The sequence below is a fragment of the Oncorhynchus kisutch genome, linkage group LG22 (assembly GCF_002021735.2).
Source record: "Oncorhynchus kisutch isolate 150728-3 linkage group LG22, Okis_V2, whole genome shotgun sequence".
NCBI lineage: Eukaryota > Metazoa > Chordata > Actinopteri > Salmoniformes > Salmonidae > Oncorhynchus > Oncorhynchus kisutch.
Genome location: NC_034195.2, coordinates 5610637 through 5680981, shown reverse-complemented (window position 1 = coordinate 5680981; position 70345 = coordinate 5610637). Strand labels below are relative to the sequence as shown.

Here is a 70345-nt window from a genome sequence, read left to right as displayed (position 1 = left end):
ATGAACATGCACCTGTGGAACGGTCTTTAAGACACTAACAGTTTACAGACGGTAGGCAATTAAGGTCACAGTTATGACAACCTAGGACACTAAAGAGGCCTTTCTACTGACTCTGGAAAAACATCCAAAGAAAGATGCCCAGGGTCCCTGCTCATCTGGACCGGAAGGTTGCAAGTTCAAATCCCCGAGCTGACGAGGTACAAATCTGTCGTTCTGCCCCTGAACAGGCAGTTAACCCACTGTTCCTAGGCCGTAATTGAAAATAAGAATTTGTTCTTAACTGACTTGCCTGGTTAAATAAAGGTAAAATAAAAGTATCTGCATGAATGTGCCATAGGCATGCTGCAAGGAGGCATGAGGACTGCAGATTTGGCCAGGGCAATAAATTGCAATGTCCGTACTGTGAGACACCTAAGACAGCTACAGGGAGACATGATGGCAGACCACGTATAACAACCCTGCACAGGATCCGTACATCTGAACATCACACCTGTGGGACAGGTACAGGATGGCAACAACAACTGCCCGAGTTACACCAGGAACGCACAATCCCTCCATCAGTGCTCAGACTGTCCGCAATAGGCTGAGAGAGGATGGACTGATGGCTTGTAGGCCTGTTGTAAGGCAGGTCCTCACCAGACATCACCAGCAACAACGTTGCCTATGGGCACAAACCCACCGTCGCAGGACTGGCAAAAAGTGCTCTTCACTGACAAGTCGCGGTTTTGTCTCACCAGGGGTGATGGTCGGAGCCGCATTTATCTTCGAAGGAATGAGCGTTACACTGAGGCCTGTACTCTGGAGCGGGATCGATTTGGAGGTGGAGGGTCCGTCATGGTCTGAGGCGGTGTGTCACAGCATCATCGGACTGAGCTTGTTGTCATTGCAGGCAATCTCTGCGTTACAGGAAAGACATCCTCCTCCCTCATGTGATACCCTTCCTGACATGACCCTCCAGCATGACAATGCCACCAGCCATACTGCTCGTTCTGTGCATGATTTCCTGCAAGACAGGAATGTCAGTGTTCTGCCATGGCCAGCAACGAGCCTGGGGGTAACATCTCACAGCAAGAACTGGCAAATCTGGTGCAGTCAATGAAGAGGAGATGCACTGCGGTATTCTATGCATCTGGTGGCCACACCAGATACTGTTACACCCTCCCTTTTTCAGGGACACATTATTCCATTTCTGTTAGTCACATGTCTGTGGAACTTGTCTCAGTTGTTGAAATTTGTTATGTTCATACAAATATTTACACATGTTAAGTTTGCTGGAAATAAATGCAGTTGACAGTGAGAGGACGTTTCTTTTTTTGCTGAGTTTATGTGAAATCTTTCAAATACTTGTAGTGTTTGCTTGAATGTTAATAACTTTATTTATAGAGCTCTTTTCAATAACAGGTTAACAAAGTGCTTCGCATCAAGTGGGTTTTCAGGGGGGATTTAAAGAGGCACTGAATCTGCAAGCCTGATCTCCTCTGGTAATGTAAGTTGTAAGTTGGAGCTAAACCAATCCTAGCCTTACGTGATCCTATCTATTCTAAAGGTGACTTGTAGATGGGTGGGTTTTGCACTTTTGCAATTATTGTGTTGGTTCAATTATGCCAGATGAGCTCAATCAAGCCCAGCTAAAGTATTTTAAATGATTTCAAATAGTATTTGAACCCAGGTCTGGTCATGTACCACATGCCATATACTGTATCTGTGATATGGGCATGACTCAGCCTATTGGTTAGGCTTACAAAAACAGCTGTGCTCAATACTGTCCGCATCCCTTCAAGTCCTCAGTGTAGTGGCACTTCAAAATGAGGTTTAATGCAACAGGTCTGTGACTAGTGTGCATTATTTAGACATTTTGAGGTAATTCATCGAATGGAATTGGCTTTGGTTGGTGTCTACTGTTTCCTTATCTTGAGTAATGAGTTAAATTTCCTGTTGCAAAATGTTTTAAAGCGTGTTCCTCTGTGTTCACTAATGAACATTTGTGTGCACTAATGACCCCTGTTGCACGCGTGCTTTTCAGCCTTCATTCAATTTGCCCTAACACCACCTACCCACGGACTCCCCTTTATCACCTGTGTGTTTACTGTGTTTTTACTCCACAGATGACATCACCATGGTGATCTGCCCAGGGATTGGTAACCACAGTGAGAAGCACTACATCCGTACCTTTGTGAATCACTCCCAGAGGCAGGGGTACAGGTGTGCTGTTCTCAACCATCTGGGGTCCCTGCCCAACATCGAGCTCACCTCGCCGCGCATGTTCACCTACGGTAAGACCGACAGGGCGGGCCAGGGCTCTGTTAAGTATGCATATTGTCCATACTGTCCATATGTAGCTTGTTTAGGTTCACAGGTCCAGAAATGGCTGAAGAATTGCAACAATTACCTGGAGCCAACTCTGCAGGTGATTTTGAAAAGTCATAGTCAATCGATCAAAAATCTAATAATGATTTATCTTTAATTTACAATCTGTAGAAACAATGAGAATAGAAAGGTTCAAAACAGCACAGTTGAAAAAATATGTCAAATAGAAATATGGATGTTGTTAAGGGATAGATGGGTGGAGTTGAATAGAGCTGAAGGGTGGGACTGATAACGAATGTAAAATATGCTGTGTCCGTAAAAAAAAATGTGTGTGTGTGTTCAGAACTTTTGTGAAACAGCACAGTTCCAAATATATGGCAAATAGAAATCAAACTGGATGGACATCAGAAATAGATGGGAGGGGTAGAGGAAGAACAACACGAAAAACAAACAAAATAGAATGTGTCCATAACCTTTCTTTCTTTCGCTAGCGGAACCCCTCCAACAACATTCCGCTGAAAAGGCAGTGCGCAAAATTCAGAAATATTTTTTTAGAAATATGTAACTTTCACACATTAACAAGTCCAATACAGCAAATGAAAGATAAACATCTTGTTAATCTACCCATCATGTCCGATTTCAAAAATGCTTTACAGCGAAATCACAACATATGATTATGTTATGTCATAGCCAAGTAAAAAAACTGACAGTCACAAAAAGCATAGATCAAAATAATCACTAAACTTTGATGATCTTCATCAGATGACACTCATAGGACATCATGTTACACTACATGTATGTTTTGTTCGATAATGTGCATATTTATATTCAAAAATCTCAGTTTACATTGCCACGTTACGTGCAGTAATGTTTTGATTCCAAAACATCTGGTGATTTTGCAGAAATACTCATAATAAACATTGATAAAAGATAAGTGTTATTCACAGAATTAAAGAGACTTCTCCTTAATGCAACCGCTGTGTCAGATTTTTTTTTTTTTTACGGAAAAAGAATAATCTGAAAACGGCACTCAGAGCCCAAAACAGCCAGAGAAATATCTGCAATTTTGGAGTCAACAGAAGTTAGAAATAACACCATAAATATTCACTTACCTTTTGATCTTCATCAGAAGGCACTCCCAGGAATCCCAGTTCGACAGTAAATGACTGATTTGTTCCATAAAGTCCATCATTTATGTCCAAATAGCCACTTGTTAGTGTGTTCAGCCCACTAATTCATCTTCACAAGCACTTCGTCCAGACAAACTCAAAGTCCCGTTACAGTCCTTTAGAAACATGTCAAACGATGTATGGAATCAATCTTTAGGATGTTTTTAACATAAAACATCAATAATGTTCCAACCGGAGAATTCCTATGTCTGAAGAAAAGCTCTGGAATGAGAGGTAACTGTCGGGAGCGCGCGTCCTGAGACCAAGGCACTATGCCAGACCACTGACTCAGAGGTCTCATGAGTCCCTCCTTTATAGTAGAATCCTCATTCAAGTTTCTAAAGATGGTTGACATCTAGTGGAAGCCGTAGGAAGTGCAACTTGACTCAATAGACACTGTGTATTCGGTAGGCCAAACGTTTGAAAAACTACAAACCTCAGATGTCCCACTTCCTGGTTGGATTTTTCTCAGGTTTTTGCCTGCCATATGAGTTCTGTTATACTCACAGATATCATTCAAACAGTTTTAGAAACTTCAGAGTGTTTTATATCCAATACTAATAATAATATGCAAATATTAGCATCTGGAACAGAGTAGGAGGCAGTTCACTCTGGGCACGCTATTCATCCAAAAGTGAAAATGCTGCCCCCTATCCCAATTAAGGTATATAGTGTGTGTATAAGCTGGAAGTAAAAGCCTAAGTGTTGTTCATTAGTTTACTCCAATTAGGGGAGGGGTGGTAGGGTTAGCGGAAAATAATTATTATATTTAGTCTAAAAAGTTTGTATTTAGATATATAATATGTGTATACACTACTGTTCAAAAGTTTGGGGTCACTTAGAAATTTCCTCAACTGGCAGCTTCATTAAATAGTATGTGCAAAACCCCAGTCTCAGCGTTAACAACGAAGAGGCGACTCCGGGATGCTGGCCTTCTAGGCAGAGTTGCAAAGAAAAAGCCATATCAGACTGGCCAATAAAAATAACATTATTATGGGCAAAAACAAACACTGGACAGAAGAACTGCCTAGAAGGCCAGAATCCCGGAGTCGCCTCTTCACCTTTGACGTTGAGACTGGTGTTTTGCGGGTACTATTTAATGAAGCTGCCAGTTGAGGACTTGTGAGACGTCTGTTTCTCAAACTAGACACAAATGTACTTGTCCTCTTGCTCAGTTGTGCACCGGGGCCTCCCACTCTTTCTATTCTGGTTAGAGACAGTTTGCGCTGTTCTGTGAAGGGAGTAGTACACAGCATTGTACGAGATCTTCATTTTCTTGGCAATTTCTTACATGGAATAGCCTTAATTTCTCAGAGCAAGAATAGACTGACGAGATTCAGAAGAAAGGTCTTTGTTTCTGGCCATTTTGAGCCTGTAATCGAACCCACAAATGCTGATGCTCCAGATACTCAACTAGTCTAAATAAGGCCAGTTTTATTGCTTCTTTAATCAGAACAACGATTTTGAGCTGTGCCAACATAATTGCAAAATGGTTTTCTAATGATCAATTAGCCTTTTAAAATGATCAACTTGGATTAGCTAACACAAGGTGTCAGTGGAACACAGGAGTGATGGTTGCTGATAATGGGCCTCTGTATGCCTATGTAGATATTCCATTAAAAATCATCTGTTTCCAGCTACAATAGTAATTTACAACACTAACAATGTCTACACTGTAGTTCTGATCAATTTGATGTTATTTTAATGGACAAAAATGTGCTTCTTTCAAAAACAAGGACATTTCTAAGTGGTGTGCGTGTGTGTGTGTGTGCGCGCGCTCGCTCGCTCACTACCGGTCAAAAGTTTTAGAACACCTACTCATTGAAGGGGTTTTCTGTAAAATAATAGTGACGACATCAAAACTATGAAATAACACATATGGAATCATGTAGTAACCAGACAATTGTTAAAAGAAAATCTAAGTATTTTTTTGAGATTCTTCAAATAGCCACCCTTATCCTTGATGACAGCTTTGCATACTTTTTTTTGATGACTACATGATTCCATGTGTTATTTCATAGTTTAGATGTCTTCACTGTTATTCTACAATGTAAAATTAAGAAACCCTGGAATGAGGTCTGTCCAAACTTTTGACTGTGTGTTTACAAAAAAATATATGAGGGATTGGAAATGATGCGGACAATTACATTGATGGAAGCTACAATCCAATTTGGCATTTAGTTGAAGTTGACTTTGGTCTACTTCTAATTAGTCTGCTACAGCCGGACATGATTGAAAACATCGGTGACTGAATTAAGGTTACGTGTGACCTACAGTGGGGCAAAAAAGTATTTAGTCAGCCACCAATTGTGCAAGTTCTCCCACTTAAAAAGATGAGAGGCCTGTAATTTTCATCATAGTTGAAGTGTACCTATGACAGACAAAATGAGGAAAAAAATCCAGAAAATCACATTGTAGGATTTTTTTTGTGAATTTATTTGCAAATTATGGTGGAAAAACTTTTGTTATTGACCAAATACTTAATCTCAATACTTTGTTCTATACCCTTTGTTGGCAATGACGTTTTCTGTAAGTCTTCACAAGGTTTTCACACACTGTTGCTGGTATTTTGGCCCATTCCTCCATGCAGATCTCCTCTAGAGCAGTGATGTTTTGGGGCTGTTGCTGGGCAACACGGACTTTCAACTCCCTCCAAAGATTTTCTATGGGGTTGAGATCTGGAGACTGGCTAGGCCACTCCAGGACCTTGAAATGCTTCTTACGAAGCCACTCCTTCATTGGGCGGTGTGTTTGGGATCATTATCATGCTGAAAGACCCAGCCACGTTTCATCTTCAATGCCCTTGCTGATGGAAGGATGTTTTCACTCAAAATCTCACAATACATGGCCCCATTCATTCTTTCCTTTACACGGATCAGTCATCCTGGTCCCTTTGCAGAAAAACAGCCCCAAAGCATGATGTTTCCACCCCCATGCTTCACAGTAGGTATGGTGTTCTTTGGATGCAACTCAGCATTCTTTGTCCTCCAAACACGACGAGTTGAGTTATTACCAAAAAGTAATATTTTGGTTTCATCTGACCATATGACATTCTCCCAATCTTCTTCTGGATCATCCAAATGCTCTCTAGCAAACTTCAGGCGGGCCTGGACATGTACTGGCTTAAGCAGGGGGACACGTCTGGCACTGCAGGATTTGAGTCCCTGGCGGCGTAGTGTGTTACTGATGGTAGGTTTTGTTACTTTGGTCCCAGCTCTCTGCAGGTCATTCACTAGGTCCCCCCATGTGGTTCTGGGATTTTTGCTCACCGTTCATGTCATCATTTTGACCCCACGGGGTGAGATCTTGCGTGGAGCCCCAGATCGAGGGAGATTATCAATGGTCTTGTATGTCTTCCATTTCCTAATAATTGCTCCCACAGTTGATTTCTTCAAACCAAGCTGCTTACCTATTGCAGATTCAGTCTTCCCAGCCTGGTGCAGGTCTACAATTTTGTTTCTGGTGTCCTTTGACAGCTCTTTGGTCTTGGCCATAGTGGAGTTTGGAGTGTGACTGTTTGAGGTTGTGGACAGGTGTTTTTTATACTGATAACAAGTTCAAACCGGTGCCATTAATACAGGTAACGAGTGGAGGACAGATGAGCCTCTTAAAGAAGAAGTTACAGGTCTGTGAGAGCCAGAAATCTTGCTTGTTTGTAGGTGACCAAATACTTATTTTCCACCATAATTTGCAAATAAATTCATAAAAAATCTTAGTGTGATTTTCTGAATTTTTTTTTCTCATTTTGTCTGTCATAGTTTAAGTGTACCTATGATGAAAATTACAGGCCTCTCATCTTTTTAAGTGGGAGAACTTGCACAATTGGTGGCTGACTAAACACTTTTTTGCCCCACTGTATGGAGTTTTCCAAGTAAAAGCTTGATGTGGAAAAGTTGGTTAATTAATAAATGTATTGCATTTACCTGTATTTCTAACTGCTACTAGGTGTGGCAGGTAGCCTGGAGGTTTGAGAGGCAGGTCAGCAATTGGAGGGTTGCCGGTTTGAATCCCTAGTACAGCTGGAAAATCTGGTGGGGAGTGCGCCAGTAACCGGAGGGTTGCTGGCATCTGTATCCTAGATGCCATCTTCTGCCGTTGTGCCCTTGCGCAGGGCCCCTAACCCCTAAATCTATCCAGGGGCACTACACCGTGTCCAACCCTGGGTTTCAATCCCTTGGGATTTGTTTGTGCATCTCAGTGTATTTGGTTGAAAAGCAAAATACACATTTCTGTGATTCCTTTTCCAGGTTGTACATGGGAGTTTGCAGCCATGGTGGGTTCCATCAAGCGGGCCTTCCCCCAGACACTGCTCATCGTGGTGGGCTTCAGCCTAGGGGGAAACATTGTGTGTAAGTTCCTGGGGGAGAACAGGATCAACCAGGAGAGAGTGCTGTGCTGCGTCAGTGTCTGCCAGGGATACAGCGCACTCCGGTACGTGGAATCAAAATAGAGCGGTATACAAACGGCACCCACTACACTGTCAAGTAGAACGTCGTTGATACTGTGATTCGGCTACATGCGGACATGCGTGTGTCTAGATCCACGCCCGTGAGGATTTGTGGAAGGGGCAGGCAGCCAGTCTGGCCTCTCTTTGTTCATACCCATAGGTAGGCCATGGCCACCACTTTACCCTGTGTAGCTTTTGTGTTTGTCCTCTCTTTTTCCTTTCTCTTTTTAATTTCACGCAAAGCACCACATACACACACAACTGCTATTGTCTCTCATAGACCTCAATTCGCCTTGTTTCCCCGTTCACTTTTAGACACCGACACTGTTCACGTAACACTCTGCAAATAGTCTAAAGTAAGTAACTCGGGCTATATGTTATATAAACGTTCCCCGTTTATACAAACCACACCCACGCATTAAGTGCTACCAAAGTGCTTACACCACTAATACATGTTTCACATAGGATTGACTGTATGTTGCCTGTTAACAACATTTAAAAAAATAGGCCAATGTTTATATGACCTCTTTCAAACAGGCCCGGCATAAGCCATTTATACCTCCCGTGCCCATGCCAGCACCGAGTACATGGTAGTAGGGCTGTGTAGATGTGGGTGGGGCATCTATTTTAATGAATCCATTGAATCACAAATACGTCTATTATTAGTTCATTGAATTTTCAAAAGAATGGAATAACAAGTATTTTGTAAATTATGCTACTGATCTATGAAGCCTAATTGGCTGTGCCATGCAAATCTAATCAATAGTTTATTTTGTTCATTAAACAGACAGGATGCACTTTGCTCTGCCCTGATCAGTCAACCAACATATACCCTACATGTCCAAAAGTATGTGGACACATACACATCAAATAACAGCCTCAAGTCTTCTGGGAAATCTTTCCACTAGATGTTGGAACATTGCTGCGGGGACTTGCTTCCATTCAGCCACAAAAATTAGTGAGGTCGGCCACTGATGTTGGGCGATTAGGCCTGGCTCGCAGTTGGCGTTCCAATTCATCCCAAAGGTGTTCGATGGGGTTGAGGGCAGGGCTCTGTGCAGGCCAGTCAAGTTATTCCACACTGATCTCGACAAAACATTTCTATGCGGACCTCGTTTTTTTGCACAGTATTGTCATGCTGAAACAGGAAAGGGCCTTCCCCAAACTGATGCTACAAAGTTGGAAGCACAGAATCGTCTAGAATGTCATTGTATGCTGTAGCATTCAGATTTCACTGGAACTAAGGGGCCAAGTCCAAACCATGACAGACAGCCCCAGACCATTATTCCTCCTCCACCAAACTTTACAGTTTTATACACCTGTCAGCAACGGGTGTGTCTGAAGTAGCCAAATCCACTATTTTGAAAGGGTGTCCACATGCTTTTGTGTGTGTATGTATAGGGGTAAGGTGACTAGGCATCAGGATATAAGATAAACAGAGTAGCAGCAGCTTGTGTGTGTAGTCAGTATAAATGTGTGTGTGTAGGGCCCTGTGAGTGTGCATAGAGGCAGTGCAAAAATAAAAAGTTCAACGAGGATACTCAGGTTAACTCAGTCCATGTAGTTATTTATCAGTGTTATTGCTTGGGGATAGAAGCTGTTCAAGAGCCAGACTTGATGCAGGCTGTAATACAACACATGTGGAATAAGTCGATGGGTATGAATACTTTTTGAAGGCTCTGTAGAAATACATGCACAATAAAATAACCACTCATTGTGTGGTATTGACTTGGTGCCGTTATTGACTGTCTCTCTCTCTCTCGTGTGTGTGTTAATCCAGGGCCCAGAAGACGTTCCTACAGTGGGACCAGTGTCGGAGGCTCTATAACTTTCTCATGGCAGACAACATGAAGAAGATAATCCTCTCCCACCGGTACATACAACTGCTAAAACACACGTCTCAGTAGTTCGTACACATATCACTACTGTCATAGTCCCTATGCAATGTTCAGTCTTTGAAATAAGACCTAGACAGAAATCCTAAATAAATTGCCCTAATGGTTCCATTACGAGCTACATGCTTCAAGCCAGACTAATTTACGTCATTTGTGATGACAAAATATCAAACTGTCTGGACGACAAAACAAACCCAGATAAGACGTCGTCATCATCATCATCATCATCATCATAATAATAGTTCTCAAGCGGCCGCTGGGCCAGCCACCCTTCCATCAGTATCAGACAGCTGGTGTTCTTGTTTGCTTGTAGCCTATAACAAGCATGCAGGCTTCCCTACTGTATAAAAATGACAATTTACAAGTGGAGTCTGCAATGAACATTACAGCAGTAAAATGTCTTTCCAATTCACACTACCGGTCAAAGGATTTAGATACTCATTCAAGGGCTTTTCTTTATTATCTCTACTGTTTTCTACATTGTAGGATACTAGTGAAGACAATAAAACTATGAAGTAATACATATGGAATCATGCAGTAACCAAAAAAGTGTTCAACAAATCAAAATATATGTTATATTTGAGATTCTTCAAATAGCCACTCTTTGCCTTGATGACAGCTTTGCACACTCTTGGCATTCTGTTAACCAGCTTCATGAGGTAGTCACCTGGAATGCATTTCAATTAACAGGTGTACCTTGTTAAAAGTTAATTGGTGGAATTTCTTTCCTCAATTACTTTGAGCCAATCAGTTGTGTTGTGACAAGGTAGGGGTGGTATAGACCAAGTCCATATTATGGCAAGAACGGCTCAAATAAACAAAGAGAAACAACAGTCCATCATTACTTTTAATGACATGAAGGTCATTCAATATGGAACATTTTCAAGAACTTTGGAAGTGCAGTCACAAAAACCATCAAGCGCTATGATGAAATTGGCTCTCGTGAGGACCGCCACAGGAAAGGAAGACCTTGAGTTACCTCTGCTGCAGTTCATTAGTTACCAGCCTCAGAAATTGCAGCCCCAAAACATGCGTCACAGAGTTCAAGTAACAGACACATCTCAACATCAATTGTTCAGTGGAGACTTTCAACCGCCAAGTCTTTGTGAGACGCGGTGTGGGTGAGCGGATGATCTCCATATAAGTATTTCCCATCATAAAGCATGGAGGAAGTGGTGTGGCGGTGTGGCGGTGCTTTGTTGGTGACTTGCTCGTTTTTATTTAGAATTCAAGGCACACTTAACCAGCATGGCTACCACAGCATTCTGCAGCGATAAGCCATCCCATCTGGTTTGCGCTTAGTGGGACTATCATTGGTGTTTCAACAGGACAATGACCCAACACACCTCCAGGCTGTGTAAGGGCTATTTTACCAAGAAGGAGAGTGATGGAGAGCTGCATCAGATGACGTGGCCTCCACAATCACCCGACCTCAACAACTGAGATGGTTTGGGATGAGTCAGACAGCAGAGTGAAGGATAAGCGGCCAACAAGTGCTCAGCATATGTGGGAACTCCTTCAAGACTGGAAAAGCATTCAAAGTGAAGCTGGTTGAGAGAATGCCAAGAGTGTGCAAAGCTTTCATCAGGGCAAAGGATAGCTACCCTTGAAGAATCTCAAAAATAAAATAGATTTAGATTTGTTTAGCACTTTTTTGGGGTGGGGGGGGCTTACTACATGATTCCATATGTTATTTCATAGTTTTGATATCTTCACTATCTTTCTACAATGTAAATAATTTAGACGAAAGATGCCTTTATTAGGCTATACAGTCATTCAACAGTGCCTTTTTGAATTGATTTGATCTGTTTCGTGTAGTGAATCTGTTATTCAATGTGTTTGTTTCGGCTAATAGCGATATTTCCCCAACATTTTTTTCCCCCAACAAATAATGTTTTTATATATATTTTTTTAAATGCATACCTCAAGGGGTCTTTTTAAAATGTTATTAATTCATTAATTAAATAGCTAAATGATCCTTGGTATGACTTTTTTTTCTTTCTATATGGAATGTAACAATTCCATATAGCTTAGTAGAACCCTCCTTCCCCGTGCTTAGACTGTTTCTTTCGCAGACCGCAAATAAGAGATTCATACAGTGCTCATATTATAATGGCTGTCTTTTCACCTTTGCCCACTTCAGAAGTTAGATTTTCTCCAGGTGTCCCTCATTATAAATAACGTACTGTCCCTAAATGACACGTTTATTCTGTCCCTCAACTCTTCATTTATAATGAGTGTCATTTTGTATTGAGCGGGATATAGCTAGATGCTGTATGCGTTGATTTGCTGCTGTTGTGGATGGATCAGAGGAACCGTTAGACTGTGCACAAGGTAAATTATCAATAATTACCTGGAGAAATCTGACCTTCCATTTGTACTAAGCTGCTGTACTTATAACTCGTATCACTTTGAAGTGACCCAAATGGCAAATTAATCTTTCATCTATACATTTTGAGATATATTAAACCATAAAAAGTTTATTTGGCACTTAGTGCCATATTACATTATATTATATTACATTATACACATACTGCAATATTTTTTTCATACGGGATATTTCTGATACTGAATTGTTTTTTGCAGGAATTTATTTTACGTCATACATTGTGTACCACCTGTACTCTGTTTCTGATTGACAGGGGCAGTTTGTTTGGAATGAACTCGAGCAAGATGGAGGACGCAGACCTGAGCCGACTGTACACAGCTACCTCCCTCATGCAGATCGATGACAATATCATGAGGTGACGGCCGGCTTTCTGACTCTGGTGGCCATCTTGAAATAATCTTGTCTTTAGTAATTGTGGCCTTGTTGCTATAACCTGAAGCCTGTTTTTTGTTCATATGTTTTCACAGAAAGTTCCATGGTCACGACACGCTGAAAGAGTACTACGAGAAGGAAAGCTGCGTACACTACATTCACAATGTGAGTGAACACGGACCAGACCGGAGTCTCCCAGAGCCTTCGTAGCTGAAGTAGTACATTATTGCCCTTGACAACCCAGACTCAAGTCTCCTACAGACACAAATTTTGCTCGAAGATTGAAGTCAGATATTTATTTTATAATTGTTCCACTAATGTGGTTGTCGGTCTGGGTTGTGGAGATTTTTCTTTTGACTATTTTAGCTACTAAGGATTTGAGAAACCTAGCCCAGAGTGATTACAAAGTGGTTTTCAAACTTAATGATGATGATGTATGAGGGTGATGATGACAATCGTATTTCAGATCAATGTGCCTCTACTGCTGGTCAACTCCTCAGATGACCCTCTGGTCCATCGGTCACTTCTGACCATCCCACGCACACTCGCAGGTATTCACTCTATTCAGTAAGAGTTGTAACTAATTGAGTACTCACCACATTTTGTTGATTCATTAATACCAATTATTTATTCATAGTGAGTGATAGCAGTTTTAGTAGCCAGGACAGGATATCTTCCAAAACAAATCGATGGGAGTAAATGGGCCACCAAGTTCGCAATTTATGGCCAAATCACCTCAAAGAAATGTGTACTGGGCATTCTTGTTTGATTACATTTAGCTTCATGCAAAATCCTTTTAAACTGGTCATTGTGACGATGTGCAATGTCATTAGTAGTAGCGCAATTAATTATTCAATCAACACCAGGGTCACGTCAACTTGGCCGCTTCTTCCTTTCTCTGCTGGACACGCTCTTTACGTTTGGACCACTAAGTGTTGATAAATCCTCCTCGCCATCTTTCTGCAGCGTCTCCCTGCCCAGACAGTCTTTTTGAATTTTTCATGGCCATGCGATCCCCTGTGCTGTGGTATTATTTACAGGGTGTGTTTGTTTTCCGCAAGTGCGCCATGTCTCGCCCGCATTTAAGCATTTCTCTGCCCCAGTGGCCGGGAGTCACTGGCCGACCCCCATTTAGTGTGTAAATCAACAGCCACAAGGCTTGTAGGAGAAAGGTGCTGGCATCTACTTCCCCCTGAGTCCAGGGTGCTCCAACCATGTTGCTGAAGGGCTACGATCCTGCAGGTTTTCACTCCAACCCTAATCTAGCACACCTGATTCTAATAATTAAATAACCTGAATCAGGCTGTTTACAACTGGGGTTGAATTGAAAACCTACAGGAGGGCAGCACTCCAAGAACGGGGTTGGCGAGCCCTGTAACTCTACGCCTGGCCTGCGTGTTCCATAGGGGACTGTGTTGTGGCCGTGTCCCATAAAGGGTATACAGGCTATCCTCACCACCAAAGGCTACTAGAGTGCAAACAAACCTATTGTATTGGACAACTGCATACACGCGGATATGGAAGTAGCCTCGTACCATATGTAGTCGCACACAACCTGATTTTTAAGGGTGAGAGTCATGCTCTCTAATAAAGGTAGAGGGGTTCAGTCAGTGTTACTCCAGTTCGTCGTCTCTCTGGCCTTAAAGGCCAGCACTTAATCCCATTAGCGCTGTCTGTCTGTATCTGGAGGTCAGTCAGGAAGCCAGCCAGCCACCCTCAGTCTGCCTGGGCCCTTTCAGCAGCCAGCGCTGGGCTGCACGGCCGGCAGCAGCTGTCTCTGCTGTGTGCCTCTCTGCTCCCTCTCAGGCGCTGATAAGCTGCCTTTTTTTTTAAACTGGCCCGTGTGTTTTCGGTGCGTGTGCTTCCTCCATATGGAGAACTAATCGCAGGTCAGCTGCTACCACCTCACCACTAACCTTATGTACTTTACATGGAGACAGACGCTGATCTTGGATCATTTCATAATGAAGTCATAATGAATAAGATGATATGGACGGGCTATAGATCAGCACTCCTACTCTGAGATGCTTTGTGAATACAGGCCCATGCCTGGTCAGGGCTGGCCTGTGGCTGTGTTATTTACTGACGGTTGTTGTATTATTTACTCTGGTCACTAGTGTTTCTGTAACGGTGTCACCTGGGCCAGAGTGAAAGACGGGGTTGCGGCTTGACTAGAAAAGCAGTGTGCTGCCCGTTTTTATAATCTATACCTCTGTCCCGTACACGTTTTTTGATTTGTATCTGAGCGCCTCTCGCGTTCAGTTTGCAGTGACTAAAAGTTACGAGAGGGAAATAAAGACAGAGCGAGTCAGGGCTGAGAGTGTTGGGTGGCAGAAATGGAAAGGAAATTAGGCCTAGGAGTCACATATCTGTGAGGAAACTCGAGGCTCTACCAGAAAGGGCTACCTGCGAGCTTGCACAAAACTAAACCAATGAATCGTCAGTACATTGGCAATATCTAATTCATTACCTCATCGAGTTGCACTGTTACACCATTCGAGATGTTTTGCATCGTGTTTACTGTGTTTCGAGTAAGAGTGCAATGACCTAATCTATACTGAACACAACATGCAACAATTTCATTTTTCTTTTTACTCAGTTAGTTCATTTAAGGAAATCAGTCAATTGAAATTCATTAGGCCCTAATCTATGGATTTGACATGACAGGGCAGGGGCGCAGCCACGGGTGGGCCTAGGTTCACCCACTGGGGAGCCTGGCCCAGCCAATCAGAATGAGTTTTTCCCCACAAAGGGGCTTTATTACAGACAGAAATACTCCTCTGCGCCCCAATACCACTTTGGTGGCATCTTACCTAGTAATAGGCCAGTAGTATCAGCATCCACCATTGTTTACGCAACGACACCACCACATGCTAACTGTTAGCATCACCGTATCTTTCTCCACACCCGTCAGAAAAGAAGCCGAATGTGATCTTCGCCCTGACGCTCCACGGGGGTCACCTGGGCTTCTTCGAGGGGGCTGTGCTGTTTCCCCAGCCCCTCACCTGGATGGACAAGGTTATCGTGGGCTATGCCAACGCAATATGCCGGTGGGAAAGACACAGACCGCCCTGTCTGAGGACACGTCGTGGACTCTGTTCACAGGCCGACGGTAAAGCTTACCACACACATGCTCATGTATTTTGTATGGACAGACACTGCCAGGGATAAAACGGGGATGCCATGAGACGAAAGGAAAGGTTTCACACTCTACCTACATTTACAGGCGTATACACACACGTTATTGTTATTAATATAAGCACATCCAGTATTCCTCTGTCCTAGTCCCCTAACATCCTGTCAATCAAGAGTCACTATCTGCAACTCACACTTTTTTTGTATTTTTTAAAGGGACTCCTAGTTTATAAGGACACAAATACGCCCACCGGAGAAGGCCGAAACCTGTATTCTTCTCTTCAAAAGGGGGATGGGGATGATCTATGGGCACAGTAGCTCGCCTGACTTTGTTCTGACTATAGCTTTGCTTAGAGAAACACAGCATTCAGCTGCGAATGACATTCATTGAAAGCCTTTACCCATGGACTCCAGTCAGTCGAATGGATGGCACTTGCTCCTCTAAACGTGGATACACAGTGTATCCTGCACCTGCTGGTGAACAGCTACAAGACTCCACCATGGCTTATCTATTGCTCCGTTCTGTCCATGGAAAAGACTGGAGAGGAGACTTAGCTTCTGTGTGCAAAGTCCCAGCCAGCACGCCTTGGTTCTCACTTGGGTTGCTACTTGGTCCCGACTCTCCTAACTGTTTGTTCCGAGTGTGTGTACTGTTGTCGTGATGTTGTCAAATGGGAGCTCTGGGAGGTTGAAACTCTGAAGGCTTTTGTTAAGCAGAGAAATAGAATTCCTAGAACAGACATTTTATTTCTATGTTAAGCTTCTTCAGCTCTTTTTAATAATTGGGGCCAGGGTCAAAATCTGGTCTGGCCTCTAGTTCTAGGCTAATAGGCAATACTTTCCTGGTCAGGTCATCGTCTGAGGAAAAACTCCAATCTGGCCCTAGTGATAATATATTTTGTCTTCACATTGTGCCTCAAACATAAACATAAAAAATAAAAATATTTCAAACCAAGAAAGGATGGCAATGGTTTAAAGTACTTCATTACTATTTTCAATACGCAGACATAGTGTTCAAGGATATCTGACATTCTGAGGAAGCACCCAATCCTACCCAGAACACATTAATGACAAGTTCCCTTGTCCTGTACTGTATTCTTGGTGGAACAGCCTCTGCTATTCTCACTGGTTGGCTTGCACTACACAGCACTCCACTTCTGAGACTCAAATACATAGATTTTTATATATTGTAACTTGAGTTGTGAGTATAGGAATATTTCTGACCTTTTCTAAGTAGTTGATCCTTACAAGCCGAGTGCACTGACTAAAGTCCTTAATCACAGCCACTGTGAGGCAAGGGTCCACTGTGCTATTTCAGTCATTCAGTTGGTTTGCCTGAGTAGCCAATGTTCAATGGTACAATGTCAATGACATTTTATTCTGGCATGCACGTTTTGGAGATTTCACTGTAGGACCAATGGAATGGTCTAAAATGAGCAAACTCCACCCACCTGGGGCAACGGGCGACACAAAACAAGCGCACCCACCATTGAGCATTGGTTATTTGAGTTGATTGATTGAACCAAATAGGGAACTGATTGTCAAGGTTTGCCATGAACATTGTGTGTCTACCTGAATCATTGAACTCACCCAACGGCGAAGATGAAAATTGAAGCCACGTTTAGGTTTGTTGCTGTTGTGAAATAATATATAGGTATGCGCTACAGATGTAGACCCCAGTTGTCCTCAATTGAAATACCAAAACACCATGTGACTTGGTCTTCTTCCTTATATGGGCAAAGCCCCATGCTTAAATTTTTTTTATTTTTATAAACACAGAAGGTTGAGGTTACCTTGTGTAAGTTTAGTCTGACAGCGTCTTTGTTCTCGTTTTCCCTCTTTCCATTTAATATTTTCGCTGTTCTTTCTAAGAGATATTTGTTGGAAACTGTTTAAAAAATCATTTTAAAATGCTGTGGTTCCTGAGATGTAGAGCACAGACTAAGTTGGCTTAAATACTCTGGTCGAGATTCAGTCCAAGGCACATTGTAGACAAACGCACTCCCCTTTTTGAAGGTAACCTTGACCTGACTTCTGAATGTGATCTCTACACGTGTCAGGGAATGTGGGGTTATGTTGATCAGTGCAGTGCGTTTGTCGACAATGCGCCTTTGATTGAATCCCGGGTTCTGTCTTTTTATTTGCGCTTGTCTGTATTCTATTCCATGTATTAAAAATGGACCAAGTTACTGTGATATCATTGGGTAGATGAGAGAAGAGTTGCTGGACTATGAACTAAGGTCATAACTTCCACTATTTATCCCTATGGAATTCATCCTTTGTTTCCCTTTTATTTTGTTTACAACCCCTATAGATGTACAATGCTGTTCAGTCATTATAATGTAGAATCACAACTTGGCGTGATGTATAAAGTAATCGTGTGTGTTTTGGTTCCGATAAGGGTGTGCAAAACGCAATACATTTATGGGGGGGGGGGGGGACTTTGAACTTTGTATCCTTGAAATACACTATTTTGTTGTGGATTTCTCTGCATTTGTGTAATTCCTTTCTGTCCTATGTTTTGTGTTTTCCAAAGATTCTACAAGCCAAGGTGAACAGATTGTCATCTTTCTTTATATACAGTTTATTGTACACACAGTGGTGACGTGCTCATGCCTCTGCAGCAATTCAGAAGATTAAACCGCTCGTTCTTCTCCAAGCACAAACAAATGGAGACTGGGGACTTGTTGGATTCCTGGCCTTCTATCACCGTGAGGTGGATAGCGCAAACTGGATCCTGCCAGGTTTAACTAGTACTAGCTGTCTGGGTCAGAGATGGGGTTAACACAAAGCACGTCCCCCACAGCACAGCGAAAAGCTTGATGGTTAGGGCTGTTAAGTAACCCAACATAAGGCCTGAGCCAAGGATGTATAGTCTCTGTGCTGTTGGGAGTGCTTTTGTAAGGTGTATTACTACTTAATAACCGCTGGGAAACAAAATCAGTGCAATACCACACCCCTTTTTTCACACAGTTTTCTGAAGCCACACTTGTGTTTTTATTTCATTTTTTTTTCTCCAAAATCTGTTTGGCGGTGTGTGTGTGTGTGTCTAGATGGAGATGTTGCGGATTGGGGGGGGGGGGGGGGTTCAGTCGAACAGCTTGGCTGCTATGGCTTTGCCGTCATACTTGGAGTTCTTGCCCTCGAACTCGGAGGGCAGGATGTCCGCGTCAAACTCCTTGTAGTAGTTGTCCAGCTCGTCTCCGTGGACAAACACCTGATTTGGTAGACAGACAAACCTATTAACTAAAATATTCTCACCATATACACTCAGTGGCTAGCTTATTAGGTACTCCCATCTAGTACTGGGTCAGACCACCCCCCCCCCCCTTGCCTCCAGAACAACTTGAATTCTTAGTGGCACGGAAACGTTGGTCAACACACACAATTGGTATCATGGGACCGAACTTGTGCCAGGAAAACATTCCCCACACCATTACACCACTGCCACCAACCTGTACCATTTGACACCAGGCAGGATGGGTCCATGGACTCATGCTGCCTACGCCAAATCCGGACTCTGCCTGACTCAACAGGAAGCAGGATTAGTCTGACCAGGAAATGTTTTTCCCACTTTCCAATTGTCCAGTGTTGGTGATTGGATGCCCCCTGGAACCACTTCTTGTTTCTAGCTGAAAGGGGTGGAGCCCGGTGTGGTCTTCTGCTGCAATATCCCATCTGTGACGAGGACCAACGAGTTGTGCGTTCCGAGAGGCCGTTCTGCACCACTGTTGTACTGCGCTGTTATTTTACCTGTTTGTGGTCCACCTGTTAGCTTGTACGATTCTTACCATTCTCCTTCGACCTTTCATCAGCGAGCTGTTTCCTCCCACAGGACTAGTCAGCTGACTGGATGTTTAGTTTGTTGCACCATTCTCTGTCCACCCTAGACACTGTCCCCGGGACTACCGCTGACTGGATGTTTTTTGTTTGTCGCTCCATTCTCTGTCCACCCTAGACACTGTCCCCGGGACTGCCGCTGACTGGATGTTTTTTGTTTGTCGCTCCATTCTCTGCCAACCCTAGACACTGTCGTGCGTTAAACGCCCATGAGGCCGCCCGTTTCTGAGATACTGGAACCGGCGCACCTGCCACTGATTATTGTATGCTCAAAGTCGCGTAGGTCACTCGTTTTGCCCAACATTCAATCAAACGGTAACTGAATGACTGCTTTATATAGCGAACCACGTCCACGTGACTCAGTCTGGAGGAGCTAACAATTTTTGTGAACTGGGTGGTGTACCTAATAAACTGGCCACTGAGTTTTTCATTATTGTATTTACTGTTACCAGTATATTACATGTTGATTTAAGAACCCATTCACCTTCCTTACTTGTTGATTTTTATCATGTTACTTCAGATGTTTTCCACCACTACTTTCCCACCAACCTCTCACTATAAAAAGGCTCCATTAAAAAAAATATATATATATTTTATGTTCTAACACAGGGCCTGTTTCACTCACTCTCTCCAGCAGCTTGCCCTTCATGAGGGGCTTGACCACGTTGTAGGTGGTGGTGAAGTACCAGGGTTGGTGGATGAAGTGGACAGCCTTGAAACGGGCAGGGAAGGAGTCCTGATACACACACACACACACACACACACACGAGGAACAGAGGTTCAATTCGTTACAGATCTCACCACCATTATGACCATAAATAATCATCCTCGTTGAGTAACGGAAAGGGAAACTATCGTTGTTGCGCAACAACAAAGTTCAGCGCATTAGATTAGAGCCGGGACGATAACCCGAAAATACATTTTTTTTAAATACATTATTTTGTATCATAAGGTAATGTGCTGTTTACTATTCCTTTGGAATGTGTGTGAAAGTGACCTGCAACATGTCCACCATCTTCTTGAGCTCAGTGGGTTTGATGCCAGAGGCCTGCTGCATGGTGAAGCCCTTGAAGTTTTCAATGATGCAGAAACCGTTGATCTGAGTCTCCTCGTTCTCCAGCAGGCTCTCCAGGATTACACAGTAGGCACGCAGGATCTGATGAGCGCACATATACACGCATAGTGACATGTGCGCAGACACACACACACACCCGTTGACACTTCTGTTAACATGACAAGAGGAATGGAAAAAAGGGCCAGCACTCCCTTGATTATGATTTGCAATAGTAGGAGCTTTGTTTTTAATTATCTTTCATAGCAACATGACTCAATAGACCATACGTTTACGGCCAGTGTGTGAACTATTAGGTAATATTGCTATGAAAGAGAATTAAAACTAAGCCTCTATTATTTCAAATCGTAATCAAGTGAGTGTTGGCTCTTTTTTTGGGGGCTATTTTTACGTGATTTATTTTTGGTTCCAAGCAACCTTTTTACCTGTCTACACAGATTTGTAGTGTATTTATTTTTTCAGATTTTGAGCACGTTCTCTTCCACAGATCTCATGAGCCAATTCAAATTATTATCATGGGATGATCATTTCAATGATCAATAACTCCCATTTGACAACCATTACTGTATATCTATGAAAATGTTGGTCCTGTTTTTAGTGCCGTGCGGGGACCACCAATGTTTATATATTTTTTATTTAACTAACCAAGTCAGTTAAGAACATTCTTATTTACAATGACGGCCTACTGGCGAACAGTGGGCTGAACGACAGATTTTTACCTTGTCAGCTCGAGGATTCGATCCAGCAACCTTTCGGATACTGGCCCAACGCTCTAACCACTAAGCTCCCTGCCGCCCCCAATGTATCTCAAATGTGTGCATCGTTGGGGATCCAGGTCCCCGGTAGTCACCTCATCGAAGGTGATCTCTTCGTAATCCCAGTTCTCGATGTTGAAGAGCAGAACGATGCGGCCGTACTTGTCTCTGCTGGACAGGATGCCTGGGTAGCCGGCCTCGATGGTGCTGCGGACAGCCTCCGGGGTCAGGTTCTCGAACAACTCAGGGTAATCCCTCCTGAAGCGCACGTAACCTGAACGCAGACACAGGATCATCAAGATCAGATATAGTCTGGCCAAGTTAGGAGTTAAGCATAAAGGAACTTCGTTGTTTGGTTAGGTTCTGCCCACTGTTCGCCGGTTAGGTTTAACCAAACTACATTTCATTCTAATGCCACTGTTCAGAATGATCATATGCACAATAGCATGGCTTCCTTAGCCTGGTCCCAAATCTATTTGTGCTCTCTTGCCAACTCCAACAGTACTTGGCTATACAGCAACAGATTTGGGACCAGGCTATAGCTGCCTGTCATTTTAAGATATAGCATTTACAACACATGACATTAGCTTCAAAGAAATAGACAGAAAACGTGCTCACTAAGCTTCACCGACATACAGTACGGTAGTTTGTGGGGACCCACCCTTCATGAGGTCGAAGGCTCTTGGCACGTCGTATTTCCTGGCGCGGATGAAGCGGACCAGCATGCCGTCGGGCTTCTCGCCAAAGGTTTCCAGCACCCCTTTGGCGAGGTCGTCCTCAGCTTCTGCCTTCTCCTTGATGATTCCCCTCAGCTCCTTGACTGCCAACACCCGCTTTTCGTCAGTCTCGTTCAGCTCGTCCTTGGCCTGTAGGGATCCATCAAAGCATCAGTCAGTCAACCTCAGATGAGGTCTACAACCTCAGAACTGAAGCAGCTATAAATGTATATTTTTTCAGATTGTGCTATATGTGGCATCGACACAGTATGACGTCATGCTTGTTCTTGAAATTAGCCTTTGCAAAGAAATAGCTCTTTTGGGGGAAATTTAAGATACAATTAAGTGTTCTTGTTTTTGAGACCAGAGGGAGTTTGTACAGGTAGTCTGGACTCCATTTGAACTCGACACATGATTTGTGGTTGCACTTGAGTTTGTGGCAGGGCTTATGATGGGAAATGACTTGACAGTGTAAGGTTTGTGAGTGAGTGACCGCAGACCTTCTGCACGGTGTGGTCGGGCAGCTGGGCGCAGGGACCGAACACGGGACCGTGGTCCTTGACCGTGAGGCGCTCCAGCTTGGCCCTGAGAGCCTGCTCTTCTTCCGACACCATACGGAACGTTCCACTCTGAGGGGGGGGGGGGGGGGGGGGGGGGGTGGATAATCTCACAAGCATGACTTGCCAACAAGCACCATTCGCTCGCAAGACTACCAAATAGCTACCTTACGAATGAGGTTTAAAACCAGGGTGTACGCCAATATACAATCCAAAAGGCTACCAAATAGCTACCTTACGAGTGAGGTTTAAAACCAGGGCGTACGCCAATATACAATCCAAAAGGCTACCAAATAGCTACCTTACGAATGAGGTTTAAAACCAGGGCGTACGCCAATATACAATCCAAAAGGCTACCAAATAGCTACCTTACGAATGAGGTTTAAAACCAGGGCGTACGCCAATATACAATCCAAAAGGAGGCCTCTATCAATGGGCTTAAGTATTAGCATTGGTTAATCACCCTCGCATGAGCACAGTAACGCCTGGTTAACCTGGGCTGAGATCTGCTTAGGGGTTAATGCTAGCACAGTAACGCCTGGTTAACCTGGGCTGAGATCTGCTTAGGGGTTAATGCTAGCACAGTAACGCCTGGTTAACCTGGGCTGAGATCTGCTTAGGGGTTAATGCTAGCACAGTAACGCCTGGTTAACCTGGGCTGAGATCTGCTTAGGGGTTAATGCTAGCACAGTAACGCCTGGTTAACCTGGGCTGAGATCTGCTTAGGGGTTAATGCTAGCACAGTAACGCCTGGTTAACCTGGGCTGAGATCTGCTTAGGGGTTAATGCTAGCACAGTAACGCCTGGTTAACCTGGGCTGAGATCTGCTTAGGGGTTAATGCTAGCACAGTAACGCCTGGTTAACCTGGGCTGAGATCTGCTTAGGGGTTAATGCTAGCACAGTAACGCCTGGTTAACCTGGGCTGAGATCTGCTTAGGGGTTAATGCTAGCACAGTAACGCCTGGTTAACCTGGGCTGAGATCTGCTTAGGGGTTAATGCTAGCACAGTAACGCCTGGTTAACCTGGGCTGAGATCTGCTTAGGGGTTAATGCTAGCACAGTAACGCCTGGTTAACCTGGGCTGAGATCTGCTTAGAGGTTAATGCTAGCACAGTAACGCCTGGTTAACCTGGGCTGAGATCTGCTTAGGGGTTAATGCTAGCACAGTAACGCCTGGTTAACCTGGGCTGAGATCTGCTTAGGGGTTAATGCTAGCACAGTAACGCCTGGTTAACCTGGGCTGAGATCTGCTTAGGGGTTAATGCTAGCACAGTAACGCCTGGTTAACCTGGGCTGAGATCTGCTTAGGGGTTAATGCTAGCACAGTAACGCCTGGTTAACCTGGGCTGAGATCTGCTTAGGGGTTAATGCTAGCACAGTAACGCCTGGTTAACCTGGGCTGAGATCTGCTTAGGGGTTAATGCTAGCACAGTAACGCCTGGTTAACCTGGGCTGAGATCTGCTTAGGGGTTAATGCTAGCACAGTAACGCCTGGTTAACCTGGGCTGAGATCTGCTTAGGGGTTAATGCTAGCACAGTAACGCCTGGTTAACCTGCGCTGAGATCTGCTTAGGGGTTAATGCTAGCACAGTAACGCCTGGTTAACCTGGGCTGAGATCTGCTTAGGGGTTAATGCTAGCACAGTAACGCCTGGTTAACCTGGGCTGAGATCTGCTTAGGGGTTAATGCTAGCACAGTAACGCCTGGTTAACCTGGGCTGAGATCTGCTTAGGGGTTAATGCTAGCACAGTAACGCCTGGTTAACCTGGGCTGAGATCTGCTTTGGGGTTAATGCTAGCACAGTAATGCCTGGTTAACCTGGGCTGAGATCTGCTTTGGGGTTAATGCTAGCAATTGACAGCATCCAGCGCTAATGTGCCTTAGAAATGTTGAGCTGCCATTTTCCATGGCAACGTTCCCTGATGGGTGGACTGTCTGGCGGCCAAATTGAGTGCCATTCTATTTCTGCTGTTTGAGTAACCCTACTGTGGGAAGTGACGGAAGAACACGATGACACAATAAGCGTATCTATTGTGGATTGCATCCTCCGAAGGAACATGATGATGCACTCTTGTTATCTGCTCGTCACTGTATGAAAAACAACATTCCTCAGAACGTGACTCTCAGGATCAATGTCTCTACCTTCGTCATTCCACAGACTTGTTAAGTTTGAACAATAATCTGCGATACAAACACCACTGAATGGTGTGAATAATTACAGTGCGGCATCTAAGCCTGTTGCATACAAACAGAGGAGCTTAGAGGTACTTACGACGACAGCCATTTCTTTAGTTGTTTAGAGCAGCTTTGTACCCACTGGAAAATAAGAGGGATTTCATTATTCACAATTGGAGAATAGATTGGATTCCAGGAAAACATCAAAATAAACTATTCACGTATTGTGCTCCAGGTTTTGTAACACTTCAGATTTGTGAGCCTTATTTGTCCGTTATCTGAATTACACAGAATCAGACATTTTGTTATTTTATATAGCAGGATGATTCAAGTAAAAACACCAGACTCAATCATGATATCAGACACAATAGCACAGTTGTATGGACAGGGTCAGGCGTGGGTCAGCCACTCAATTCGGAGAAACTGTGCAACTGATCCCATAGTGCATTCAGATCATCGGCGCGACCATCAAAGCTTTCCCTCAAATTTCTGCCGGAGTCAGCTAGAGAGCGGAAGCACTGGACTCCATTGATAGCTACAGGCAGTGGGTTCCCAAGTCCTCTGCTAGGCACAAGAAGGAAGCTGAAACATTCCACGCCTGTTCACATCTGAGATATGGTCTATAAACCACAAAGTATTCAAATCTCTCGTGTTTAGCACATTTAACACCCCAGCGTTCAACAACCAAACCAGCATACAAGGCAATGCTCTGCCTTGTAAAACATGGGGAGTAATATGTCATGAAATACAAATCATTTTTCACTCCTTCCTCCTGAGCAAAGAAACTTCCTAATTTGGGCTCCAATCCAGCAACACTCCACTGGGTCCATCAGAACTGCCAAACCCCCAGCAGGATTTGGAATGCACCACCCCCTGGGTGTGAGGGAGATGGGTCACAGTGGGTTCCCCATATCGGAGGCTTCCGGATCGAGGAGATTGAGCCTTACCTGGGGAGGGAGGAAGCTGGGCGCTGTCGAGAGTCTGTGTGGAGCAGGACGGCCAGAGGCCCCACCATTTGTAGCATCAGGATTGGTGTCGTCACACTGGATTACTTCCATCAGATTTCTCTGATAATCAGCATAAAGTCGAAGGGGGGAGGAGAAGGAAGGAGGGAAGGACAGAAGAGGGCAATGATGCTGAGCCAATAGAAGGTGGGGTTAGGGTGGGCTAGAGTCACGTGGGTGACGGTAGGGGTTGCTGTGAGGTGAGATGTAATGGAAGGGATACACTTTTAGGTTAGAGGTGGTTTAAGGGGGTGGGAAAGGGTAGTAGGGAAGAGAGTTGATTGCATTCCAACGTTTCTTGGAGCAAGAGAAAAGTAGTGGTTCGTGCTCTCTGTGGCCTGGAACATGAACAGAGCTCTGGAGAGGGGTCTTTGCTGTTTAGGACCAGGTCTCTCTCTCCCCCCCCCCCCTGCCACCAACTCTCTGTGGCCTGGAACATGAACAGAGCTCTGGAGAGGGGTCTTTGCTGTATAGGACCAGGTCTCTCTCTTCACCCCCCCCCCCTGCCACCAACTCTCTGTGGCCTGGAACATGAACAGAGCTCTGGAGAGGGGTCTTTGCTGTATAGGACCAGGCCCCCCCCCCCCCGCTGCCACCAATTGTGCAGCCAGGTAAAGTGTATAGAGCAAGAGTTTTTATAATATTGTATCACTGGCAATGAAGTGCAATGAGAGGACATGTCAATGGGGCTAGCCCAGATGGTCGAAACTTTTTAAATTTTTTATATATATATCATGACACCTTCTCCACCACCCAATGACTACTGGACCCCACCCCCATGCATTAGAATGTGCAGTAAGGTATATTCTTATCCGTAAACGCAGAGCCCAAATGAGCCACGAGTTCTATTATCCAGGTGTTCTCTCGGGTTCGCTTTCGAAATACATATGTTCTTGTGTACTATAGAGGTACTGTGTACTATAGAGGATTGAAAGGCTGTGCCCTTGCTATATGACATAGTACAGTAGCGTTGTGGTGTGTCTGGCTACAAACAATGTTAACCCTATAGAATGGGGACAAGTTTAATGTAAGGTTTGTTACGTAGGTACATACAGGTACAAAAGTCCCCCATTTGAATCAGAATAGAATGAGGGTTAGAAAAAGTGAAAGAGTGATTGAACTAAGGAGTAAGGTGAATTGAGTGACTCAGCTATGCAGGGAGAGAAATATGCAAGTACTAGGTGTTAGGTGTGGTCTTTAGTTCGTGGCACGGGGAGAACATTTGAGGAACAATGAAATGAGTAAGTGTGGGAAGTAGGTGAGGAATATAACCAGCGATGGTGAAATAATGAGTGACGTGGGAAGAAACCATGGGAGTTACATGTTGAGGTAGCCATGGGTGTTACATGTTGAGGTAGCCATGGGTGTTACATGTTGAGGTAGCCATGGGTGTTACATGTTGAGGTAGCCATGGGTGTTACATGTTGAGGTAGCCATGGGTGTTACATGTTGAGGTAGCCATGGGTGTTACATGTTGAGGTAGCCATGGGTGTTACATGTTGAGGTAGCCATGGGTGTTACATGTTGAGGTAGCCATGGGAGTTACATGTTGAGGTAGCCATGGGAGTTACATGTTGAGGTAGCCATGGGTGTTACATGTTGAGGTAGCCATGGGTGTTACATGTTGAGGTAGCCATGGGTGTTACATGTTGAGGTAGCCATGGGTGTTACATGTTGAGGTAGCCATGGGTGTTACATGTTGAGGTAGCCATGGGTGTTACATGTTGAGGTAGCCATGGGTGTTACATGTTAAGGTAGCCATGGGAGTTACATGTTGAGGTAGCCATGGGTGTTACATGTTGAGGTAGCCATGGGTGTTACATGTTGAGGTAGCCATGGGAGTTACATGTTGAGGTAGCCATGGGTGTTACATGTTGAGGTAGCCATGGGTGTTACATGTTGAGGTAGCCATGGGTGTTACATGTTGAGGTAGCCATGGGAGTTACATGTTGGGGTAGCCATGGGTGTTACATGTTGAGGTAGCCATGGGTGTTACATGTTGAGGTAGCCATGGGTGTTACATGTTGAGGTAGCCATGGGTGTTACATGTTGAGGTAACCATGGGTGTTACATGTTGAGGTAACCATGGTTGTTACATGTTGAGGTAGCCATGGGTGTTACATGTTGAGGTAGCCATGGGTGTTACATGTTGAGGTAGCCATGGGTGTTACATGTTGAGGTAGCCATGGGTGTTACATGTTGAGGTAGCCATGGGTGTTACATGTTGAGGTAGCCATGGGTGTTACATGTTGAGGTAGCCATGGGTGTTACATGTTGAAGTAGCCATGGGTGTTACATGTTGAGGTAGCCATGGGTGTTACAGTATAAAGCAGATGAAGGATATTTTGCAGTGAGCCCCTTTTCCCCCAAAAAAATGTCACTGATGCACGTTTCACACTGATGCAATGGTGGAGCAGGAGTAATCTCTTAAACCAGGTCTGATCCGCTCAATGGGGGGGTCCGTGTGACTAAAGCGTCCCGAATGGCAGCACAATGCCAGGCTCTGTGTTCCCACAGTCAGCCCTGAGCCCAAGGGCTAAGTTAAAGCTTTAGAGAGTGTGTGTGTTAGAGAGAGAGAGAGAGAGTGTGTGAGAGTGAGTGAACCAGCAGCAGCACAGATAGTGGGACCATATAGGCTGCGTTTGGACAGGCAGCCCAATTCTGATATGTATATATTTTTTTACCAATCATAGATCTTTTCACAGCAGCTCTTTTTCAGATCTGCCTTTCCGAACAAGACTAGTTTTTTGTTTCTGCTAATGCAAATGTTGATCTAAGTGGCTAAAGCTGCAGGATTTCTCTTTGACGTCTTCTGTGACGCCATACTGGCAGTTCTCTCTCAATCATCAGCATGACCAAACAAAAAAAGGTGGAAGGAAGGAACTTGGATGAACTGTTAAGCTTTGCAAAAGGAAGCTCTGATGTAATGGCAACCATTTTAAAGGTACATTCCCTAAGGCCAGGATTCATTCAAAGACTTGTTTCAGCACCGCACTACTGCCAATGTGCCTTCTAAATAAAATAGCAATCTGAAATTGCAGATTTCCCCAACGTAGGCGGGGATCGCATTTGTGGTAAACACTGTGGACGTTGGCTGAAGCGTAAATGTACTTTTCAAAGTTAAGTGCAATGCGCTTGTCAACAATGCGCCTTTCATTGACTCCCAGCCTTGGTTTGCCAGGGAACCGTGTCACCCCAAGGCTTTTTTAAGGACGTAGCCAGAGGGTCTTCGCAAGTCTATAATTTTTTGCTTGTAAGTTTTAAACGTTACACGATTTATGTCTGTTCTTCCAACCCTAATCGTTAAAGTGGCAATATGTAACGTCTTGGGTGACCTGGCCACATAGAAATGTGAGTTACAGATCTGCAAGTCTAAGAAGCGGTAGACCTGTTCTGTGTGCCATATTTCTATGCTTTCTGTTTCATTTTAGCATTTTTTTACTTTCGGTTTTGTACACCAGCTTCTAACAGCTGAATATGTTTGGTTATGTTTGGTTAACCAATATGTTTGGTTATGGAAAGTATATTTCACAGTGGTTTGGATGGTACAATGATTCTCTACACTATACTAGCTTAGTTTGTCACTTAGTTTGCCAAATTTCAGTTTATTAGAATTTTAGCAACCAGGAAATGGCAGAGAAATTTCTGCATAGTGCAACCACAGATAGAACAATTAGACAGATATTTCACCGGATGTATGTATGTTAAAATAAATATGATATGATATAAACAAATATGGTAGTGAGAGGAATCCCAGTTGCTGGCAGTGAGAGGAGATGGAGTTTGGCTGACATTCTGCAACTGTTCTCATCAATGTGAACCATTTGATCTCAAGACGACAGGTTTCCAAAACTAGAATCTGTTATGAACAGAGTGGACTAAGTTTAGTAGACGTTACCATTGCCAAAGTTAAAAAAATATCTTTGTTTATTAGGAGTGCAAAGGCAAATTGAGTTATTGCACGGAAATATGTAGAAGAAGGCTAGAACTGCCCAATAGGATCTCGCTAGCTCGTGCTTGGCTCTTCACAGCTGTTCTGCCCACTACAACTCATTTGTTATTATTGGAAATGACAATAAGACTAACTTGGTTTAGTTATAAAATTATCTTTGGTGCAACTTTTTTTTAAATCTGTAAAATATGGAAGTAGATCACTGTTAGTTTTAACAGGCTCTTCATAAATGCACAGACAAGCTGCTCTTTAGAATAGGCAGTTCATTTTCTTAAGTGTGTGTGTGTTACCACGTTTTTCACCCCAATTTCGATCTTGTCTCATCGCTGCAACTCCCAACGGTCTCTGGAGAGGCGAAGGTCGAGTCATGCATCCTCCAAAACATGACCAGCCAAACTGCACTTCTTAACACCAGCCCGCTTAACCCGAAAGCCAGCCGCACCAATGTGTCGGAGGAAACACTGTCTCAAGGAGTCGCTAGAGCCAAGTAAAACCCCGCCGGACAAACCCTCCCCTAACCCGGATGATGTTGGGCCAATCGCGTGCCACCCTATGGGACTCCCGGTCACAGCCGGTTGTGACACAGATTGGGATTGAACCCGGGTCTGTAGTGACGCATTGCAGTGCCTTAGACCGCTGTGCATCTTGGGAAGCCCTATTTGTATGTTTTTACCACATTTAAGAACCACAGTAGACAGAAGTGGACTTGCATAGAACCTCTGTATAGCTTTAGTAAATCCTTCGAAAGACTCCGTATTGACCAACCACTTCAAGGTAAGTAGTGGCATTGCATAACATGCATGGATACCTGTAGGCTACTTCAGAAATGTATGAGGGCATTTGTGGGGGGCAAACTAAAGGAGGAAAATAAACACAAAAGACCATATTTGTGTGCAGCATCATGAGCATAAAAAAGCTATATACATGCTCACACCTGTAACTGCCAGAGCAGGCATCTCTGAGCCTCCTTTGATATAGTATACAGTCATGACCAAAACGTATTGGCACCGTTGATAAAGGTTAGCAACGAAAAATAGTGTAAAATAAATACTCTGCTAATGTTGTATGCTCCAAAAACGGGAAAAACTATATTGTTATACTAATGCAATTGCTCAGAGAAAGATATGTTGTTTAAACAAGTAACAGGTTTTCAGTGGTCTTCAAGTCCATAACATCGAAGTTCCACCACCATATTACATACCGACTGTAAAATATGGCCTATTTTGCTTCCACTGGTCCTGGGCCCTTCTTAAGGTCAACAGCATCATGAACTTTACCCAGTACTAAGACACTTTAGCCAACATGGTTGCCTCTGCCAGGAGGCTGAAACTTGGCCTCAAGTGGATGTTCCAGCAGGACAATAACCCCAAGCACACCAAACGTCACAAAGAAATGGTTAATTCGCCACAAAATCTAAATTTTGCAATGGCAATCTGTCTCTGGACATGAACCCCATTGAAAATCTGTGGTTTGAATTGAAGAGGGCAGTCTATAAGCGCAGACCAAGGATGTCAAGGATCTGGAAAGATTTATGTATGGAGGAATGATCTAAGATCCCTCCCAGCGTGTTCTCCAATCTAATAAAACGTTTTAGAAAAAGGCTCAGTGCTATTATCCTTGCAAGGGGAAGGTGCTGGAGTATTGAAAACAGGGGTCAAAATGATTGTATTAAATCGTTTTCCAATTTTCTTTATCACACAATATAGCTCAGTATTTTTTTAACAGTATTTTTGCTCATCTTCAAGGGTGCCAATAATTTCAGTCATGACTGTAGTTCTGAAGAAGCACACTGCAGCATACAGCCAGAATGGTTACACTGTAGAACCTGCCTGAGACCAGTCTGCTCGTCAGTTTAAAATTGGCAGACGTTTGATTTCCCAGTGGCTACAGCCGCAACATTTTACACACACAAGTTTAAGGAGCTCTCTGGAGTGATTTAAAGGAGCTCTCTGGGGTGATGAATCATGCTTCCCCTACTTTCAGTCCGACAGACAAAATCTGAGTTTGGCAGATACCAGGAAAACGCTCCCTGCCTATATATATATATATAACACAAAAGGAAGATGTATATTAGTGCCAACTGTAAAGTTTGGTGGAGGAGGAATAATTGTCTGGCATAAAATTACATTCAGGGGATTCTGTGCTTCCAACTTTGTGGCAACAGTTTGGGGAAGGCCCTTTCCTGTTTCAGCATGACAATGCCCCCGTGCACAAAGAGAACGGGGTGGAAGAACTTGACTGGCCTGCACAGAGCCCTGACCGCATCCCCCATCTGGGTGATACAACGGAAATGGTGGCTTTCCTGTCCCTCGCCTTAACCAGGGGAAAAACACCCCAAAAATCCAATAATGACACAAAATATGTTTGTTGTAATCTAAGTGTTTAATTGTTAATAAACATGTAACTCAAATAATATTGCAAGTTAATGTCATAATACAAAGTAAACTATTATAGCTGTTTGGGGAATGATAAACATATCAACTAAATATTATAAATGATTTATATACTTACTAATACTCAATTTCATGTCACTGATGTCACCCTTCATTTTTCTTTTAAACCAAAATCAAATCAAATCAAATTTATTTATATAGCCCTTCGTACATCAGCTGATATCTCAAAGTGCTGTACAGAAACCCAGCCTAAAACCCCAAACAGCAAGCAATGCAGGTGTAGAAGCACGGTGGCTAGGAAAAACTCCCTAGAAAGGCCAAAACCTAGGAAGAAACCTAGAGAGGAACCAGGCTATGTGGGGTGGCCAGTCCTCTTCTGGCTGTGCCGGGTGGAGATTATAACAGAACATGTTGAACAAGATGTTCAAATGTTCATAAATGACCAGCATGGTCGTATAATAATAAGGCAGAACAGTTGAAACTGGAGCAGCAGCACGGTCAGGTGGACTGGGGACAGTAAGGAGTCATCATGTCAGGTAGTCCTGGGGCATGGTCCTAGGGCTCAGGTCAGTTGAAACTGGAGCAGCAGCACGGCCAGGTGGACTGGGGACAGCAAGGAGTCATCATGTCAGGTAGTCCTGGGGCATGGTCCTAGTGCTCAGGTCCTCCGAGAGAAAGAGAGAATTAGAGAACGCACACTTAGATTCACACAGGACACCGAATAGGACAGGAGAGGTACTCCAGATATAACAAACTGACCCTAGCCCCCCGACACATAAACTACTGCAGCATAAATACTGGAGGCTGAGACAGGAGGGTCAGTTTGTAAACACCACTTTGAAGAAATTCAACATCTTGCCATCTTCTTCCTGGGTCAAAGGTTAATTGAAGGGCGGGGCTGTTTTGAAGCACGCTTGGTGAGTCTGCACTCTCTTCATATGTTAGTTAATTTTGATGATTAATTTGGTCATTTAATGCAGAGCCTTTAAACCCGTCACTGGTGTTATACAATATATAATATATAATATTAAAAGGACATATGATTGAAATAATTGATCCAATCACATTATTAAGTGATTTATTTACTATTTAAAAAGTGTGGTTTGCGCTACTGTGGCCCCCATTTTAGATATGCCATCTTGTCAGCAGATTATTCACTGGTGTTATGTCACTTACTGTTCCTGCTGGTAACACCCATGACATTCCAGTAACACCAGTGACAATAACACTGCTAACTTTTTATATCAACGTAAGGTTTCACAACATTTCAGCAGTGTAATTTGTAACATAATATGGCTTTCCTTTTGATAGATATGGCAAACAAACAAAGTAAGTACTGCTGAAGAGCTAAGACTCTACAGACAGTGCAGGGATGCTGACCCGGACCGCAGAGAAGCCGATCTTGAAAAAAATGACTTACTTATTTAAAGGATTTAGAGAGTCAAAAAAGAGAGTGAATGATCTCACATAAAGAAGAAAAAGACAGTAGCGAAAGCAATGTCAGTTCAGACAGGAAAAAAACAGAAATGTTGAGAGCAGGAGAGACATGATGGAGTGGGGGGTTCACTAAAGAGGTAAGCTGACCTCTTGATCCACCACGGGAAAGACATCATGGATACGATGTCTTTCTATGAGGAGGTAACGGACTCTGACACTCAAATACAGTTGTATTATGTCAGTGATGAAGCAATGGAAAGTAACCATAAAAGGAACCCAATGCAAATGCGCCAGGTTCAGAGTATCACGCCTGGCATCGTAAAGCACAGAGCGTGTATCTACCCAAATGTTGCTGCAGTCATTAGGAAGCATTTTAAGAATATGATAATCCAATTTTGATGACTCAACCTCAATTATTTCTGTTACAACACAAAACACGTGGTAGAAATATCCAAATGCTGCACAATAGAACTTTACACATACCGGTTCAAAGTAAATTATTACTAATCAAAACAATGTCTTAATATTAGCATTAACCTTTTACATTCAGGAAAGCCTAGTTCACAATGCACCAAATCAAATTCCTCCGATGGCATTGAGGAGCAGACCACATCAGTCATTGGCTTCATCAATAAGTGCGTCGATGATGTCGTCGCCACAGTGACCGTACATACATACCCCAACCAGAAGCCATGGATTACAGGCAATATCCGCACTGAGCTAAAGGCTAGAGCTGCCGCTTTCAAGGAGCGGGACTGTAACCCGGAAGCTTCTAAGAAATCCCGCTATGCCCCCCGACGAACCACCAAACAGGCAAAGCGTCAATACAGGACTAAGATCGAATTGTGCAACACCGGCTCTGACGCTCGTCGGATGTGGCAGGGCTTGCAAACCATTACAGACTACAAAGGGAAGAACAGCCGAGAGCTGTCCAGTGACAAGAGCCTACCAGACGAGCTAAACTACTTCTATGCTCACTTCGAGGCAAATAACACTGAAACATGCATGAGAGCACCAGCTGTTCCGGAAGACTGTGATCAAGCTCTCTGCAGCCGATGTGAGTAAGACCTTTGAACAGGTCAACATTCACAAGGCCGCAGGGCAAGGTGGATTACCAGGATGTGTACTGCGAGCATGCGCTGACCAACTGGCAAGTGTCTTCACTGACATTTTCAACCTCTCCCTGTCCGAGTCTGTAATACCAACATGTTTCAAACAGACCACCATGGTGCCTGTGCCCAAGAACACTCAAATAAACTGTCTAAATGACTGCCAACCCGTAGCACTTACGTCTGTATCCATGAAGTGCTTTGAAAGGCTGGTCATGGCTCACATCAACACCAATTTGCATACTGCCCCAACAGATCCACAGATGATGCAATCTCTATTGCACTCCACACTGCCCTTTCTCACCTGGACAAAAGGAACACCTATGTGAGAATGCTAATCATTGACTACAGCTCAGCGTTTAACACCATAGTGCCCTAAAGCTCATCTCTAAGGTAAGGACCCTGGGACTAAACACCTCCCTCTGCAACTGGATCCTGGACTTCCTGACGGGCCGCCCCCAGTTGGTAAGGGTAGGTAACAACACATCCGCCACGCTGATCCTCAACACAGGGGCCCCCCGGCGATGCCTGCTCAGTCCCCTCTTGTACTCCCTGTTCACTCATGACTGCACGGCCAGGCACGACACCAACACCATCATTAAGTTTGCCGATGACACAACAGTGGTAGGCCTCTCCCTCAACATGATCAAAGGAGATGATTGTAGACTTCAGGAAAAAGAGGACTGAGCATGCCCCCATTCTCATCGACGGGGCTGCAGTGGTACAGGTTGAGAGCTTCAAGTTCCTTGGTGTCCACATCACCAACAGACTAACATGGTCCAAGCACACCAAGACAGTCGTGAAGAGGGCATGCCAAAACCTATTCCCCCTCAGGAGACTTGATTTGGCATGGGTCCTCAGATCCTAAAAAGGTTCTGCTCGGCCTCTGACCGCAAGGCACAACAGAGGGTAGTGCAAACGGGCCAGTACATTACTGGGGCCAAGCTTCCTGCTCCAGGACCTCAATTACCAAGCGGTGTCAGAGGAAGGCTCTAAAAATTGTCAAAGACTCCAGCCACCCTAGTCATAGACTGTTCTCTCTGCTACCGCACGGCAAGCGGTACCGGAGCGCCAAGTCTAGGTCCATGAGGCTTCTAAACAGCTTCTACCCCCAAGCCATGAGACTCCTGAACACCTAATCAAATGGCTACCCAGACTATTTGCATTGCCCCCCCTCCCACACCGCTGCTACTCTCTGTTGTTATCATCTATACATAGTCACTTTAATAACTCTACCTTCATGTACATAAACTCAGCAAAAAAAGAAACGTCCCTTTTTCGGGTCCGTCTTTCAAAGATAATTCTTAAAAATCCAAATAACTTCACAGATCTTCATTGTAAATGTTTAAACACTGTTTCCCATGCTTGTTCAATGAACCATCAACAATTAATGAACATGCACCTCTGGAACGGTCGTTAAGACACTAACAGCTTACAGACGGTAGGCAATTAAGGTCAGTTATGAAAACTTAGGACAATAAAGAGGCCTTTCTACTGACTCTGAAAAACACCAAAAGAAAGATGCCCAGGATCCCTGCTCATCTGTGTGAATGTGCCTTAGGCATGCTGCAAGGAGGCATGAGTACTGCAGATGTGGCCAGGGCAATAAATTGCAATGTCTGTACTGTGAGACGCCGAAGACAGCACTACAGGGAGACAGGATAGACAGCTGATCGTCCTCGCAGTGGCAGACCACGTGTACCAACACCTACACAGGATCGGAACATCCGAACATCACACCAGCGGGACAGGCACAGGATGGAAACAACAACTGCCCGAGTTATACCAGGAAAGCACAATCCCTCCATCAGTGCTCAGGCTGTCCGCAATAGGCTGAGAGAGGCTGGACTAAGGGCTTGTAGACCTGTTGTAAGGCAGGTCCTCACCAGACATCACCGGCAACAACGTGGCCTATGGGCACAAACCCACCATCGCTGGACCAGACAGGACTGGCAAAAAGTGCTCTTCTCTGACGAGTCACGGTTTTGTCTCACCAGGGGTGATGGTCGGATTCGTATTTATCGTCGAAGGAATGTGCATTACACCGAGGCCTGTACTCTGGAGCGGGATCGATTTGAAGGTGGAGGGTCCGTCATGGTCTGGGAAGGTGTGTCACAGCATCATTGGACTGAGCTTGTTGTCGTTGCAGACAATCTCAATGATATGCGTTACAGGGAAGACATCCTCCTCCCTCGTGTGGTACCCTTCCTGCAGGCTCATCCTGACCTGACCCTTAAGAATGACAATGCCACCAGTCATGCTGCTCGTTCTGTGCATGAGTTCCTGCAAGACAGGAATGTCAGTGTTCTGCCCTGGCCAGCGAAGAGCTCGGATCTCAATCCCATTGAGCACGTCTGGGACCTGTTGGATCGGAGGGTGGGGGCCATTCCCCCCAGAAATGTCTGGGAACTTGCAGGTGCCTTGGTGGAAGAGTGGGGTAACATCTCACAGCAAGAACTGTCAAATCTGGTGCAGCCCATGAGGAGGAGATGCACTGCAGTACTTAATGCAGCTGGTGTCCACACCAGATACTGACTGTTACTTTTGATTTTGACCCCCTTTTGTTCAGGGACAGATTATTCAATTTCTGTTAGTCACATGTCTGTGGAACTTGTTCAGTTTATGTTTCAGTTGTTGAATCTTATGTTCATACAAATATTTACACGTTAAGTTTGCTGAAAATAAACGCAGTTGACAGTGAGAGGACGTTTCTTTTTAAAATGTGTTTATTACCTCAACTAACCGGTGCCCCTGCACATTGACTGTGTACCGTTAACCCCCTGTATATAGTCTTGCTGTTGTTATTTTACTGCTGCTCTTTAATTACTTGTTACTTTAATTTCTTATCCATATTTTTTTAACTGCATAGTTGGTTCGGGGCTCATGTGTAAGCATTTAACTGTAAGGCGAACACGTGTTGTATTCGGCGCATGTGACTAATACAATTCAATTTGTCATCCAAAATATAGTTAATACCCGTGACAAAAAGGTAGCACTTGCACTTTATGTAATTTATTAATCTTAATATTAAGGTGGCACGTTGATTTATAATGGTTAAGGGTTAACTATTATCTGACTAAGTTTTGGGTAAAAAAATATATATTTGAATGGTTGGCTCTTCAGAATCCACCACTTCCGTAGAATCACCCATTTAACACATTTGGGATGGATTGGAACGCCGACTTGCGAGCCAGGCCTAATCGGCCAACATCAGTGCCGGCCTCACTAATGCTCTGGCGGCTGAATGGAAGCAAGTCTCCGCAGCCATATTCCAACATCTACTGGAATGCTTTCCCAGAAGAGTTGAGGCTGTTAAAGCAGCAAAGAAGGGACCACATCCACATTAATGTCCATGACTTTGAAATTAGATGTTTGACGAGCCGATACACTACATGACCCAAAGTATCTTGCAGTATAAATCATGTATAGAGGTTCCAGAGAAAAGCTGATTATATGGAAGACTAGAGGACTTGCTGTACATTTGACGTCACAGCGACTCTGAAACGAGATCGAAAGCTAAACTGAGTTTGTTCCAAGATTGCACTCCCACCTAGTGGAGAAAACGAACAAGTTGCTCATATTCAAGGCAACAAAAAAAAGATGGATTCAGATCATATTAACACAGCGTTTGATCTGAAACATTTAGAGAGAAAAAAAGTGAAATTCCATGTTCGTGCAATGCTTTGGCACATCTATTTTGAAGTCCAGTTAAGACTGGAGGTCGACCGATTAATTAGGACCCATTTCAAGTTTTCATAACAATCGGCATTTTTGGACACTGATTGTGGACCATTTTTACATTTTTTACACCTAGGCAAGTCAGTTAAGAACACATTCTTATTTTCAGTGACGGACTAGGAACAGTGGGTTTAACTGCCTTGTTCAGGGGCAGAACGACAGATTTTTACCTTGTCAGGTCGGGGATGCGATCTTGCAGCCTTCCGGTTACTTCTCCAACGCTCTAACCCCGTTTTACATTGCACTCCACAAGGAGACTGTGTGGCAGGCTGAATACCTGTTACGCGAGTGCAGCAAGAAGCCAAGGTTAATTGCTAGCTAGCATTAAACTTATCTTTTAAAAAACAATCAATCTTAACATAATCACTAGTTAACAACACATGGTTGTTGATATTACTAGTTTATCTAGCGTGTCCTGCGTTGCATATAATCGATGCGGTGCCTGTTAATTTCTCATCGAATCACAGCCTACTTCGCCAAACGGGTGATGATTTAACAAGCGCATTCGCGAAAAAAAGCACTGTCGTTGCACGAATGTACATAACCATAAACATCAATGCCTTTCTTTAAAATCAATACACAAGTATATATTTTAAAACCTGCATATTTAGTTAATATTGCCTGCTAACATTAATTTATTTTAACTAGGGAAATTGTGTCACTTCTCTTGCGTTCCGTGCAAGCAGTCAGGGTATATGCAGCAGTTTGGGCCGCCTGGCTCGTTGCAAACTGTGTGAAGACCATTTATTTCTAACAAATATCTAAATTAATTTGCCAGAATTGTACATAATTATGACATAACATTGAAGGTTGTACATTGTAACAGCAAATGTAGACTTAGGGATGCCACCCGTTAGATAAAATACGGTTACGTATTTCAAAGAATAAATGTTGTTTTCGAAATTATACATTTCCGGATTTGAACATATTGACCTACGGCTCGTTTTTCTGTGTTATGTTATAATGAAGTCTATGATTTGATATTTGATAGAGCAGGCTCGTACACATTCATTCAAACAGCACTTTCGTGCGTTTGCCAGCAGCTCTTCAAGCCTATCAACTCCCGAGATTAGGCTGGTGTAACCGATGTGAAATAGCTAGCTAATCGCGTTTCAATCGGTGACGTCACTCGCTCTGAGACCTTGAAGTAGTTGTTCCCTTTGCTCTGCAAGTGCTGCGGCTTTTTTAGAGCGATGGGTAACGATGCTTCGAGGTTGGCTGTCGTCGATGTGTTCCTGGGGCGAGGAGAGGGATGGGAGCTATACCGTTACACTGGCAATACTAAAGTGCCTATAAGAACATCCAATAGTCAAAGGTATATTAAATACAAATGGTATAGAGAAATAGTCCTAATAACTACAACCTAAAACTTCATACCTGGGAATATTGAAGACTCGTGTTAAAAGGAACCACCAGCTTTCATATGTTCTCATGTTCTGAGCAAGGAACTTAGCTTTTTTACATGGCACATATTGCACTTTTACTTTCTTCCCCAACACTTTGTTTTTGCATTATTTAAACCAAATTGAACATGTTTCATTATTTGATGTATTAAATTAAAATAAGTGTTCATTCAGTATTGTTGTAATTGTCATTACAAATAAATAAAATCGGCATCGGCTTTTTTTGGTCCTCCAATAATCAATATTACAAATAATCGTCCGACCTCTCGGTAAGACAGTAAACATTTTCGTAAATTATTTTATTCCAATATATTGATATCCAATTAGGGCACAGGCACAGCAGGGTCTTCATAGAACAGCAGCATAAAACATCAAGTTGGCAGTATGGTTCACTATTAGGTGACTGAAGGGGCAAAGGACCACTCACCGGGAGATACTGGTGTAATTTCATGCAAGAAAGCTTAAAATGGTGAGTTAAAGGAATACTTCAGGATTTTGCCGCAGAGGCCCATTATCTACTTCCAGAGTTCGATGAACCCATGGATAATAAAATTGTGTGTGTCCAGTATGAAGGAAGTTAACATTGGTTTGCAAAACTACCTTTTAACTGGTGTTATAACAAGGGCCGCTAGCAGATACCCAGACTTCCAGGCATTGTTGTAATTATCCAAGTAGTAAGTTAAGCATGTGTTTCGTATCCAATTACCACTTTATCTACATGTTAAGTCAAACATGCTCTACATACACAAAAGACATATGGATGCAATGCATTCAAATAAATCCTGTGTCATTGCATTTGTTCCAAGATTGCCATTCTTGACATTGAGCGACTGGATGTGTTGCCATGACCTTATCCCCTGTGGAAACTGTGGCTCCCACCATGAGTGTGTGCAACATCAGCTAATCAGATTAATTTAATATCACCTCTTTTTCCACGAACTTCAGTTAATAGCCAGTCAGAAGAGCAGCTTGATATTGACTGAACCATACTGCCATGCTTGCCAAACTTGGATCATTTGACTTAAAACCCCTTGGCCTACATCTACCCCATCAACCCTCCTATACAGGCTTCTCTCAATGGCCATCATCGGTCAAGTCCTCTGGCCAGTACTGGTCCTGCATGTAGTGGTTTAAGGTAGCGGGGTCTGGGAGAATGCCTGTGCCTCGGTCCTTCATTCTCTCTCGCATGTCCTGTTCCCACTCCCGCTCCACAAGTTTATACAGGTCCAAGGAAGCCAGAGCATCCTCCACTGAACTGTGGCCCCTCCTTCCAACCTGTCAGGGACAAGACAAAGACCACGTGACATCGGACTCAAAATGACAAACGTTAAAACGCCAATGACCAACCCAACACAGTCAAGACTATTAACTTCTCTAGGGTAGAGGGCAGCTTTTGGAATTTTGGATGAAAAGCATGCCCAAATTAAACTGCCTTCTACTCGGGCCCAGAAGATAGGATATGCATATAGTTAGTTGATTTGGATAGAAAACACTAAAGTTTCCAAAACCGTTAAAATAATGTCTGTGAGTATAACAGAACTGATTTGGCAGGCGAAAACCTGAGAAAAATCCATCCCGGAAGGAGGAATTTTTGTGTGTGTAGTTTTCTATTCAATGCCATTACAGTATCCATTGACTTAGGACTCAAATTGCAGTCCCTATGCCTTCCACTAGAAGTCAAGTCTTTAGAAATGGTTTCAGGCTTGTATTCTGAACAATGAGGGAGTAAGAGCAGTCTGAATGAGTGGACCCTGCCGTGTCACAGAGAGAGTAGAGTGCCTTTCTTGTATACCTTTTAATATTGACGACGTTATTGTCCGGTTGAAATATTATAGATCATTTAGGCTAAAAACAACCTGAGGATTGAATATAAACATCGTTTGACATGTTTCTATGAACTTTACGGATACAATTTGGATTTGTCGTCTGCCTGTTGTGACTGCGTTTGAGCCTGTGGATTACTGAATAAAACGCGAACAAAACAGGTTTTCAGATACAAAGAGACTTTTATCGAACAAAGGGAACATTTATTGAATAAATGAATGTCTTCTGAGTGCAAACATGAAGATCAAAAGGTAAGGGATTCATTTTCTCTCTATTTCTGACTTGTTTATCAACTCTTCTACTTGGCTGGTTACTGTTTGTAATGATTTGTCTGCTGGGCTATGTTCTCAAATCATTTCAAGGTATGCTTTCGCCGTAAAGCATTTTTGAAATTTGACACAGTGGTTGGATTCACGAGAAGTTAATCTTTAAACCTATGTTTAATATTTGTATATTTTCTGAATTTTTATAATTAGTATTTCTGTATTTGAATTTGGCGCTCTGCAATCTCACTGGATGTTGGCCAGGTGGGACCCACATACCCTAGAGAGGTTAAGATATCCATAGATCTTTTCAGATCCCTAACCTCAGACGCTTTTAAAAACATGGTCACCAAACACACCGAGAGGACCGCTCACCTGTATTTTCCTGTTTAGGAGGCTGTTGGCCAGGATCTTGAGTGAGACGCAGCGCTTTGTGGGGAAGCCAGCCAGTCGCCTGAGCAGACGCATACCACTTGTGTCCCTGATCATGTGACCCGGGTGGTTGAAATCCAAGGCCCGGAAGTCGTTGTACAGAGCATGGCCGATCACCACTTTCCCATCCAGTATTCCTAGTATCTGGACCAGAAAAGCAGACATAGTATTGGTGGCCATTATCAACAGGAACACACATACAAGACAAATAGGAATAATCAAAGTATTAAACAAATCATAAACAGCTTCAAATTGCACCTCTACTTTCCTTTGAGACCCTGGCTAGGTCCAGTTGGGATTTTTAGCATATAGACTACTGTAATCTTTGGTCCAGAAGTCACAAAGGAAATAATACTATTAAAAAGGCCAAATAGAACCAGACAATATGATTAGGGGTTAGTTCTCTTCTTACCTCTGTCCTAGCCTTGGGGAAGGGCAGAGCGTTCTGTAAATGGTGCCTCTGGATGCCACTCCAACGGGTCCTGTAGTCGGTCACAGCCTGGCACGGACGGATGTACTTATCGTAGAGGACATTGCCATGGTAATCTACCAAGCTGCAGCGTGCCAATTCACTAGTGCGCCCAGCCAGCCCTGTACCAACCATCTCGCAGTCCATTGCCACCACCGTGGTCGGGCACATGGTGAGGCAGGGAGAAGTGCGTCCACTAGCAGGAGGGCTGGCCTCAGACGAGAATCCACTGTCCACCTCCCATAGTTCACTCAGAGCGGCCCCAACCAGCTTTTTGCCTTCTGAAGTCTGCTGGTTGGCTACACGGTTGTCCCCAGAAGCAGCTGGACAACCAGCTATCAGTAAACCCTCTACTGTGGGGGGCAATGGCAGTCCAAATTTAGCAACATGAGTCCATGAGTCTGTGGTTTTTAGAGTGCTATCAACTTCTAGACACGTGTGTCTCGCAGGTAATTTTATATGTTTTACTCTTTGGATAGTGTCTCGCGTTTTATTGTTTTCCTCTATCCTTTTTCTCTTATTGGAGATGTTATTCTTCTTTTGATGCTTCTTCCGTGCTCTGGCGTTCTCCACTGCACTGAGGAACATGGCTTTCCGGGATAAATATCTGTAGTTGTTGATAAGTCCCCAATATTTGCGATGGGTTTTACTTCCAGTTGAAGTGCATGCTTCAGACATCGCTCTTTCCATGTAGTATCACATCTGCAACACACCTTTTAATTTATTTCATTGGCAAAAAACGAACGAAAAGACTAAATTATACTAGAAGTTTAAGTTACGGCACAATAGCTAGAACTAGCTACCACAATTGAGAAAACGAACAAATTCATGACTAAAGAGTAGAAATGATGCCAAAGATAGTGTCTAAATGTCACATCTGTCCGTGCTCCGGACCGCGTGTTACCAACGTGGCAAAATCAAATGAACAATCAAAATGTCGAAAAATAACATAAAAGGTCATTGCTTAGCTGTATGACATTGACTAAACAAAACATTATGCTAACGAATTAATACCTAAATTACCTAAAGCATGAATAGCATACAGTACCTCTGCTGACACGTCCACCCGTCCCGAACACTCGACTGAACAAGCCCAGGCAAGGTTTACTGACTTGACACTGATTGGCTCGTAGGCAAGTAAGCCCCGCCTTTGGCCTTCGTTCTCAACTTTGATTGGACCGTAGTTAAACCAATCCTACCAATCAGAGAAAAATACCAACTCGTGGCCTGATGTGAGTCATTTCACAGAATAACTTCCAGGTTAACAAAATGTGCTGAAAAAGCCCAAAAGATGCTGCCCTCTACTGGAGAGGAAAATCAGTTAATTCCAGCGTTCAAGTCTGATTCACACAGATTGGAACTCAGAGACATAGCAGCAGGAAGTAGGGGTACTGCAGCACCCCCCCAAAAGAAAATAAATTAATACAAAATATATTTTAGGGCAAAAATATTGTTTCACAATAGTAGTGCACTGGGCCTTTACAAGTCCTGTATTTTTATTTTCCAGGGAAGTAATTTAAGAACAAATTCTTAATGTAAATAACGGCCTAGTTTGCGCAAGTGGGTTAACTGCCTTGTTCAGGTACAGAAGGACAGATTTTTACCTTGTCAGCTCAGGGATTCAATTTAGCAACCATTTGGTTACTGGGCCAACGCTCTAACCTCTAGGCTACCTGCCACCCCAAACCGTATTAGCAGTTCGATATAGCGCTCTGTAGGCAGACCTTTGCCACCTAGGAAATGTGACAAGACCTTCTCATATAGTACTCAATTACCCCTGCTCTTAACCATTCAGGTGCTTAATCTACAAATCAGTGGTCACAGAAGAATTTCACACCTCTGCTCAAAGATCAATGACATTACACAGCAACATCTGCAAAGCACAAACTGTTTTCACAAGAGGAAAATAAACCATTACACTTGACTTAGTGCACACTGGTGTCTTTGGAAATGGCCTCTCATAATCAAGGCCGGTTTCCTGGAAACAGAATAAGCCTATTCCTGGACTAAAACACCTTTTCAATAGAGTATCTCCATGGAGCATGCTTTTAGGTCAAGGAGTAAGCTATAAAAACACTCCCATTAAAAGTGCAACATTCTATAGAATGGTCCTCTGTGGTTTTGAAGAATATGTTTTAGATCCTAATTACCTTAGAATTCCTCATGGAATTATATATTTTTTCTATTCTACTACTAGGGTCATACACAGCTTAATAATGTTCTATACACCTGACTGAAAACAGATACATTTCTCCATAAATTCAAATATAAACATGCATTTTGTTTTGTGGGCCTTTTATTCCCAATCCTTCCAAAATGTACAAAAATGTGGTTAAAAATAGAATTACCATAACCACCCCGCTTTCAGAAAAAAACTAAACAATAGATGACTGGAAATTGGTCTCAAACCAAAGTGCATCAGAGGTACAGACCAGGGGAAATAATCTCCATTTCAAAACTGTCCCTCTTTCCATACATTTTCAAATCAGGCAGGCCCTGGCCACCACCACCACCTTCCAGTGTTCCCAGAGCAGCAGGACCCAAGGGAGGGTTCAGAGCATTCTGTAGTTCACTAAAAATTGGAATATAATTTAGTTCCATCAGTGTTTCCTGCCTCGGACTGTTGGCTCCAGTTGAGCTTCTATAGCTCGGTCTGCTTCTTCTTGGACTTCTCTTCTTGAGCCACCAGAGGGTTGGTGGCCTCCCTCTTCAGGTAGGAGATAAAATCACTGACCTCGCGAGCACCCTGAAAAAAACCCCATCAAACCCAGGTAAGCTGCTGCATCAACGTGAGACAATGAGGTCTAAGTGGGAGTACCCTTTCAGTCTTACATGAGCCAGATACTTTAACCCAAGGGGTATATGTTATGTATACTCGGGACGAACCTCATATTTCTTTGGGCTCATTTTCTGTCCAGCTGGAGCAAAGAAGATGGTGGGGAATCTGAAACAGTGGTATGGGATGGGGAAACATGAAGATCAAGGTGTAACACAGACGGGACTTGTTTGACATGTAGGTCCTGTGTGTGTCAAGCACTTTCCAAATAGTTCTGACTTGAAAGACTTATCACTCACCCCCTGACTTCGTATTGAGATGGGACGTCATTGGCTGTGGCGTCCATCTTTGCGATGACAATGTTGGGATCACTGGACAGCTGTGAGGTAGGGGAGGGAAATGGTTAGTCTCACGTGCCAATGTAGAATGGCCATGACATAGTCAAGATTTAAAAATCAGTAGCCCTTACCTTCTCTCCCAGCTCTTTCCACTTGGGCTCCAGGCTCTTGCAGTGGCCGCACCACGGGGCGTAGAACTCAATCAGCACGTCCTTTTCTTCGTTGTTCACAATGGCGTCAAAGTTCTCAGCCACCACAGTCTGGTGAACAGAGGGAAAAAATAAAGTTAGCCTTGGTGAGAATGGTTTACACAGACAAACCTTGAGAAAACCTGTGCTTTTTTTTTTTTAAATGGCGTAAACTAGGGGAATCTCTCAAACAGCACAACATAAACCTAGGCCCCCCCCCCAACACACTGCTCTCATTGGAAATCATTGAGTTGCTGTGTTTCTCCCCCAGGTTTGGGAGCACCCACCCTTAACCACTTGCAATTTCAGTCTCAAGTGCGGACTCACCTTGACGGGGCCGTCATTGTTCTCAGGGCTGGGCTCAGACTTGAGGTAACGCTTCAGCTTGCCGTCAAAGTAGTCCTGCAGGAAACGCTCCAGGGCCTTGCCGTCACGTCTGTGGAAGACCAAGACATTGGACTGAATCAGTAGGGAATAGCACGTGGGGAAATAAAACCCAGACACAGGACGTTTCTACTTCCACCGAGGTCATCAAGACCCATTAGTGCTTCTATATTGGGTGGAAAGTGTACATGATATCCTTTGCCACAGAGTTTAAAATGTCACAAATTTGGCTCCAAAAGCCCCAAGTGCTTTTTAGCATTCTTCAAGGGTCGCTTGAAATGTTAATGGAATTCAATGGCAGGTTGTACTCACTGTCACGTGAAGGTGATGAGTGCGTGTGAATTCCCTAGGTAAATTACAGGTAGCCCTTGTATGATCAATAAACTCATAACCACTAAATCATTAACCAGTCTGTCACCCTAGAGATGGAACGATACAACGAAAAATTACAGACACCCACATTGTCTTCCTCTTACCAAAGCATTTTGGCTTACATTGGTCATTTTGATCCACAACATTCCTGTAGATTGTTCTAAAAACCATTATTTGGTGAACAGTAATAGCCTATGCATTATGTTGATTCCTGCTATGAAAGTATCTGTTAAGTTCATGTTTTAAGTATCCCTATATTTCTGTTATTACAGGGCTATCACTCTGTCAAGAGTGAGCCTGCACGGGAAGTTTGGTTGATGGACCTAGCCTTGAGTGGAATGGCTACCTTGTAGTGTGTTCATACGGTATAGTAAACGTTGTTAAACTGGAACCTTGTGTCATTTTGAGTTAACAGTATCTACCTGTCCCCGTCGGCTGCTGACGCTCACTCCCTCGAGCGATGCATTTTGAGAACCCCAAGCAACACAAAATACTCATGGGGGGGGGGGGGGGGGAGAATCAAATTGATGTTAAAAAAAAAAAATGTATACAATCGCTTACATAAATATTCAACCCCCTGAATCAATCATGTTAGCATCACCTTTGGCAGCGATTACAGCATTAAGTCTTTCTGGGTTAGTCTCTAAGAGCTTTCCACACCTGGATTGTGCAAGATTTGCCCGTTATTCTTTTCAAGAATCTTCAAGCTCTGTCAAATTGGTTGTTGATCATTGCTAGACAACCATTTTTCCGGTTTTGCTATAGTTTTGACTTAAATCTGCTTGTAAATCTAACTCAGCCACTCAGGAACATTCATGGTCCTCTTGGTAAGCAACTCCAGTGTAGATTTGGCCATGTTATTATCCTACTGAAAGGTGAATTCATCTCCCAGTGTCTGGTGGAAAGCAGACCGAACCAGGTTTTCCTCTAGGATTTAGCCTATTTCTGTTAATTTTTTTATCCTGAAAAACTCCCCCTTAAAGATTACAGGCACACAAACATGATGCAGCCACCACTATGCCGGGAAATATGGGAGAGGTACTCAGTAATGTGCTGTAGCAGATGTTCCCCAAACATAACACTCTGCATTCAGGACAAAATTCAGGCTGCAACAACAAAATGTGGAAAATGTCAAGGGGGTGTGAATACTTTGAATGCATTGTATGACCGTTGCTCAAAATGCTATTGCGGGAAAAAGACAGAAAAACTACTGTCGTTCTAGTTACAGAGGGGAGTGTAACAGCTTTCCTGAGAGTACATCATACATTTTGGGGCAGCAGGGTAGCCTAGTGGTTAGAGCGTTGGCCTAGTAACCGGAAGGTTGCAAGTTGAAACCCCAGAGCTGACAAGGTACAAATCTGTCATTCTGCCCCTGAACAGGCAGTTAACCCACTGTTCCTAGGCAGTCATTGAAAATAAGAATTTGTTCTTAACTAACTTTCCTAGTTAAATAAAAAGGTAAAATAAATAAAAACTAAATACATGCCTAACCTCATAATACTGATTTCATGGCACCACTTTACAGCCGGAGTAGGCTGTAGTGTGGTATGGTTGATGTGCCGCGGAGCACACCGCTCACAGCGAATAGCCCTGCATCAAGTAGCCTAGCCCTAGACATCAAGTAGCCTAGCCCTAGACATCAAGTAGCCTAGCCCTAGCCTAGCCCTAGACATCAAGTAGCCTAGCCCTAGACATCAAGTAGCCTAGCCCTAGACATCAAGTAGCCTAGCCCTAGACATCAAGTAGCCTAGCCCTAGACATCAAGTAGCCTAGCCCTAGACATCAAGTAGCCTAGCCCTAGACATCAAGTAGCCTAGCCCTAGACATCAAGTAGCCTAGCCCTAGCGCTGGACAATGTTTTTGTAGGACATTAGCCTACATTTACTGAGTCAGAAATTAAGCAGCAATACCATATTTTAGAGTTAGTAATCTAGCTACGTGTTTTGAGTTCCCACTTCCTCAGGTGGTCAATAATACGTCCCTTAAGCCAATGTGCACAAAGACGTCAGCAAGTTCTGAGGAGTCGAAAAACACATGGATTATTCTGGATCCTATTTTGACAGGTTGCACATAATATCAATGATGCATTGGCACTGGGAAGAAAATGTTTTAAAAAATTAAATACAAAAATAAAACTCTAGAGCCCTGCCGCTTGTAATGTAAAGCAACTGTCAGTTAAATGTTGTGGTATTTGTTGTTATCGAGCAAAAGTTACATTTATCGCGATATAACTTTGTCCATATCTCCCAGCTCTAGCACCCCCCCCCCCCCCCCCCCCAAAAAAAAAAACATCGGAATTTATCACATTTGTGTCTATATCGCCTAGTTCTACGTCACCCTAACCTAAGAGATACCATGTCCGAAGTGCCATTTTGAGTTGCATGGTGAGTGACACTTACGAGAACTCCTCAGCCATGACGTATTTGTCTCCCTTGGCAGTGCGGATGCCAACCACGGGCAGCTCTCCGGAGCTGGCGTCCAGGCCCATCTCAGAGATGTCGTGGCTGAAGCTGTTCTTGCTGGCCACGGCAAAGTTCAGCGTTTTCCCCTGGTCCAGGAAGCTCTTGGCCACCTTCATTACCCTATAGACAGCAAGAGAGAGGGAGCTGGGATCATACAACAATGCTTTGGAACATTTTGTCATGGATCCCAAAGAGTCCACTTATATGCAAATCTGTTGCAAATCTCCATTGAACATGCTTTTTCCCCATCAGTGTCCAGGAAACCAGAATTCAGAGTAAACAAAATGAGGTACAAGTTCAGGCTTGGGAACTGACAGATAGAGAAAATACACTAAGGCACACAAAGGAGGTTCCCTCCTGGGAGTAAGTGTTATTTATTAGGGACCCTACCGGTTCCTCCAGTAGTTGGAGCCTTTGGGGTTCTTCTCATAGTCCACATCATAGTAGGCCACCAGCAGGTCCTTGTCCTTCATTTGGTCCTTATTGTCATCAGTCATGTGGGGGCACATTCCAAAGCTGATGGAGAAAAAAAATAATTATATCAGTGTAAGAGGTACAACTCATTTCATTAATGTCAGCATCCAAAATGCAGTGTCAAAGATGTACAACTTGTTAAAAATATGTCACCATCTCATCCATCTCGACTGTGGGATTGAAACAAAATAAAAAATAAGGGCTGCTCTTCAGAGAAATTGGACTTAACTGGCCCATGCATCTCCCAAGAATTCATTAAATACGCCAACAACAAAAATCCATTCAAACTGCCGATGCGTATTTTACTGCAGGCAACACGAGGGAGAACATTTTGTGGTAAAACTCACATGTTGTCCTGGACAAACTTCTTGATCATGGCGTTGGTGAACTTGTCCTCACTGAACTTGATACTGCTCTCTTCAAATTTGTTGCTGAGGCGTGCTGGACGGAACAGAATGATTCCCCTGCAATAAAACAGAACACAAGCAGTCAGATCGAGAGACACAAGGACACTCAAACATAATCTATGAACTGATACACAAAACACCAGATTCAAAATGGTTGAGTTTTTCAATATAAAGTATATAAAATTCTCAACCAATGGAAATATATATATATATATATATATATATATATATATGGGATACAAGCATCCCAGCTCTGCATATTCTGCTGTGAAGAGACAGAATCATTAGATCATTTGTTTTGTCCATATGTAGCTTGTTTTTGGTCACAGGTTCAGGAATGGCTGAAGAATTGCAACAATTACCTGGAGCCAACTCCGCAAATAGCACCGCTGGGTGATTTGAAAAGTCATAGTCACATGCTCCGAGCAAAAATGGTTCCATTTAATTTACAATCTGTAGGAACTATGCACCTAGAAAGGTTCAGAACTTTAGTGAATCACAGCTGATTAATATATAGCAAATCATCTGGATGGTATTCAGAGATAGGAGGGGTTGAGGGTAACTGAAGGATGAGACTAAAAGCAAACATGATATCAGGTATCCAATTGAAATATGGAGTGCAGGGAAGCGATCACGTGGCAGGAATTGATAAGGGGCGAGAGCCATGGATTAGTGCCTAGCAGTAAAGACAATGTTTTTACAGATGTGTAAGTGGACACTCAGCTTAGGAGGAAGGGTTAAATATCAGTGCTTGTGTGAAAAGGTTTGTGTCTAATGTAGCTGTATCGATCCTCTGGGAAGAATACATTTGGTTGAGCTTTCATAGCGTCCATTGAGTTTTTTACTCTGAGAATTAGAACCTAACAATGTAAAATATGGAGTTTGTAAAATGTATATAGTATGTATGAGCTGGAAGTAGAAGCCTAAGTGTTGTTGTGCATTAGTTTACGCCAACTAGGGGAGGGGTTAGGGAAATATAATAATAACACACAAATATATGGGGAATTGGAAATGATACAGACAATTATATTGGTAGAAGCCACAATCTGCAATATTAAAGCTGGTCTACCCTCAGGGTAAGTGGAAAAAACACAATGTTAAGAGGAGCACTCACTCTCCCTCCACGCCATGCTTCTGGAGAAGCTCCCCAGAGTTGGTGTGCGCAAAGCGGAAGGACTCTCGGAGGGCACTGGCCGACTTAAGGAACTCTGCTTGGGCTGGGCTTCCACCGTCAGCAAAGAAACCTGGACAGGACAGACACAGGAAATATGCCATACAGTGAAATATGATTGACAACAAAGGAAAAAGTTGAAAAACTTTACTGTCATTTAGTTTTGTTTATTTATGAAGAGGTCAACTTCCAAAGGCTAAACCTACCCACAACACTTGCGTCACGGTCTCCGACATACTTCGTAAAATCTGCCTCGGTCTTGAGCTCTACGGAAGATGGGCCAGCCTGCTTCTTTAGATGGCTCACAATCCCATCTGACAGAGAGAGAGACCATTGAAATACCTGGTCAAAACATGCAATAGGTGACAGGCATTTATTATGCTTTTGTATCTAAGCGTATCAGACTTAACACGGCATGTTAAGTCCAAATACCTGCAGTTCTGGGCCCATCGTAGGCACCGGCATCCTCTCCGTCTTTGAAGATCTTCAGTGTTGGGTAACCGCTAACTCCGTACTTCTGGCACACATTGTTTTGGACCGTGCAGTCAACCTAAAGCACAATGACAGGTGGCCATTACTTAGTGAATGTGACAAAGAGCACAAACTAGGTGACTAACTCAGTTTATAAACCTTGTAGACATGGCTGTCTTTACAGGAGTATGGAGATTTCACACAAAGGTAACATTTTAATGTACAAACGGTAGGTGCATTAAGTGACTAAAGTACCTTGGCCAATGCGACAATGCCTTTCAGACGTGTTGCTGCCACCTCAAACTCCGGAGCTAGCCGTTTACAATGGCCACACCTAAGGGACACACGTGAGGTAAACGGAGATCAGTAAAACAAAAGCTTGACCCTTATGTTGCCGTTAATAATCCATTCAGACCTTAGTTTGAAATCTAGAGGATGGGTGGGCTTTAAAAGCAGGTGGAATTTGATACTACCGTGATGGATTAAATGGATGGGTGTAAATTAACGTTTTAATAAACGCAGCCGCAATGTTGAGGAAAAAGGAAATCCAGATTATTGCTGGAAAATACAAATCTGTGAATGAAGTTATCAAATATTAAAACTATCTTGAAAAGGATAGAGGGTTCTGATCACCCGATGAAGTCTTGTTCAAGTTTGACAGCATTGAACTACCTGCTAACTGTTCTGGGGACCAATCAGGAGTAGCCACCCAAACTTCACTGGCCAATCATAAGGTTACAAAAGTGGTATGCCAAGCCCCCACGTTAGGTGATTTTAAACCCATTTTAGCTCGCTTATAGCCTCCAAGTTAAGCTTGAGAGGTAAACAAGTTACATTTGAGGAAACTCATGCTCAACCTGAAACTCTACGAAATAAAATTATATTTTCTATTATATGAAACATTGTGGCTTGCCAGGCCACATCCAAAGTAGCCAACTTAGTTACATACTAACTGTGTCCATTCTGAGACACCCAGCTAGCTAGTATAACATATGATATTTGATAACGAGCAACGCTATGTAGCCAGCAAAGTGCATGTAAGAAATAAGCAGAAATGGGTCACTATGGCCAATTTGACATTCACTTCCTAGCAAATGTTATGAGTTAACCATTAAGTAGGAAACGTTAACGTTAGAAAAGTGTTTGTTTCCTCAACCAGCTAACGTTAATACATATAGTTAGCTAGCAGCTAGCTAACAGTTAGTTGACAGCCAGAGTCAACTATTCAATTCTATAGAGCGTTAACTATTTCTATTACTACTATTTTTTTGTGTGTATGTCTTCCTCTTGCGCGAGTTACTGGACAGTAGAGCTAGCTAACAGTGTATATTCACTGGAGACAAAATTGTAACAATTTAGCCTCAACATGTAGTTAACTATGCGTTTCTGTAGACCTTACCATGGCGCAAAGAATTCCACTAGAATCATCCCGTGATCTCCAATTTTACTGTCGAAATCATCATCAGAGAATTCGATCACATCACTCGCCCGGGCAGCCCCGGAGAGAACAATGAAAAAAAGCAATTTCAACATTGCAAATTCAAATGTAAACGCCGTTTTTTTGGGGAAACCCTCCTAATGTGATAATGTGCTAGGCCCAATGTTGGAGGCACTTGTGGAAAGAGAAAAGGCTATTAGTGGAGATGGTAAGGATGCGAATGACTGCGCTGCTAAACAAAAGTGTGGCATCTCACCATTGGATTTTGAACAGCGTCATACTGTCTGAATCAGCCAATAAGAGTCAGGCACATATGATTTCCTTGTTCACTACCAATCCCCATTCATCCCCTTTATTTAATTTAAATCGCAAAAATGATACTGATAATATTGATCACAGAGTTCAATTAATCTAAATACAGTACAACGAACGTTATTTGTTGTGGGAAAAATATAAAATCACAGATATTAAAATAGTATGCATTATAATGTTCATTGCTTATTCATTACTATTGATACATTGTGTTTTTCTTTCCAAACAAAAATGGTCTGTGTCAGATGATACAATACTTTTTACATGTATTAATCACTACAGTATTTTGAACTAAGAGCCTGACAGAGTTGATTGATTGATGGAGTACAGACAACGTAATAACAGGTGAGAGATTACGTTGTAGAACGATTCTACTGTTGTGACGTCACACATAGTAAAATACCATTTCGATTTATGACACATTTGTGTTCTGTTGAAGAGAACATTTCAGTCATGTCAAACTGCTTTGGTGAAATCATGTCAAATTTCTTTCGTTTTGCTTAGCTGAACGATATTCATATAGACAAATGGGGACACAGGTAAGTAATAATTTAACAATACTGTTTCATGTTGTGAATTTATGGCTATCCAAATTGTCATATGAATGGCATTCTATTAAAAACTTTACTGTAAATTCAGGGTCTAATCACTGACAACAATTGCCGTAATTTGCATGGTCATTTTCCAGGAGCCCCCCTCCATGGATCTGCCCTCCTACAACAGCCATGATGAGAGGGGCAAGTCAACCAATGAGAAGTTCCTTCCCAGAGCAGAGGTGGTCAGGTCCAAACTCATCCAGAGCTTCTACCTGCTGGACCAGTTACAGGAGGAGCAGAGAGGAAGCCCCAAATACTGCACCAATGATGTTTTAGGTAGCCCACAGGAATGACATAGCTTCCTATTTGGTCTGAATGAAACCGGCCTGAGTTGTTTTGAGAATAGAGGTGTTTGTCTGTGAAGAGATTTGTAGAAGTATGTTTACTTCAGATGATTACACACTTTGGTCCTGCTTGGCCTACACTTTACAATACAGGAATACTGTGATTCTATCGTGTGTATTTGTTTTTAAGAAGGCATTGCTAAATAACAAGGATGCTTATCTCGTGTCTGTCTGTCTGCCTGTCTGTCTGCCTGTCTGCCTGTCTGTGTGTGTGTGTTTGACAGACGAGGAGAACTACACCAGCTTGATGGGGAAGGACACACACCAGCTAGTGCGTTTCGAGATCTCCCCCCAGAGGGGCAGCACCATCACCATGGACCTCCGTCGCCAGGGACGACTGGAGAACCTCCATGCCAACTATCCGCCCTTGAACATGTTTGCCCACTGGATTCTAGAGAGTATCCTTACACCCAGTCCTGAATGGAAAACCAAAGCCTTGGATTTTAGTTGTACCTGTAACTGCAATGACGTAAAGTGATTAACCATATAGATGCAAGCCATTTCAAAACAAACCCTAAACAAACTACCTATATATATATATATGGGGGGGGGGGGGGGGGGGGGGGGTGTTCTACTACAGTGATGTAGTAGAGACTCATGTATTTTTTGTTGTTTGGGTTTTTCATGATTATTCATAGGAACATTACAAGTGAACAAGTGTTGTCTCAGGAAATAGCTTTGTACATATTCCTTTCAAGTGTACTGTTTACTTGACAGAATTCTCCAGGCAAAATATTCATGAATATCATTGTCATCCTCATCATTCTGAACACCATTGTCTTGGAGATACAAGCAGGTAAAAAATATCAAAGTCTCTCATCATATCAAGTCAATGTCAAATAAATCATTAACACTTGTAATGCATTTCATCCCCATATTTCCACAGCCGGGGTGTATGAGCATTGACTGGAATTTTCAATATGACATAAGATGTTTCACTACATAGATTGAATGCCTACTATATTAAACAGTTAATGCACTGAAACGTGCTCTCCTCTCCTTCCCCAAATCGTGTCAGACTGTCATTACTGAGAAAAATGAGTAAAGCGATGCTTTTATCTCGGCAGGCTTTTTATTTGGAAGAAATGGTGGTTTAACTGACCCTGGTCAGTTAGTCGACTGCTCTTCCCTCTCCCAACCTTCAGTCGGCTCAATGAAAGATCAGTCAACTTCTACTAAATATTTTGTTTTAATTTCAACAACTTTCTACTGAGATGTGCTTGCCACCTTGCTTAGGATTAATGTTTTTTTTTAAATCCACTGGGGCTGATTTGCTTAATCCTTTCTTACTGCATCTTTCTGCTACCCTGATTGCGGAATCATTGAAATATTTCGTTATCTTGGGTGCTATTCCTAGGGTTTGGAAGGTTGCCCATGCGCACCATCACAAAGGTGGTAACCCCTCCGACATTAATAACTAACACCCAATCTCTAAACTATTTTGCCTGGCAATAAAACATTTAAAAATGTAATCAACACTGAGCTTAGATCTTTCTTAGCTTCAAAATGTATTCTAAGGTTTGCAAATTACTCATCTTTGCTTTAGCCAACTCATTGACTGTTGTTGGCTGGACAACAAGCAGACCTGGCAACCTGACTATTCTTTCTGTCCAAGAGGTGTTTGACAACATGGACCCCAAGCTGGAGATTGTGAAACTGGTTCTGGAAATGTTGGACTGGAGCATCCTGGCCATCTTCTTCCTGGAGATCGTATTGAAGTGGTTGGACAACTTCTGGAACTTCTGGAAAAGCACCTGGAACATCTTTGATTTTGCTGTCACCATGCTGGTAAGAGAACCAGCAAAGAATTGAATAATGTCTTGTCTCCATGTGAATGTACTGTAGATGTGATGTAGATAGATGCACATAAATAAATGCATACCTATATATATAGAGGCCTATGCATTATGTAGATATACACATACAGTGCCTTCAGAAAGAATTCAAACCCCTTGACATTTTCCACATGTTGTTGTGTTACAGCCTGAATTTAAAATAGATTAAATTGAGATTTTGTGCCTACGCACAATACCCCATCATGTCAAAGTGGAATTATGTTTGTAGACATTTTTACAAATGCATAAAAAATGAAAAGGTGAAATGTCTTGGGTCAATAAGTATTAAAATCCCTTTGCCATGCAAGCCTAAATAAGTTTAGAAGTAAAAATGTGCTTAACAAGTCACATACTCAATCAATCAAATGTATTTATTAATCCCTTTTTACATCAGCCAATGTCAATAAGTGCTATACAGATACACAGCCTAAAACCCCAAAGAGCAAGCAAGGCAGATGTAGAAGCACAGTGGCTTGGAAAAACTCCCTAGAAAGGCAGGAACCTAGGAAGAAACCTAGAGAGGAACCATGCTCTGAGGGGTGTCCAGTCCTCTTATGGCTGTGCCGCGTGGAGATAACAGTACATGACCAAGATGTTCAAACATTCATAGATGACCAGCAGGGTCACAGTGGTTGTAGAGGGTGCAACAGGTCAGCATCTCAGGAGTAAATGCCATTTGGCTTTTCATAGCTGATCATTCAGAGTTAGAGAGAGCAGGTGCACTAGAGAGAAAGTCGAAAACAGCAGGTCCGGGACAAGGTAGCACGTCCGGTGAACAGGTCATTGTTCCATAGCCGCAGGCAGAATAGTTGAGACTGAGGCAGCAGGCCAGGTAGTCCTGAGGCATGGTCCTAGGGCTCAGGTCCTCAGAGAGAAGAGAAAGAGAGAGAGAGAATTAGAGAGAGCATACTTAAATTCACACACGACACCGGATAAGACAGGAGAAATACTCCAGATATAACAGACTGACCCTAGCCCCCCGACACAAACTATTGCAGCATAATTACTGGAGGCTGAGACAGGAGGGGTCAGGAGACACTGTGGCCCCGTCCGACGATACCCCCGGACAGGGCCAACCAGGCAGGATATAATCCCACCCACTTTGCCAAACCACAGCCCCCACACCACTAGAGGAATATCAGACAGGAAGATCATGTCAGAGACTCAACCCACTCAAGTGACGCACTCCTCATAGGGACGTAATTGCACCAGTAAGCCAGTGACAGCAAGGGTGGTTCTTCGCTCCAGTGCCTTTCCGTTCACCTTCACACCCCTGGGCCAGACTACACTCAATCATAGGACCTACTGAAGAGATCTTCAATAAAGACTTAAAGGTCGAGACTGAGTCTGCCTGGCCTGCACCCTATCCTGCTGCCTGGCCTGCACCCTATCCTGCTGCCTGGCCTGCACCCTATCCTGCTGCCTGGCCTGCACCCTATCCTGCTGCCTGGCCTGCACCCTATCCTGCTGCCTGGCCTGCACCCTATCCTGCACCCTGGCCTGCACCCTATCCTGCACCCTGGCCTGCACCCTATCCTGCACCCTGGCCTGCACCCTATCTCATTGTGGAGCTAGAGGAAGTTAGAAGTGGAGCTAGTGGAGTTAGAAGCCATACTAAGTTGCATGGACTCACTGTGGGTAATAGTGTTTAACATGATGTTGGAATGAACACCTCATCCCAGTACCCCACACATATAACGATCTGTAAGGTCCCTCAGTCGAGCAGTGAATTCTAAACACAGATTCAACCACAAACATCAGGAAGGTTTTCCAATGACGAATCAAAAATCTGGGAGGTTTTCCATTGACAAATCAAAGATCAGGAAGGTTTTAAATGCTTCGCAAAGAAGGGGACCTACTGGTTAAAATAAAGAAAGCAGACATTGCATATCGTTTTGAGCATGTTGAAGTTGTGGTTCATCAATATACCCAGTAAGTACAAAGATACAGGCGTCCTTCCTAACTCAGTTGCCAGAGATGAAGGAAACCGCTCTGGGATTTTACCATGAGACCAATGGTGACTTTAAAACAGTAACAGAGTTTAATGACTGGGATAGTAGAAAACTGAGGATGGATCAACAACATTGTAGTTAATCCACAATACTAACCTAATTGACAGAGTGAAAAGAAGGAGGCCTGTACAGAATATAAATATTCAGAAACATCCTGTTTGCAACAAGGCACTAAAGTAATACTGCAAAAATTGTGGCAAAGAAATTCACTTTTTGTCCTGAATACAAAGTGTTATGTTTGGGGCAAATCCAATATAACACATTACTGTGGACCACTCTCCATATTTTCAAGCATAGTGGTGGCTGAATCATGTTATGGGTATGCTTGTAATCGTTAAGGCCTGGGGAGTTTTTCAGAATAAAAAATAAAGCTGAATGGAGCTAAGCACAGGCAAAATCCTAGAGGAACACCTGGTTCAGTCTGCTTTCCACCAGACACGGGGAGATTAATTAATCTTTCAACAAGACAATAACCTAAAACACAAGGCCAAATCTACACTGGAGTTGCAGTGAAAGTTCCTGCGTGGCCAAGTTACAGTTTTGACTTAAAATTGTCTTGAAAATCTATGGCAAGACTTGAAAATGGCCGTCTAGCAATGATCAACAACCAACTTGACTTAGCTTATATCATTTTATATTGTACAATCCAGGCTTGCAAAGCTCTTAGAGACTTACCCAGAAAGACTAATTGCTGCTAAAGGTGATTCTATGTATTGACTCAGGGGTGTTGATACTTATGTAAATGATATATTTCTGTATTTCATTCTAGATAAATGTGCAACAATTTCTAAAAACGTGTTTTAACTTTGTCATGATGGGGTATTTTGTGTGGTGAGAAAAAATTAGATATTTAATCAATTTTGAATTCAGGCTTTAACACAACAAGTGGAATCCGTGAATGGATGTGAATACTTTCTGAAGGCCCTGTACATACAAGTCCAAATCCCACTTACAGTACTCAGGTTACCTCTCTCCTCCCCCAGTCTGTTATACCAGAGATCGTGAAGGTCTTCAAAGGGGTGGACACTGGCGACCTGGAGATTGTGGCACTCCTAAAGAAGTTCCGTATCCTCCGTTCCCTGAAAATTATCTCCAAATTCAGGCAGATCCGCCTGATCGTGTTGGCCATCTCCAAAGCTTTCAAGGTATAGAAATACAGTATAATTGTTTATTCCATGTCTATGGATCCAACAGTTTTACACTCCCACTGCATTGGTGTCAGCATTTATTGTGCAGTTAGAGACTGAGGGATACAGACTTTGTTTTTCTCGCAAAGGTTGGCATTGATCAATTGGAACGTGACAGGAAAGCGCGAGTATCTCCACGTACAGCTCAGCGCATGCGTACACTCAACTTCTTGATCAATTGTATTGCAAGCACTTATTGTTATTTTGTGGGAAATGTGAGGCACAGGAAATATAAAAAATAGTAGACTAATAAAAGCATTAAAAGGTAGACCTAATGATAAAACATGCATTTGCTGTAAGTATATCGCATAGCAGCAATTAGCCTAATATGTTTATTTTACTTGTATTATATAGGCCCTAAATCATAATCGTATTGCAGGGCATCTCTCCTTTCTGACATGACTGGTTTATTTCCTCTACACAACAAATGACGCTAACATTTATCCATCTCTCATTCAATAGCCTGAGTATGCTCGAAAGTAATTAGTAGCCTACTTAAAATAATTGTGTGATAAGAGAGCGACATCATGGCCTGTAATCTCAGAGTTTATCCCAAGGCTGGATATTATACCAAGGCTGTATAATTTATTTTGAAATGGTTCAAAATGGCAATCAATCCTCCAGAATGCGCGGCCAGTATTTGGCACTCGCTATAGATGGCATGCATTTTTTATTTGAAAAAGTCACTGCAAAGGATTTAAACACTGCTCATGGCCCAGTTCCAGCATGTCCAAATTGTACAGCAAATTAGATCGTTTTTGTCAACACAAAAGGTGAATGGATGACGTTTTTCAGGCGGGTATGTGTCTGATTTATCAATGAAAACATGCGTATATGTTGTGTGTGACAGTTTGATGAATCCCAATAATTTGTTGTGCACTTAAATCCTAGAATCTCCACGTACGCCAGATTTTAGTGAGACATTTACACTGGTTTGTAAATGAGGCCCCAGGCAGGTAACATGGTCAACTTCTAGCCATACTATTATCACATATGACTGCCAAGCACTTCTGGATATCAGATTGACAGTTACTAACCTCGATTTCAACTTCAAATACGACTTCAACTCAGACTCAGCTGTTCCACTGCTCATACTGGACCATATTTCTTTGTTCCATGGGCTACCAAAACGCTGCGGGCGTAAACGCGGGAGACGAGGTGGAGTGCTGGTGAAATTGAGGCAAAGAGAAAACTGAAAGGCGTTCCGGTCTGTTCTATTGGCAAATTTCTAGGCACTCGAGAATAAGATGGATGAGCTTCGTTCCAGAGTCTCCTATTATAGAGACTTGAAGAAGCTGCAATGTTATATGTCTTACTGAAATATCACATTTACATAAGTATTCAGACCCTTTATTCAGTACTTTGTTGAAACATCTCTGGCAGCGATTACAATCTTCTTGGGTATGATGCTACAAGTGTGGCACTGTATTTGGGGAGTTTCTCCCATTCTTCTCTGCAGATCCTCTCAAGCTCTGTCAGGTTGGATGGGGAGCGTCACTGCTCAGCTATTTTCAGGGATGTTCGATCTGGTTCAAGTCCGGGCTCTGGCTGGGACACTCAATGACTTTCAGAGAATTGTCCCTAAAGCCACTCCTGCGTTGTCTTGGCTGTGTGCTTAGGGTCGTTGTCCTGTTGGAAGGTGAACCTTCGCCCCAGTCCAAGGTCCTGAGTGCTCTGGAGCAGGTTTTCATCAAGGATATCTCTGTACTTTGCTCCATTCAACTTTCCCTCGATCCTGACTAGTCTCCCAGTCCCTGCCACTAAAAAACATCCCCCACTCTAGGGATGGTACCAGGTTTCCTCCAGATGTGACACTAGGCATTCAGTCCAAAGAGTTGAATCTTGGTTTCACCAGATCAGAGAATCTTGTTTCTCATGGTCTGAGAGTTCTTCAAGTACCTTTTGGAAAACTCCAAGCGGGCTGTCATGTCCCTTTTACTGAGGAGTGGCTTCTGTCTGGCCACTCTGCCATAAATGCCTCATTGGTGGAGTGCTGCAGAGATGGTTGTCCCTCTGAAAGGTTCTCCCATCTCCACAGAGGAACTCTATAGCTCTGTTTGAGTGACCATCGGGTTCTTGGTCACCTCCCTGACCAAGGCCCTTCTCCCCCGATTGCTCAGTTTGACCAGCCGGCCAACTCTAAGAAGAGTCTTGGTGGTTCCAAACTTCTTTAATTGAAGAATGATGGAGGTCACTGTGCCCTTGGGGATCTTCAATGCTACAGAAATGTCTTGGTACCCTTCCCCAGAGATGTGTCTTGACACAATCCCATGTCATGGAGCTCTACGTACAATTCCTTCGACCTCATGGCTTGGTTTTTGCTCTGACATGCACTGTCAACTGTGGGACCTTGTATAGAAAGGTGTGTGCCTTTCCAAATTAATTGATGACAGGTGGACTCCAATCAAGTTGTAGTAACATCGCAAGGATGATCAATGGAAACAGGATGCACATGAGCTCAATTGAGTCTCGTAGCAAAGGGTCCGAATACTTATTTAAATAAGGTATCTGTTTTTTATTTGTAATACATTTGCAAAAAAATTCGAAAAAACTATTTTTTCTTTGTCATTATGGGATATTGTGTGTAGATTGATGAGCAATACAATGAATTTAATCAATTTTATAAGAAGGCTGTAACGTTACAAAATGTGGAAAAAGTCAAGGGGTTTGAATACTTTCCGAATGCACTGCACATACACACTCTATAACTAGTGCACTGAGAGTCGGGAAGCAAGTTCATGGAGTGAGTGTTTCAATAAATAAAACGCAACTAAATACAAAACAAGAAACACAAACAAGGCACCGACATGACACTGGAACAGAAACAATAATGCCCGGGGAAGGAACCAAATGGAGTGACATATGTAGGGAAGGTAATCAGGGAAGTGATGGAGTCCAGGTGAGTCTGATGACGCGCAGGTGCACGTAATGATGGTGACAGGTATGCGCCATAACGAGCAGCCTGGTGACCTAAAGGCTGGAGAGGGAGCACACACTACACTGTCTCTCCCACACATTCACATACACTACACACGGATACCAACACAACATACTCACACACTCTTTATTTTACTCCTATTATTATCTATCCGGATGCCTAGCCTCTTTACCCTGCCTTTATGTACATACACTATATATACAAAATGTGGACACCCCTTGAAATGAGTGAATTTGGCTATTTCATTCACACTCGTTGCTAACAGGAGTATAAAATCGAGCACACAACCATGCAATTTCCATAGACAATCATTTGCAGTAGAATGGCCTTTCTGAAAAGCTCAGTGACTTTAAAACGTGGCACCATCATAGGATGCCACCTTTCCAACAAGTAAGTTCGTCAAATTTCTTCCCTGCCAGAGCTGTCCCGGTTAACTGCAAGTGCTGTTATTGTGAAGTGGAAACGTCTAGGAGCAACAACAGCTCAGCAGCAAAGTGGTAGGCCACACAAGCTCACAGAACAGAACCCCCGAGTGCTGAAACACGTAACGCGTAAAACTTATCTGTCCTCGGTTGCAGCACTCACTACCAAGATCCAAACTGCTTCTGGAAGCAATGTCAGCACAAGAACTGTTCGTCGGGAGCTTCATGAAATGGGTTTCCATGGCCGAGTAGCTCAATGCCAAGTGTCGGCTGGAGTGGCATAAAGTTTGCCGTCATTGGACTCTGGAGCAGTGGAAATGCGTTCTGTGGAGTGATTAATCACGCTTCACCATCTGGCAGTCCGACAGACAAATCTGTGTTTGGCAGATGCCAGGAGAACGCTACCTGCCCCAATGCATAGTGCCAACTATACAGTTTGGTGGTGGTGGAGTAATAGTCTGGGGCTGTTTTTCATGGTTCGGGCCAGGCCCCTTAGTTCCACTGAAGGGAATCTTAACACTACAGTATACAATAACGTTCTAGACAATTCTGTACTCCCAACTTTGTGGCAACAGTTTGGGGAAGGCCCTTTTCTGTTTCAGCGTGACAATGCCCTGTATACGAAGCAAGGTCCATACAGAAATGGTTTGTCGAGATCGGTGGGGAAGAACTTGACTGGCCTGCACAGAGCCCTGACCTCAACCCCATCGAACACCTTTGGGATGAATTAGAACACCGACTGCGAGCCAGGCCCAATCACCCAACATCAGTGCCCGACCTCACTAATGCTCTTGTGGCTGAATGGAAGCAAGTCCCTGCAGCAATGTTCCAACATCTAGTGGAAAGCCTTCCCAGAATAGTGGAGGCTGTTATAGCAGCAAATGGGGGACCAACTACACACTGAGACAATCACAGTGCAGGTGCATTTATACGGATACTTGATTACACACAGGTGGATTGTATTTATCATCATTAGTCATTTAGGTCAACATTGGATCATTCAGAGATCCTCACTGAACTTCTGGAGAGAGTTTGCTGCACTGAAAGTAAAGGGGCTGAATAATTTTACACGCCCAGTTTTTCAGTTTTTGATTTGTTAAAAAAGTTTGAAATATCCAATAAATGTCGTTCCACTTCATGATTGTGTCCCACTTGTTGTTGATTCTTCACAAAAAAATACAGTTTTATATCTTTATGTTTGAAGCCTGAAATGTGGCAAAAGGTCGCAAAGTTCAAGGGGGCCGAATACTTTCGCAAGGCACTGTATTAATGCCCATGATTTTAGAATGATATGTTTGACGAGCAGATGTCCACATACTTTTGGTCATGCAGTGTATTTACCTCAAATAATTCATACTTCTGCACATTAATCTGGTACTGGTACTTCCTGTATATAGCGCCATTCTTGTGTATTTTATTTTATTCCTCGTGTTTGTTACTATTTTATTTTGTATTATTATTTTTAAAGGTTCGTAAGCAAGCATTTCACTGTAAAGTCTATACCAGTTGTATTCGGCGAATGTAATACATGTGATTTGATTAGTCCTACCTGTATACATGTGTGGTCCTTTTGTAACCTCATGGAACATAGAAATGGTCCCACTGTTATGAAGAGCCTCTATTGTATTCTTCTCTATTCTATTCTATTCTACTGAAGGATGACAAAATATCTCTGTGTGTTTACAGGCTATGACCTTCATATTCTTACTGCTGCTGGTGTTTGCTTATATCTTCGCTGTGGTTGGAGTCATCCTGTTCGAGAGTTACACTCGCTCTAACATCGAGGGCCTGGTCTACAATATGAACTTTAAGTGTGTGACATTTGCTCTTACTATGAAAGCCTGATTTCTTTGGAAGTATTTACCAGTAGTATTTCTCTCATTCTCAGTTATGATAAGATAATATTAATGTGAACAGTGGTCATTGAGAAACATCACATTTTCCTAAATCTCACATATTTTAAGAGGGCTAGAATGGGTAACACTTGATATTACACTACAGATACGGTTAGAGTCCAACCAGTCAGAATCCATTTCCGTTCAGGAACTAAACCTACAGCCATGTTACATCTTTGAAGATTTTTGACACGTTTTCATGAACCTTCATCACCTCCCAGAGATATCTACAACTCCTTCATCACCCTCTTCATCCTCTTCACCATGGATCACTGGTACGCTCTGCTCGCCGACACCCGCAAAGTTCCAGAACTGGACAAAGCCATATGTGGCTTATACATCATCCTCTGGCTCCTCATAGGCTCCTTCGTATTCCGCAATATCTTTGTGGGTATTATGGGTAGGTACTTCCCCCGCAATGCTTTGATAAAGCGCATCCATTTAGCTATTTCATTTTCTTTTTTTCTTTTTCTCAGACTTGACTGTTTGTGGGTCTTTTATCTAGATATTTCACATTAAAATGGAAATTTTAAAAGTTCTCTAACTTTGAAGGCCAGCTGGATATAAAACGGTTTTATATCATACTGTTCCAATGTCCATACTACTTGCATAAATACTACTGGGCATGCAGTCTACGTGGTATACTAATGTGATAATGCTCCGATTTTTTACCTAATTGTCTGTTTCCTTTTTGTCCGTCCAGTGAATAACTTCCAGGCCATCCGGAGTGACCTCTCTAAAGAGGTACAGCAGATTGAGATCCAGGCCAAAGCTGATCTCTTTAAAGCTGAGATCATAAACAGGTGAGTGTGGAGATGTTCTATTGGATTCTTCAGACCGGTGTGATTGGCTAATAAGATGTAGCGTTACAGTAAAGAAATGAAACAGTATTATCTTTTGTCAAGATAGAATGTCTTTGATGTTCACCATTACTTTCTGGGCTAATAAGTGAGAAACTAACCAATATATTACCTTTGTTTAGATAAAATATGTTGTCATTGAAATGTCTTTTGACAAATACCGTGAAAAATTTATGTTTTTCTTTTTGTAGGAGGATAAGTCATTCGAAATTTGCCGGGTAAGGCAGTTTCTTATAACCTTTAATGTGCGTTCTCGTCCCTGTCAAATCGTAAAATGTATAAAACAATTTGATGTCAACACAATTTAATTAATTTCATTTAAATTCACAATTGCAAAAAAAGTTCAGGTTAGGTCTAATATATTCAAATATACATTTAGGCTGAGCAAAGTGGCAGAGGATGGTGAAGAGTCATTTTCCACTGAGGATCTACTACAGTTTACAAGATCTAATATTCCAGAAAAAGGTGGGTGTCTGTTGAAAGATGCGGACCAAGGTGCAGCGTACATATTACTTTATTAAAGAATGACGCCAACAAAACAATAAACCATACAAAACAAACCGTGCCGCTAAAGGCAATAGTGCCAGCAAACAAAGACAACTTGCCACAAACACAGGTGGGAAAAAGGGCTACCTAAGTATGGTTCCCAATCAGAGACAACGATAGACAGCTGTCCCTGATTGAGAACCATACCTAGCCAAAACATAGAAATAGAAAATCATAGAAACACAAAACATAGAGTGCCCACCCCAACTCACGCCCTGACCAAACCAAAATAGAGACATAAAAGGATCTCTAAGGTCAGGGCGTGACAGTGGGTTCTTTTCAAACCTAACCACCATTGGGACACCGTAATAAACTCATCATACTTTGAATAGGGACCATTTCTTTGCGATCCTACAATGAGACAAAAGAGCTATTTATTTTGTCACAGAACAAAGAACATTCTAAGAACCCTATGTTTCTTAGAGCTGAGAGGTTAGAGGTCGTCCTATGGTTATTTTTGCATACAACCTCCCCACAGCGTTTTGTGAATGGTGCAGGATAGTTGCTTGGCTTTGGAACATCCTCAGCACATTTAAGGAACTTGACAAAGAAAACTTTATTTCATTCCTTTAACAGAACGATTCCTAAAAGTTAACACATGGTTACATTTAGATAATATTTGAAGAACGTTCTCTAAATGGTTTGACATTTGGGAATGTTCTCAAATTGTTCAGACAATGTTAAGAAACAACGGTCTTCTGTGGGAATTTCAGTACAGAACATTCTGCACAAGTTCCCATGTGGTTCTATTTAATGCAATATTTTGACTACATTCTGGGAACATTCTCAAAAACGGTGTAACTTAAGCCATTTTCTCAGAACTTTCCGAGAATGTATGGTTCTCTTTTATGTCCGTTCTTGGTAATATTCTGGGAATGTTGTAAAAAAAAAAAAAGGAATTCTAAATGTTACGAAAAACATTACCATCAATAAGCTCTAAATTCTGTTCTCAGAACATGAAGAAAACTTTCCAGAAATAACACAGAAACTTAAGTAACTTTCAGAGAGCGCTCTAAGAATGTTATTTACATATACATTACATTCTCAGCATCAACAAAACTCTCTCATCCTCCAGCTTGTTAAGTGTGTGCAAGATCACACCTACTGTGATTGTTGGCAAACTTTCACTAATAACTTAACAAAACTTTCATAACATTTAGAGAATGTTCTCAGAATGTTATTTAATTACCTTCAAATAAACTACCATTTCCATTCTCAGAGAGTTAATAAGACCTCCCAGAAACTCGAGTGAAATGTTCTCAGAATCTCAACCAAATAAATAAATGTTCCCATAACAGTCCGGAATGTTTTGTTTTGTTCGAAGAATGTTTTTTTTTTAAACGTTCAGTTTTACCTGTCAGGAAACTTAGGGTTCTGTTCCTGGAAACCAATCTGAAACCAAAAACACACATTCCCACAACTTTCAAGGAACCAAATGTGTCATAATGTTGGCGATACCCACTAAATCATAGGGAGTATATTTGGAGTGTGTGATGATATTTGGTACAGTACATCAATTCTGTTAAGAATTACAATGAACATATCAACATGCCCTGGACACTGAGATCTCATTACTATGATGCACTCTAAAAGAGTAGTCTGGGCCATCTGGGCCATCATAAAGGCACCAAACATAAAACAAACTGAAACAGAGAGGGTATCCCTGGACTCGTTTTCTGCTGCAAACAGTTTTACAGCATTTTTCTGTTTCATGCCCTAATGAACTGGTTTCCTCGTATTACCCCTCTCTGTTAGACTGGGAGTCGTACGTGGAGGAGAATATGAAGGTGATGCAGGAGCAGGAGGAGGACGAGAAGGTCACCTGGCCCCGGGATTCCCTTTTCAGGTACTTTGAGCTGCTGGAGGTTCTCCAGCACAACCTGGACGAGAGGAAGAGGCTGCAGAACTTAGCAGGTAAGGAATCACATGGGGGAGGAGCAGGAGTAGTAGTAGTAGTAGTAGTAGTAGTAGTCGTCGTCCCCTCCAGGACTGTATTTAGATGGCAAAGAGACTAAAAGGTTTTGCAAGGGGGTGGGGGCCCCCCAACCAAATCTCTCATAGGGCCCCCAAAAGGCTAGAGGTGGCACTGAGTGCTGATGAAGGAGATTGTGGTGGATTAATTTCTGATTTACCAAATGAGGAGAGAGAGACAAACTTCACACACCAGTCAGAGTAATACTTAAACTACATCTTTAATAATAATTAAGCTTTGCAATAGCATTTGACTTTCAACAATTCGCTATTTCTAATGTTTTCTCTCTCGCTCCGTCCCTCTCCCTACTCTCTCTGTCTCTCTCCCTCTCCCTACTCTCTCTGTCCCTCTCCCTACTCTCTCTGTCCCTCTCCCTACTCTCTCTGTCCCTCTCCCTACTCTCTCTGTCCCTCTCCCTACTCTCTCTGTCCCTCTCCCTACTCTCTCTGTCCCTCTCCCTACTCTCTCTGTCCCTCTCCCTACTCTCTCTCTCTCTGCCCCTCTCTCTACTCTCTCTGTCCCTCTCCCTCTGTCCCTATCCCTACTCTCTCTGTCCCTCTCCCTACTCTCTCTCTCTCTGCCCCTCTCTCTACTCTCTCTGTCCCTCTCCCTCTGTCCCTATCCCTACTCCCTCTGTCCCTATCCCTACTCTCTCTGTCCCTCTCCCTACTCTCTCTGTCCCTCTCCCTACTCTCTCTGTCCCTCTCCCTACTCTCTCTCTCTCTGCCCCTCTCTCTACTCTCTCTGTCCCTCTCCCTCTGTCCCTATCCCTACTCTCTCTGTCCCTCTCCCTACTCTCTCTGTCCCTCTCCCTCTGTCCCTATCCCTACTCTCTCTGTCTCCCTCTCTCTGTCCCTCTCCCTACTCTCTCTGTCTCTCTCTCTGTCCCTCTCCCTACTCTCTCTGTCTCTCTCGCTCTGTCCCTCTCACTACTCTCTCTGTCTCTCTCTCTCTGTCCCTCTCACTACTCTCTCTGTCTCTCTCTCTCTGTCCCTCTCCCTACTCTCTCTGTCTCTCTCTCTCTGTCCCTCTCCCTACTCTCTCGGTCTCTCTCTCTCTGTCCCTCTCCCTACTCTCTCTGTCTCTCTCTCTGTCCCTCTCCCTACTCTCTCTGTCCCTCTCCCTACTCTCTCTGTCTCTCTCGCTCTGTCCCTCTCCCTACTCTCTCTGTCCCTCTCCCTACTCTCTCTGTCTCTCTCCCTCTGTCCCTCTCCCTACTCTCTCTGTCCCTCTCCCTACTCTCTCTGTCCCTCTCCCTACTCTCTCTGTCCCTCTCCCTACTCTCTCTGTCTCTCTCCCTACTCTCTCTGTCTCTCTCTCTCTCTGTCCCTCTCCCTACTCTCTCTGTCTCTCTCTCTCTGTCTCTCTCCCTACTCTCTCTGTCCCTCACCCTACTCTCTCTGTCCCTCTCCCTACTCTCTCTGTCCCTCTCCCTACTCTCTCTGTCCCTCTCCCTACTCTCTCTGTCTCTCTCTCTCTGTCCCTCTCCCTACTCTCTCTGTCTCTCTGACACAGTCCAGGCGTTGCTAAACCTGCACGACTCATAGGACCCCACATCGACATCTATTCAGAAGAGACACCATATTTTGAAGAAAATAAAACATGTTTTTTTCTTCCCAGTATTGTCAGTGTCCATGTTCAATTAGTCATCTAGTTCACCCTTGAGAACTAAAGCTGATGTGGAGGGCAGAGAGAGCCAACGATAGCCTGGTTAAACCATACTGAATGCTGCGCACACCGTTGTTTTACTTCACCTCAGTTTGGATGCCAGGCTAAGGCAATGAGGTAAAATATATTTATTCCTAGTAGTAGTCAACCTGAATGGTCTCACAGTTCCACCCAATATGTAATAGGGGGCACTCTTACACAGTGTCACTGAGCCCCCTGGGAGGTCATGGACCGTGTCCACCACAGTTCTCCTTAAGATTATTCCCTGCCATCTTAGATTGACATGTGACATCCTAGACAGATCAAGGTTACATTGGTACTGTCCTATGCAATAGCTGGTGGACAATAACAATGGGGTTTTATTTAAATAAAAGAAGGCTACATTAAGTTCTCTCACTTTTGAGAAGGAGCCACGGGTGGAAT

General features: G+C 43.2%; 5 protein-coding genes across 10 annotated transcripts in view; 2 read left to right on the top strand and 3 right to left on the bottom strand.

Annotated features, from left to right (window-relative positions):
* LOC109867282 (monoacylglycerol lipase ABHD2) overlaps positions 1–17926 on the top strand; it is a 21557-nt gene extending 3631 nt beyond the window's left edge. For all 5 annotated transcript variants that reach the window (XM_020456344.2, XM_020456346.2, XM_020456347.2 and 2 more), the window contains 8 exons: positions 2106–2273; positions 7724–7907; positions 9704–9796; positions 12461–12562; positions 12675–12744; positions 13046–13130; positions 15494–15691; positions 15931–17926. In XM_020456344.2, the coding sequence (XP_020311933.1) occupies positions 2106–2273; positions 7724–7907; positions 9704–9796; positions 12461–12562; positions 12675–12744; positions 13046–13130; positions 15494–15691; positions 15931–15947 (917 nt within the window). In that variant the 3' untranslated portion in view covers positions 15948–17926. The remainder of the gene's footprint in view (positions 1–2105; positions 2274–7723; positions 7908–9703; positions 9797–12460; positions 12563–12674; positions 12745–13045; positions 13131–15493; positions 15692–15930) is intronic.
* Positions 17927–18277: 351 nt separating this feature from the next.
* Positions 18278–25838, bottom strand: LOC109866921 (retinaldehyde-binding protein 1-like). The gene is made up of 8 exons (XM_020455831.2): positions 25778–25838; positions 24928–24971; positions 22598–22726; positions 22043–22247; positions 21477–21655; positions 20552–20710; positions 20180–20290; positions 18278–18931 (listed from the first exon to the last, which is right to left on the bottom strand). The coding sequence occupies exons 2-8, from the start codon at positions 24937–24939 to the stop codon at positions 18803–18805; spliced, it is 924 nt and encodes a 307-aa protein (XP_020311420.1). The 5' UTR covers positions 24940–24971; positions 25778–25838; the 3' UTR covers positions 18278–18802.
* A 14308-nt stretch (positions 25839–40146) lies between these two features.
* LOC109867206 (apoptosis-enhancing nuclease) lies at positions 40147–44208 on the bottom strand. Of its 2 annotated transcripts, none has more exons than XM_020456217.2 (4): positions 43903–44208; positions 42798–43556; positions 42329–42529; positions 40147–41141 (listed from the first exon to the last, which is right to left on the bottom strand). In XM_020456217.2, exons 2-4 carry the CDS (start codon positions 43542–43544, stop codon positions 40941–40943), a joined length of 1149 nt encoding a protein of 382 aa, XP_020311806.1. In that variant the 5' UTR covers positions 43545–43556; positions 43903–44208; the 3' UTR covers positions 40147–40940. The 2 variants fall into 2 exon arrangements, with proteins under 2 accessions (XP_020311806.1, XP_031657713.1); XM_031801853.1 differs by having other exon boundaries at positions 43878–43914.
* A 110-nt stretch (positions 44209–44318) lies between these two features.
* LOC109867091 (protein disulfide-isomerase A3) lies at positions 44319–53609 on the bottom strand. The gene is made up of 13 exons (XM_020456005.2): positions 53297–53609; positions 52153–52231; positions 51859–51976; positions 51633–51740; positions 51370–51499; positions 50196–50312; positions 49765–49890; positions 49312–49494; positions 46484–46592; positions 46100–46228; positions 45930–46009; positions 45741–45798; positions 44319–45600 (listed from the first exon to the last, which is right to left on the bottom strand). The coding sequence occupies exons 1-13, from the start codon at positions 53428–53430 to the stop codon at positions 45496–45498; spliced, it is 1476 nt and encodes a 491-aa protein (XP_020311594.1). The 5' UTR covers positions 53431–53609; the 3' UTR covers positions 44319–45495.
* Positions 53610–53867: 258 nt separating this feature from the next.
* On the top strand, positions 53868–69876 carry LOC109867560 (cation channel sperm-associated protein 2). The gene is made up of 15 exons (XM_031802180.1): positions 53868–53992; positions 54152–54186; positions 54336–54519; positions 54812–54985; positions 55315–55383; positions 55945–55982; positions 56106–56375; positions 59418–59579; positions 64668–64792; positions 65098–65276; positions 65580–65679; positions 65928–65954; positions 66116–66201; positions 68038–68196; positions 69770–69876. The coding sequence occupies exons 2-15, from the start codon at positions 54175–54177 to the stop codon at positions 69799–69801; spliced, it is 1617 nt and encodes a 538-aa protein (XP_031658040.1). The 5' UTR covers positions 53868–53992; positions 54152–54174; the 3' UTR covers positions 69802–69876.
* The last annotated feature ends 469 nt before the right edge of the window (positions 69877–70345 follow it).

What these genes read in the sequence shown, in the direction of transcription:
- LOC109866921 (XM_020455831.2), bottom strand. An exon ending in CCGACCACACCGTGCAGAAG is followed by an intron (nt 22,248 to 22,597) that starts GTCTGCGGTCAC and finishes GGATCCCTACAG; the next exon opens with GCCAAGGACGAGCTGAACGA. An exon ending in AGCCTTCGACCTCATGAAGG is followed by an intron (nt 21,656 to 22,042) that starts GTGGGTCCCCAC and finishes GTCTGCGTTCAG; the next exon opens with GTTACGTGCGCTTCAGGAGG.
- LOC109867206 (XM_020456217.2), bottom strand. Translation starts at nt 43,544, where the DNA reads ATGGAAAGAGCGATGTCTGAAGCATGCACTTCAACTGGAAGTAAAACC. An exon ending in TCCCCAAGGCTAGGACAGAG is followed by an intron (nt 42,530 to 42,797) that starts GTAAGAAGAGAA and finishes TTTCTGGTCCAG; the next exon opens with ATACTAGGAATACTGGATGG. An exon ending in TCCTAAACAGGAAAATACAG is followed by an intron (nt 41,142 to 42,328) that starts GTGAGCGGTCCT and finishes TGTCCCTGACAG; the next exon opens with GTTGGAAGGAGGGGCCACAG.
- LOC109867091 (XM_020456005.2), bottom strand. Translation starts at nt 53,430, where the DNA reads ATGTTGAAATTGCTTTTTTTCATTGTTCTCTCCGGGGCTGCCCGGGCG. An exon ending in GGAAAGAGCTGGGAGAGAAG is followed by an intron (nt 46,010 to 46,099) that starts GTAAGGGCTACT and finishes CCTACCTCACAG; the next exon opens with CTGTCCAGTGATCCCAACAT. An exon ending in TCTCAATACGAAGTCAGGGG is followed by an intron (nt 45,799 to 45,929) that starts GTGAGTGATAAG and finishes CCACTGTTTCAG; the next exon opens with ATTCCCCACCATCTTCTTTG.
- LOC109867560 (XM_031802180.1), top strand. An exon ending in GTCTACAATATGAACTTTAA is followed by an intron (nt 64,793 to 65,097) that starts GTGTGTGACATT and finishes ATCACCTCCCAG; the next exon opens with AGATATCTACAACTCCTTCA. An exon ending in AGTCATTCGAAATTTGCCGG is followed by an intron (nt 65,955 to 66,115) that starts GTAAGGCAGTTT and finishes ATATACATTTAG; the next exon opens with GCTGAGCAAAGTGGCAGAGG.